Source organism: Poecilia mexicana, unplaced genomic scaffold, assembly GCF_051168715.1.
Source record: "Poecilia mexicana isolate PSO_F unplaced genomic scaffold, ASM5116871v1 scaffold_5, whole genome shotgun sequence".
In the NCBI taxonomy this organism is placed as follows: domain Eukaryota; kingdom Metazoa; phylum Chordata; class Actinopteri; order Cyprinodontiformes; family Poeciliidae; genus Poecilia; species Poecilia mexicana.
Window position 1 is genome coordinate 27,242,348 of NW_028263374.1, and position 72,089 is coordinate 27,314,436.

The window sequence follows — 72,089 nt, forward strand, 5'->3', positions numbered from 1 at the left end:
GTGGAGAAGTTGATAATATGATAACAGGATTAAGAGGGAATTACCTCTTCTTTGCGTGACAGTGCATGTTCGGTGGCAGCAGACAGCAAGATTAAACCAACTGATATGGGAGAAACAAATTTCGTAAAAATCACAAACATCAGAGATTCCCAGCAAAAGAAGAGCCCCTCTGTGCAGCACGCATGCAGCCGCCTGCAGGGATTATCCGAGGGCGTCCCGGCATTTTAAAAAAGGCCAGACAGTTTGGGACAGATCCCATTATAGGAGCATCTGCTTGTTATACCATCCTGAGATTGGCTGCTTGTCAGCCACCAAGGTGAGAGCTAAAAGAGGAGGATCAGTCATCTTTGATTGTGATGTCGGGGAGGGAAAGAGGGCACCTAATGATTTAACCTCATTCAGAGAAGAGTGATGCCGTTGCCAGGATTTCTGAATCTGCCAACATGAGAAACTGAGCAATTAAGACCCTCGAGACAGCAGGAAAAGTCATGTTAATCCCTCATTTTTTGTGAGGATTTTCAGTTTGTGTGAACTCCTGCTGGTGATACCACCTCCCACACAGCCTCCCCCCCCCCCACTGCTTTGCCTGTGGAGACTTATCAGGATGCAGCAAGCATCTCCTGCAGGATTTCTGTCACTGGCAGGCAGCTCTCCTGTATCCTGACCCTCCTCACAATTTTCCGAGCTGCAGGCTGTCGCGGGGACAAAGACACAAATGCCAGCAGGAAATGAACACCTTCACTCTTTATTTCTTAATTAATTTGTCTTCTCGGCAGGTACAGCACAAAATCATGAAACCATTAGTGGGGAAAAGTCACGTTTCGCACATTAAACACAGTCAAGTCTTCAGCAGACAAAAGAGATTCTTTATGTGAAGTTTTAAGCGTGTGTGGCTACCAGCAGAGGCTTCTCGTGTGAACTAATAAAAAATGAATGTTCTCTCACTTTTGATGAGCAACACCGAATGTGTGCCTCCTCCGCTAAAAGAAATCATGAAAGAATTATAAGGCAAAACGACCACTCTCCTCCTCGGATGACCCACGGCGTGGACAGATGCGCCTCAGACTCAGCAGCAAACACCATTTTTGTTTCCAATATTCACAAAGTCATGCATCACAAAAAAAATAAATAAATAAAAAACTGCTACATGTGCACCAGTTGGGAGCACCAGATGTACCATAAAAAAAACGAGATGTCACCCAGAATTTTGAGCTGCTGGTTGATTGACAGTCTTGATTAAACTTAAACTGGCAGTGCAAGATATTTCCCATCAGTCCTTTTGTCATCTAACTACTGAAAGTGTAATTACGCTTTAACAGCATGAGCTGGAAAAAACACCAACATTGTGGCTCGCAGCGTTTCAAATGAATGGTTGACAGAGATAAGCAATATCTTGCTTGGTACCACATTCCTGCCCTTAAACGCTTTTTTCCCTTAATGCTGACTTATTTTAAAAGAAAGTGTTGGGTAAGGCAGCACTCCAGATTACATGATTAGAGGTAGCCCCCTGATGACGCTTAATCTGATTTTCCAAGAGCTACTTGTGATTAAAAATGAATGTTCACACTCTATTTGGTGATGAAAAATACATTATTTTGCCTCTGTTCGCTCGAGCATATAAATGCTTCTGAAAGTAAATTTGCTACTGAGAAGAAATCCTCCCAAGACAAATTTCAAAAATGATAGTTACATTTTATTTATGCATCAATAACTAAATAGGCAGGCCTCTAAGCCTGAACGGATTGAGACAGTCAGATGAAAGTAAATAAGTTTAACATGAAAGAATGAAAAGAAAAGTCAACAAAAATTAAAAAACATGACATATCAAGAGGAATAGTACGTTTTCTTTTATATCACCTCTACATACTTGCGATATTGTGCTTCAGTAAGATTTTTTCAACTAGAACAGATACAGAAAATTCCTAACAGCCCTACAGAACCGCAAGTAATTCATGAATAAAAAGTTCAGAAAAGAACCAAAAGAAAAAAAATATTCTTTTTTTTCTTTTTTAAAAATCACCTCTCATTGAGGTCAATATAAGCATAAATGAAGATGAGCAAAGATTCTTCAACTCATCTGGCACATGTGAAGAAGTTAACATAAAAACTGAGAGTTGCACAATTAAACACTCGTCTGGTTGGGCATTATGTTTGACACCCTACACACACACACACACGCACACACACACACACACACACACACACACACACGCACACACACACACACAAGCAAAAACACATAAATATAAGAGACGCATCATCTTCCTTTTACCTGCTTATCACTGAGGCAGACCTGGTAATTACAATGTAAATGTATATTTATATATTTATATATGTTTATTATACAAAGACATAAAAATCAACTGTAGAAATGAAAAGAAAGAAAAAATAAACATGCACTGGACAAATACAAGCATGCATTACCATGATGATGATGAGACCTGAAATTTTCACCAGTACATTTTTCGAATGGTAGATGTTGCACCTGTGCTGCTGCCGCGTTTCCCACCCATTCCCCATCAGGCATGGACAGAGATACATTCTCAAACCTTTCCTTGTGTTGCTACATGTACAGTGGAGTAAGCATCATGAGGATCGTCACAGAAGCAGGTTGGGGAGGGGGGATAGTGTTGTTGCTGTGTCACATAAAGGCATGGAGGCTCTTTTCTGTTTGCGGTGAAATTACTGTACATTTTCCAGTAACAATGGATGCTTTTTCTTTTCTTTTTTTTCTTTTATTCCTGTAAGAGAGTTTGTTGTTGTTGTTGTTGGCAAACCTTCTCCGCCAGTATCTGTTGTGGCAGTATTCCAGAGGAAAAACACAAAAGAGTTTGGACCGCTGCATGAAATGTTTCTCTAAAGATCAAAATATACTTCTTAATATTCAGGGCTCTCTCTTTACTTGGCCATTGGATGGAAATCCTTTATCGTGTTTGATTGATTTATTATTTTTTTCCTCAGTTTCTATGTAAAAAATGCCTCTGTTTTTGTTCATCAGCATCAGCTCTTCACTGTCTGTGCGTCAGAAAGTTTGTTGCTGTACGGTCGGCTTTGGTTGCATAACACGCACGGTGATGCTTTACTGAGGTCTGCTCAGCAGGTGAAGTCTTCAAAGTTGCCCTGGCCCGGATGGTGAGGTAGCATGTTCCCGGGATATGTAGACGGCGTACGCAGGTTGTCACAAGGAGCCTGAAGAGAAAAAGACAGAGAAATTGGAATGGCAGCGAGAATGAAGCAGAGATGATTGGCTTTGAAGGAAAGGGAACACGAATGTGCAGACGGGTGAGAAAATCTTGAAAGCCTTTTTGGAAAAAAAAATTAAAAGAGCAACAGGTTGGGTCGGGAGCGGCGAGATAATAGATTCCCGAGCAATACTTGGAAAAATAATGAAGGTGGATGGAGAGGGAGGACTACTAAGTGAGGCAGGAGCAGAGGAGGAGCGCCTTTCCACTTTCCTCTGCCTGCGCTCTGACTCACAATTAAAGTGAGCTGGTTTCATTTACACTTGGATATAAGTAAGCTGTCACAGCGTCTGAGGCTTTAATTCTGGCCTGTCCCTGCTGGTACTGTCCTGCTGCTTTGATTAAACCCAAGCCTCCTCTCCTGCGACTCCCTCTCAGTCTTCCCCTCTCATCCCAATTGCTTTTCTTTTCTTTGCGCCGCTCTCTTTTAGCCTCTTTCAATCGCTTTTCCTCTATCTCACTCGCTCTCTCTCGCCAACACCACCCTGACTGCCGGCAATTGAGGCCAGCAGAGACAAAGAAGAAAGGAGCTAGCTCCTGTCAAAGCAATGCAGTCTGACACAGTCAAAGTACTCGGCAGCAGCCCATACTGACATGGTGTTTCACATCATCCAGGCTCAGCACAGCTCCCCGATCATTGCTGCTGCGGCCTTTGTGTTTCTTCTTCATGCATCTGCACAGCTTGTACTTGATCACCTAAAAAAACAAAAACAACAACAAAAAAAACAACAACCAAAAATAGAGTTACTTTTTCTCCTCTTGCTTCTGGAAATCATCCAAATATTTTCCTGTTTTTATAACTAAAGCTCACGCTTGGATCAGGTGAGCTTGAATGATTGCATGTGTCTATAAATATGCCTTCCCCGCGGTAAAAAAACCAGCTTCTTTTTCTTGTTTATCTCAAACTTTCATTTCACTAATTACTAGAGCACATGTTTAGCGTCGGAGTTGATGGCAGGTGTTATTTTACCTCGTACAAGTAGTCAAACAGCTCGAGAACGGTGAGGATGCTGGCGCCTATGAAGAGACCCATCTGACCTCCGATATCGCCTGAAAAGAAAAGTGAGAAAGCCTTTAAACTAGATGGAAATCATTCCTCCGCATTCATGAGCTCCAGCTTTAATCTGTACGGCTGAAGGACAAGAGAGGCAACAGAAAACACAGATGTTCGCAAATCTGCAGTTGAAAAGCGAACAATAGATTAAATAGGTCGTTTTTACATCTACAGGGACCTGAACACCTATTATAAAAATGCATACATTGGCTCTGCCTTCATGCCAGATAAAAAGAGTCTGTCAGGCGGCACATTGCATGTTATCTTTTCCCAAGAAAACACTTGACAGCCATTTCCTTACCCAGAAGGCCTGCCAGTTCGTAGGCTTTCTTTTGTTCAATGGTTTCATAGTTCAGCGCCTCAAAGTAGATATCCAAAACCAGAATGTTATCACTGCAAACAGAAAGGGAAGAATGCAAGTGTTAAAGGCAGGCATTCAGTCGTCAACATGTTACACATGCTTCTCTCGGAGCGTCTACAAAGATGACGGTTGACTCCAATTTCTGCACAGACCAAAGCAGATGTGTCGTGCTGAGCGGATGACCTGCCACAGCGAACTAATTTTCCCTCAGTGGGCCTGATCATCGTGGTGTACAGAGGAAATGATTACAGCCGTTTGATTTCAACGGAAAGAAAATCAAAAGGGATTAGCTTAAGGGTCCAAGGCAAAACAGAAATATTTTTCTTCTTTGAGTTCTCTCTCCTTGGGGGAAGACAGACCCCAAAGACTTTTAGATCAAAACTGCTTTGAAGGTTTTAAAAATTCTTTAGTAGCTATCCCACTTTATTCAATCTGAGCAAAATAAAAAATGATTTTCTTTGAGAAGATCCAGTGAGGCCAAGAGCTGACTTTACATTGCAAAATTTAACAGACAGATGGTGATGTAGGTGCAAAACAACAAAAATTTATATTGAATTGTGCTGCCAAACTGCACTGATTTTACTAAGAGCACAAGCTCTATGAAAAGCACTGAACAACATGCCTGTAGTTGAAACTAGATATTTAACAACAGTTGTGTATATTTTTCTGACTGCGTAACATTAGATATAGCTGAAGTGTTCCTGTTTTAGTTCGATTACGGTTACAAAATGACTTCTGTTTGCCAAATTCCAAAAATGATGAAATATAGATTTTACAGCAATAGTTTGTTTTGCTTTAAAATCCCAGAATTTTCTTGAGTACAACAGAGGCTTTGTAGATTGTAGTTTTTGTAAAATGTCTGTCTTACAACGTGAGGAATTCACCATTAGTAATAACTGCAGAATATTCCATGTTTGGGTTGCTTTGGCTTTGCTTCACATCGGATTAGGAATGAGCCGTCTGTCTCTGGGATCTTTAAATCCAGTCAAATATCACTGGTTTGTGGCGAATTTAAAAAACATAATTTCAGTGTGAAGGCAAGCATGGCCCTCCACTCTATGGTATTTGGCAGATGGAGTTTACCCTGCAGCTTTCTAACACATCCTGTTACAATGATACTGCCACAGTTATTATATCTGCACTAGAATGTCTCCTGAAAATCTGAGAAATTTCCCTATGAATGTGGTAGGGCTCTGAATAGGATGCAGCACATCCCCCAAGCATGCAGCACAAATTTAAAGTTGTGGTCTGCCAGCTTATGTTGGCACTTGTAATCAAAAGAACACATGCATACAAAATCCAAATCTGAAGCGTGTTTTTTTTAACACTTTGAATGGGTCACACCACTCTGAAGCTGGTTAACTGTGTGTGTGTGTGTGTGTGTGTAGAGTATATTTATAGTATATACCACATCCAGCAGCTGCTTGCACTTATTCATTCTCATCTCCTTAACTAAATACAAACTCAAGGCTTCAGTTTAAATTTAACCTGGAGTCCAGACAGCTTCGCTCGGTCTCCCAGCAACCTGCCCATATGCGTGGAGAGTATTGTTCCACCAGTAGCACACTTTTCTTTATGTACAAAGTGTATGAACAAGATGCAACTTGTTTAATATCTTGTTTAATAATGTTGTTTATTTTTTGCATATCATTCACTGCTTGGCGAGACCTTTTTGTTGCAACAGGAGGACAGCAGCTCCCCTAGCGGCCAGGAGTGGATATGATGAGGTTGTAGTCTTGACATGAAGACAGGACTTTTTGAGTCAGAAGAGTGGGCTCCTACAATAGAGTCAGGTGATTCTCAGGAACTATTAAAAATAAAGCAAAGGACTCTGGGATATTCATGTAGCATGAAAGAGCTTTCCCTCAAAGATTATCCATGTTCCAGCTGACTTTTAATGTTGTCATGTGGTCTTACTGTGTGAAAGTATCTTAATACGTGAATTAATTTTTACTAACCATTATCTATTAATGGTTAGTTACTAGATAACTAACCATTTTTTTATATATCCACTTTAATGGATGTAAAAAAAAAAAAAAGCAGGATGTAAAAAAAGCATACTATTTTGCATTGTCTTTTTTTTCTTTGCAAAGTTTGGGCGCGTCTTTGCAGAATCCAATAAGTTCTTGTTCTTTACGGAGTCACAATGACTCGGTGCTGCAGTTTTCTAAAGATGTTTCAGAGATCTCGTTAAACTTTTTGAACTCCAAAATTAACTGCAATACGAGCCTCTCTGAATAGACAGACCTCTTTGGGACTACTTATGTAATACGATTAGAATGCGGTATTGTAATAGTTTAAATTAGACCACGTTTCAGCTAATCTTGATGCCATTAATTGAACTAAAACCTTTTAGCTTCTCTGCCATCCGGGTCAGAGTCCACTTGTTTTCCCCAGGGGTTGGATTGCACTCGTTCCTATTAAAACTATTTAATTAATGCTAAAGAAAATGCAGCCCTGTAAAAGAGCTGGAGCCAACTGCTGTGCTATTATGTAACAAAACATGTTTTTCCTCCATTAATTTAGGTTCAGCTTTTAAAGGTTTATTCACTACATTCACATTAATCCTAAAACTATAATTTTAACTAATTCCATGCTTTTGGATTTGACGTCTGGTAAATTTGAAACTTCCACATATGTCAAACTCTCACAAGCTCTAATAGCCTCTGTACCTCTGGAGTATAGGCAGCCTATCCCCAGTCGAATATCATCGAGGTTTTTGTTTTACTTCCGACAGTTCTTCTGGTATTTTCCGTCTATTTCCCTCTGGTCTGTAGGTCTCCTGTGTGCGGTGTCACCCTGATGTAAAAGCGATGCTTCCTCACTGACAGCGAGTAACCTGAACCACGTCTGATCAGAGCTGCTGTCAAACAGCGGACCGAAGCTTTCGCCTAGCTGAGCCTCCTTCTCTGTGAGGTTCCCGACAGTCAAACTTCACACTCTTCAGTTTCACACCACGAAGCACAGAGCAGGCTGGATATCAAAAACCCTTCCACAAATGTTCATTTCTTGGGAATGTGGCCACTTGTTAAATAAACCGTGCTCTGGGAATGGAGAAACTTTCTCTTTCTGGTTGCACTCTGGCTACATGTGCTACAGTAATTATCTAACCCTCAACAGCCTGGAGTGATGAATAAAATATTCAGCTATGACTGTACGCTCTTCTCATTTTCTTGAACTTTCTTTTAATCTTTTTAGTGTATTCTATATGAAAATAAAACACTCTGTACTTGACTGACTAATCATCTTAAATTCTCACTTGGAGCTCTTTATAATACTTCAAAAGATAAAAGAAAAATTTTAAAACTTTAAAATGTCAACCTAAGTAAGTAATCTAAGGGAATCATCAACCTCAAAAGAAACATATTCTGCCATACAGAAAAATAAAATTAACATCCACCCATTTTGTTGAGAGACTGTGCAAAAGTAACACCTTTTACATAATTAAAACAAATTATACATTGTGTTGTCCTAATATTTTATGCTGTGCTTTTCTTTCTCCAAACATCAGTTTGCATTATTTTGCTGTTGTGAATCCCCAAAACAATTTTCTACCGCTGCTTGTTCTGTGTAATCTTTATTAAACTGCAGATACGGAGCTCCTTTGGGACAGAAGTGGATTGCTGTTTGTTGATATCCAATATGCACACCTTTGTTGCTCAATAATGTCTTGATGTCGGAATCACAAATGTTATCATTTTTCAATGGGTGAGCTCTCTTGAGTTGCAGGTAATTGTTTTGAGACTCACTAACAGTTCACAGAACAAATTCAGTGGAAGACCCGAAATGATTGTTTTTGGGTAGTTAACTTTTGGGAGGGTTGCAGCATCCTTCTTTATCTTTCAGTTCTTCACAATTTGTTTTGTGGTCGAATCTTTTCAGAGAATATTGTGTATAACTATCCAGCTGGGTGAGCATCCAAAGTTAGGCTTACGTCTTTACATTTTGATACATTTTACATTGTTGAATGAAAATTGATTTATTTGTTGAGCACTTAACAATAACTGAGGTAAATAATTGTAAAAATCAAACAAAAAGAAAAAACCCCACAAAAATTAAAAATAGAAATAAGAAAAAATGCCACTATGCCACATGGTATAAAAAGCCTGTCTAAAAATTAAAAGAAAGTTTATTTAATTATCTCAGGAATCTTCCATGTACATAAAAAAGTTCAAATAAACAAAATGGTGCAAGGCGATTATGAGCTTTAAAAACAATGTCACAACCTGGTTCAGTGATTGTGACAAAAAAGGAAAAGGACATGAGGATACATTATTTGCATGTTTATTTTAATGGATAGAATCAATCCTGTGAAAAACAAACAAGACTAAACAAAACTGAAGTGAGTCTGCAAACCAAACCCAGGAGGTCAAGTGAGGTGAGAGAAAGGTCCAATCTTCCCTCTGTGCAACAAAAGCACCTCAGTCTTTTATAGAGGGACGAAGAAGAAACTCAGTTGTTTTCAATCAGCGTAACTGCTGCATTGTAACATTTTAAAATCAATTCTAAAATGGAAAGAAAGCCAATGAAAAGAGGATAAAACTGGGCTGATGTTCACATCTAGAGGTGTTGGTTAAAAGACAGGCAGCCGCGTTTTAGACAAGTTGAAGTCGTCTTAAGGAAGACAGAGGGACATCATGTAGAGTCCAGAACTAATTAATATTTACACTCCTGATCAAAGATTAATCTAAGGATTTTAACAGTTTTATTAAAGGTAGAGAGCTGATGTCAGCGGTGGGAACGTCACCAAATAAAATACATTCAATCTTATGATCAATTATTCTTATCTACTGTTTTGCAGCCATTATGCAGTCCAAAAATAGAGATAACCGCATTAGTCACACCTAGCTTAACTTAACTTACTAATATCCCTTATTATGCAAACATCTGCATAATGAGGGAAGGACAGTTTGTATAGCTATAACTTTACCTAGTGAACATATAAAGGGAAAAGTGAAGGGGACCAAGAATACAGCCTTGTGACACTCCATAAAAAGAGGATAAATTATTGATCATGACACAGAATGTTCTATCTGTCATGTATGAAGTGAGCCACCTCAGTACAGTGCCATGGATACCAACAAAGTGTTTTAAACGAATCGAAAGCTGCTGTAAGATCCAAGAGCACCAGAACGACAAGGCGCATGTACTTGTCAGCAGATGAAGCAATGTCTTTGTGTATAAGCTCCGAGATGGAAACAAATCTTTTGCAGTCAGATTAAAAGAGAATCAAAGTCTTAGCTACACAAAACTTCTGCCAAATAAAATATGAACTCACTGAAGGATGGTAATCACATGCACATGGCTGGAAGACATGGCTGAAAAATGTATCATATCAGTCAATACTGATAATCATTTATTACTTTTTTTTCGGTTTAAATATCTGAAATACTGCCACAGTGGTGACCTTTCCTGTTTCATAAGAGAAAACTCATTTTCTATTATCACTCCACTCTCTTATTTTTAAGCAGTTATGAGGCACGGTGGTGAAACACAAAACCGTTTCTGCACAAGTTACTCAACAGGTTGTTGCTAGGCAACCAATGAGCGAGTTCATTGATGCCACCCACCTTGCTTATTTGGCAAAAGCTTTTCCTCAAGCTGCATCCAGTGAATGTGCAGTTCTGAATGAGAGTTCACTTTAATCATTGAACAATCTACTGGACATATTTTCTACTGATATCGATCAAGGATCTATTGTGATTTATAGTGTTACAGATTTATTGCCCAACTCTTTATTCAACTTCACACCTTGAGTTGGTGGAACTGAAACACCTGAAGTAACACTAAGAGATGCAACACACTTTATGAAACTAGACATAACATCAAAACTTCTCAAAAGAGTCATTACATTGTGATATTGAATACTCCAGAGAAGTTAAATGCATTTTAAAACTCATCTAGGCTCAATTTTTAGCTGCTTCAAGTGAAGCAGCCTCTCAGACAGCAGGATAAAATTGCCCTGAACATAATCAAAATGATAATGAGGCAAACAGGATAAACATCACAGCAAATCAAAAAAAAAAAGTATGACATACGCAATGTACTGTTCCGTCTTGTTGAATTTCTTGGCGAGGTACTTGGCCGATGCCTTGCTGGGAATCTTCACAAAGGACAGCTCTTTGCCATATCGAGTCATGTTGCATGGGGTCTCACACACACAGTAATCATTGTCTTTCTCAACAAGGAAATCTAAGAAACCAAAAAAACACCAAACAAATGATGGCGACAGATGGAGAGAGAAGAGGAAGGCGAAACAGACAGAGATCCAAAAAGAGAAGACAGGGACTGATTAATTTATTGTCATTCCGGCGTGACAAACAAAATGCCAGCTGAGTGAGAGGCGTCAAAGTAGAGGCGACCTCTGAGACCTTCAAAAAAATATAAAAAAAATAGGACAGACACATGCTGACGGAGCAAGAGGGACAGCAGGGCAACGTGCGAGGTGATGCCATGAAAGAGTGAGAGATCGCAAGTCTGTAAGAAAACAAGCAGCAGACATGAAAGGCCTGAGAGGTTTTAGCTGGTGGCGAGGCAGAAAAGGAAAGCTTCAGTGGTACCATCATGCTGAAGGAACACTATTATCTGTTATCAGCTCTGAACAGTGGGATACACATATACACACATCGTGCTGGTTTATCTTCTTACCCAAGGCAGGATCTGCACACTCCTTGTACTGCTCCGGGGTGCAGTACGGGGCATCTCCTAAGGACAGACAGGGAAAAGAAAAAGCAGCAACAGTGTGAAGGAAAGAAGAAAAGCTTTTAGAAATGGGTTGAACATTTGCTTTGAGTCATTACTTTTATTTTCCACAACTGGATACTGTCATAAAATGGATCTCTCCTAACTGATACCATTTATCACTGCTTTAAAGTTTCTGTCAACATTGTTCCAATCTATGTCATTCTAGAAGTCCAGCCATTCATTTCAATCCATCAAAACAACACTGAATAAAGACCTGCCATGGTGCTGTGGACCAACAGGAAATTACTTCCCTGCTATTGGCAATAATTCATGGAGTTTTCCCTAAAAACTACACATTTGACAGGAAGATTGAAGGACGATCTGGACCAGAGCAAAAAACGGGGCGTGGAGGATTCTTATCTCGCTCCCTGTGGACTCAGGATATTCAAACACACATCAAGGCAGCATATGATCCTGGTGATCAGACAGGCAGATTGTCAGGTTGCTCTGTGACTGACAACAGAGATGTTAGAGGGGAGGCAGGTGTGTGAGTCTTAACAGAGTCCCAATCCAAATGTTTCCTCTGTGCCAGAGCCCCCTTTTCAATTTGCCATGTGAGATCTCACACTGTGATTAAATGTAAGAGGTAGACAGCAAACGCCAGCTTTAATCACTGGACAAACACAAAGGGAAAACGGTCGAGTTTTCCGATCCACTAGAGTGTGAAAGTATGTGATTTTCTAAGACCGCTGCCAGGAATGTGTTGGTTCCTCGAGTAAAACTGCCACCACCACTTCACAAGGACACTTTTACAATAAGTTTACAAACAACAGCCGCTAGGGCACTTTTCTGCTTGATAAATGCATTTGTAAGAAGCAGTGTGTGTGTGTGTGTGCATGTGTTTGTGTGCGTGTGTGTGTGTGTGAAAGATACCAGGCATGTGGACCATCCTGCAATTGCAGTTCTCGACCAGGTATCGCGTCTCGCAGTCAATTCTGCAGGCAGTGATGCTGTAACTGCTGAAGAAGTCGGAGTCCATCGCCGTGGACTTGCAGTCGCCCCACGGTGGGGGCAGGTACGTCAGCTGAAAGAGAGAGAGAAAATAAAAACCCTCTTTAGTCCCAAAGTGTTAAAAAAACCCTTCCCCCCTTGTGTGATGATAATGCAGTCATTTGACCTTGCACTTCCTGTCAGGAAGATGAGAAACTTGTTACTCAGTCTGTAGCAGAGGCCATTTCCCAACAGACAATGCACATTACACAGGTCATTTGCTGCATTAGACTCAGAGAATGAATCCCATTCTTACTTCATGGTGAATACATCTGTACAGAGATGGTTATTGTTGGAGCCGGTCTCCTACGCTCTCCTATTTCTAGTCTCCCTCTGGGCTTTCATCGTACTGCCCACTCTTCATAAGAAGCCCAATAGCACCAGCTGTGTAGTAGAAAGTGTCCGGCTGTAGGAGTTTCAGCGTTTTAGCGGAACAAAACCCCATGCACCCCGAGTTTAAAGCAACAAGTTTTATGCAATTCTTATGCAACATCGATAAATTACGCCCTCAGACTTCTGTCCATGTTTGGTGGTAATCTTGCACAAAAGTCTACTGTGAGTGATTTCACACTGCCCTGTGTGTTTTATGCTTGACCTCAAAGTGTAATTATCACTCTCATCGCAGGTGCATTCAACAGATGCATCTAATTTAACTGAAACCAGGTATTTACATACACTACAGCTATGTTTTTCCACAGTCTAACATTAAAATCACAATAAATAATTCCCATTTTGATCCATTAAGATGACCATGAATTAACTTATCATATTGATGATCATGTATTTGGATTTTGTTTTAAGTAACTGAAATCCTGCCAAGCTGATGGATGGAGTAACCTTATGAGTCACAGTTTTCACTCCATGCCAATGTTTTTTATCTTTAAGCAGTTATGAGGCATGGTGGCAAAACCTGAAACTGCTGCTGCATCAGTTACTCAACAGGTTGTTGCTAGGTAACCAAAGAGTGAGAGAGTGAGTTGATACCATCAACGTAGTTTAGCAGGCCATGAAAGTTTGAGCAGGTTATGTTTTTCCTCTGCCTACATCTCCCAGAATGCTGTGTGGTTCTGGATCAGAGTTCAGTGAATGTTCTATCACATGTATTATCTACTGATATTGATCACATGTCTATCACAATATTGTTATTGATTTATTGAAATTAAGTTGAGGTACAAACTGCTTTCTTAATTAACGTCATGGGAAAAAAAAGAAATCAGCGAAGACACCAGGAAGAGAATTCAGGAACTTCATAAGTACAATTTCTAGATGTCCGAAAGCATCACTTCGCGAACAGCTATATGTAAATGGAAAAAATAAAAACAGTATGGAAATGTCCTGCCATCATACTGCTTCAGAAAGCAGATGAGTTTTCCAAAGAGGATGGTGTTTTGGTGCAAAATGTGCATAGCAACCTCTGTTGCTAAGCTAAAGACTTACACGATGCTGGCTGATGATTAACCACAGCAATGGTGGCTGTAGACCAAATTTACCAGGAGGACCAAATGAGGTCATTGTTCTTTCATGGAATAACAGAATGAAACAAAACAAAACCCATGGCAATGTTTCATCGCCAAGTGAGCCAAAGAGCCGCTTGTGGCTCTGGAGCTGCAGGTAGCAGGGTCCTGCTGTCGAAAACTGTGACCCTATCTCAATACTACTGAAGCTAAAAGTGCAGCACTGTGAAGTAAACCTGTGAAGGTAAAACATGAAATTGGTCCAAGAGAGAAATTAGTTAAATTTTCTGTGCCAAACCACCCATGACCCACTGTGAAACAAGTTCATTAACATCAGGGGCTGAAAGGATGCTAGGTGGTGAATTAATCCAAAATAAAAACCCATAAATTATAAAGAAAATATGAAATTAGTCCAAAAACATAAAAATACAGATCTCAATTTCCAGATTCTGGCAACATAAAAATAATAATAAAAAAAATATATATATTATTTTGCTCTGATGAAAGTAAAATTGAAATGTTTGGCCATAATAACCATTGTTACATTTGGAGGAATAAACGGGGAAGCCTGCAAACCTGTTCTGGGCTGGCAGCATCATGCTGTGTGAACGGATTGCTGCAGGAGGGACTGGTGCACTTTGAAAAATAAATGACATCATGGTTATAGAACATTATGTGCACATTACTGAAGCAACTTCACCCCATACAAATGGTTCTTCCACATCCAGAATTGCATTTTGGATGTTTTTAATTTGAAGAAAGAAAGAAAAAAACTCATTATTCTGGCATTCAACAAATAGAAATAGTTCTGGTAATTCTAACTGCCCTAAAACAGAGATTTTAACCGAATACAAGCTACTATGCAATATACTTTTCATATTACAAAGTAAGTAGAAATGTAAGAATGCAACCCTCCGCCCAAAAAAACTCAACTCATTGATTTAGAAGTTGAAACCAAACCATTGAGTATTGTCTGATTTTGAATTGTGCCAGTATGTGCTCATATGGTTAACATGATTTCTAAACACACTTATAATATCTTATATCAAAATTAAACACTCAAGTTCTTCAGACTTGGCAGACAAGTGGTTGATTATAATCTGACTTTTCTATGACCGCTCACACAACATAAAGGGTGCTGCATAATGTGAACCTCTTTGGGATACATCAAAGCAGAAATGAAACCACCTCTGCTTCATACTTCAACATCAAACTCAACTTAAGAGCATGAGCTCAGAAATAGATCCTTTCAATCAGAGGATTCAACTTGGAGTCCCATTAGCCAGAAATCTAATAGTGAATGAATGTTCCTCCAAAAGAGCCACTGCAGAAGGAAAGGTTGAACCAGAAATGAACCAAAAATGAAGCTAAATTAATTATTTTAATGGCATTTGCTTATATGCATATTTTAGCTTTAACTGCAGCTTGGAAGGATGTTAGAAACAGTTAGAAAGACCTAACTGCTCAAACGTATAAGTTGGGAGGGAGGCACACATTTTTTACAGATGACAAACATCATTGTTCCATGAGGATAAGTCATCAATAATTGTAGAATAATTACAAAAACTGATTGATGAACTGAAAGTGCTGAAAAGACAAAGCTGAAACTGATCAATAAGGCGGAAAAAAGGCTCCAGGATGTAGTGGTGTTTCCCTTGTGATGACAATCTCTTTTATTCTCTATGAATTTGGACCACAATTAGGAATAAAATACAAAATAATTTTCTTTCAAAGAAAACATCAATCTAAAAGCTTTACGGGAGAATTTTATTTGATCAGCCACAGCTCCCAAAGATACTCATGGCACAAACACAAAATAAGTTTTTATCTAAAACCAAGTATGGTAATGGCAGCATTATGATCTGAGGTAATCTTTTCTTTGAATTGAAGTAACGTTTAATGAAGATGAACAAAATTATAAACAGCCCTGGAAGTCTGATAGTTTGACCCCAAATCTTCAAGTGTCTGTCAGAAAGGTTATTCTACAGAGATTTCATTTTTAAAGGAAAAAACAAACGTCTATGGCTTCATCGCAAGAAAACTGGTGTTTCAGAATGAGCCAATCGCAAACCAGAGACAGTCCAACATCTGCTAAACATATGAAGAAGGGCTGTGGACAGGAAATCCATACTCTAATAAATTTGGAGAGCTTGTGGATACGGAGTAGGCACATATCGCCAAGTTGAGATGTAGCATGTTGACAGATGGCCAACAAAGAATATTGATGGCTGTAATTAAATAAAAAAGGTTCAAAAACAGTGTGCACACTTATGTAATCACATTACATATATTTATTTTTGAAATATAGGTTTAAACCAATTAGATTTCATTCCTATTTGTTAGAAAAGTGATTTATGTTCACATTTCTTATGTCACAAATAATTTGAACAAGTCTATTGTAATTAAAAAACAAACAAACAATGATCTAAGAGAAGATATTCATATTTTTAAAACTAAACCAAACTCATTAGATTTTATTTATTTTCAATGAATACATTTATATTTGATTTAAATGTAATAAATATAAATTAATTGCACTCAGAAATACAGCATATTTATGTTCAACCTTGAATTTCATCTTTTCTTCTAACTTTTCTTTCCGATATACAATTTCTGCATTTTTTAATGTTTGGTTTAAGACAAAGATCAAAACATTGTGACATAAATAAAACATGTAGTCTATGAAAAGCCAAGGAATAATTACCCATAAGAAAAGTTTAGGAAAAATAGCAAGAAAGCAGCTGAATCCCCAGTAGTGGATAAACCAGGAAAGTACAAATACACAGATATGAATAAACATGAGATCATATTATTGACCACTGGAGAGATAAGAGCCCCAGACAGATAAATATCCAGTCTTTCTACTAGTGTGTAATAATAGAGTTCAAGAAACCGAAACAATTAAATTAATGTATAATGGCTGAGTAAAATAGCTGTAGCGTTAATTATGAATTTAAATATAGAAACATATACCTTCTTCTCCAAACTGAACCTCAGTGAGCTGCATGTTTACTCAAGTTATCACATTGCTGATGCAACCACAGTAAGCCTCCGTCATAGGAAAATATTTTTTTCAACATAAGAACATCAGCAGCTCTAATTTGCATTTAATCCAACTGAAAAAAATGCAAACCTTGATGCATTAAGTAAAAAAAGAGGGGTGTAATAATAAAAAAGGACCCTTGTGTGTGTCTCCGTTTCATTGGCTCAAAGTGTGCACCACTGAGTGCTCACACAGCAATAAATTAAAAGGCCACCATTGTGATTTAGGAACCTGTATTTTACAATTTGTACTAGAGTGCAGGAGGCAGCCATGGGTGCAGCGAACTGGATTTGGTTATTAATAACCCAGGGCGATGTTCAGCATGCGCATAAAGTATTCACACACATTACGATGCACTTTAAAAAAACACAGGTACCCACAGCTAAAGAGCTTCCCCAATGCAAAACACAGGAAACATAAGTGCTGCAAGGAACCTGATGATCAAGAAAAGATTCAAGATCACATGGACAGTACACATGGTGGAGAAAATAAATGGTTTAATAACAATAGTTCTGCCATTTTAAATGCTCCACGCATTTATAAACTGTCAACATCACTTCCACGGCGAGAACCATCAACCAGTGTTGCCCAAAGTGAGTCTGGCGTAGAAGATTTAAAGACATTTTAGAGTGCGGTTAGCCGTTTAACAACCAGAAGGAAGGAAACAAATCACGATAAGACGTTGACCTCAATTCTCCCTTCATTAACTGAGCGAGAGAGCAAATAAAAGGTAGAGAGGAGGAAGTCTGCATGAACCCACGGACAGGAAAAAGGGGAGGATGGAGATATGCTGGCGGAAGAGACGTTTGCAGGATTTCTGCTCTTTATGTTAAAAAGGGAGACAGATATTGCATTTTTTCTTTCTTTTTATGGGATCATGGTGAGTGACAGTTTGACCAGATGAAAAGTCAGTGGCAGCTTTGCACTACAGGATTGCTGAAGCAGAGTTGAATGAGTGTGGGGTAAACTGCATTAGATTAATGAAGAGTGAGCCTGCCAGGGAATAAATAAACAGAGGCAGGCTGAAGGGAAGGAGAATGTAGAGAATGATATTAAAGACAGAAATTGTATTAGCAGAATTGTAATGAATGTTGAAGAGCGGGAAAAAAAAAAAGTAATGGAGCCAATGAGAGATAAAAAGAGATGCATACTTTCCTGCAGAAGCGACATTGGCAGCATGCAAAATCCTGCTGCAGCCTGCTGACACAGGAATGCACTGACTAGTTGTGTGGACGTGGACGGACTGAGATTACCACCAAAATCCCCCTTTTCTCTCCTTCATTCATTATGCATGAATCTGTTGCATATTAGGGACCAGAGAGTAGGATTTGTCTGGCTGCAAACTGCCCATCGCACCCACAAAATTATTCACAGCTGAGAGGAATAACCCACATTTACTTCGTTTCACTGAACAAGACCAATTGTGACAAGCTGACTGGGCAAAGTCTGTGTTCTTTATTTATGCTAAAGCCCCATGTGGGTCTCTGTGAGAGGGTTGCACAAGAACCTGAAGTCTCTAAGGTGCACGCAAACATGAATAAGCCCTTCAACCTCATTATGGCACTGTTGGCTTAGAGGTTAAAACATGTTCAGCAGCCAAATAGCTTTATTTATCCCATCTCATATCAAAAGAGGATTAGAACAGACACTGTCGTCTGTTTGTATCAAATGTTTTTGTCCCTCTGTATGAAAATCAGGATTGCTTTTTAAACAAATGAATATGTACCCCAGAGTTTTGGTAGTAACTAGTTACATTTGCTTGAGTAACATTTTGGAAAAAGAGCATTTTTACTGCGCTGTACTTTTTAATTTTACTTGAGTGATTTGTTATGAAGTTTGGCTACTTGAGTAAAATTTCTGGATACTTTAGTCATTGTAAGTAACTTGACTGGAAGAAGAACAAGTTGAATCTGAACATCTTAAGCACTTTTAACTGCTTTGTTGCTGAATTGTGCAATACAAACTAACTTGAAGGATTAATTGATTGATTGGTGCTCTTACTTGGGTAAACTTTTTGATGCTCGACCCGGCTCTGGTGAACCACGTCTTTATGAAAGGGAAAACAACTTTGGTCCTTGGAAAAACTGGTAAGATGCCAGTTTTTTGGACCAACATTTTCAGGTTTCTGGCATCTTACCAGCTTTTTCTTTTTCAAGTTCCAAAAAGTCAAAGTATATTTTGCACAAATAACTTATTGTTCCATGTCTGGCATATTGTGTGAAAGTGTGGGGTAGTAATATTCTCAACAGGTTTGTAAAAGGAGAAAGTAAATACAACTTAAGAGATTAAAAAAAAATTAGATTCAGAGAGGTGATGAAGGAAAGATGCACTTCAATTAAATGTGTTAGTTTATGGAACAATCTAAATGTTTTTCTGTATTTAGAATAAATCTGAAAATCATTATGATATAGCAATATGGCATTGATTAAACTGGTGATTTTGTGTATTTGAAATATGTTTGTCATTCTCTGAGTTTAGCTAATTCTCCTGTATGTGAATTCAGGGGAAATATTATAAGTTTATGCTACTTTCTGCTCCTTTTCATTCATTATTTCTTTTAGTTTTTACATGAACTATTCATATTTACTATTGAGTGAATGAAATGAAAAATAAAATGAAGATATCTAATAAAACAGTGAGTAATAAATATGGTAAATATATAACAGCTAATATATAAATATATATTAGCTGAATTTCCAAGATCGAATCGGATATGAACTGTTTTTATTGTCAAACAGCTGAAGCATGTTTTCCAGCCAAAGAAACATTTCTTAAGCCGCAGAGCAAACAGAGCAGCTTGCAGGGCAGCAGAGAGCTGAGTAAATGCTGATGTCACGGGGTCTTCATGCTAGAAGAGGCTGCACCAGTGAGGCAGGGGGATATGAAGGAGCAGCGCTGGGGGAATGGGGTCACAGCTTTGAAAGCAAATATGTTGTGGAGATATTTCACAGTGGTGGAAAACAAATAGTGTTTTAGGTCTGGTTTGATCTGTGACCATGCTGCTACACATCATCCCCTACCAGCTAGCATTTCAAATCACTTTCAGAGCTTCATTTCTGAGGAAAGGGAAAAATGGAGAAAATGACTGGCTATACAATTTCAGTCGTATAACTCGCCATGCTTTTGTCCTTTCAGTGAAAACGCAGTGCTGGCCACGTTTATTGGCACCCCTGGTAGCCATGTCTTAAGAGAATTATAAAACAGATTCCTTTTTTACTACAGAAGCATAATTTCACACTGAAAATGGAGAAACCTTTAATTCAAGTGGGGGGAAAAAATCTCATATTACAGAAATCTATAGTTGTGCTGTGGCAGCATGTTGAAGTAGTTGGCTATATTAGTCCGGATTTGTCCTTTTTGGAGACTTTTTTTCATAATATTTTAGTTAAGGTGTTGCTTTTTTTGGACAATTATTCCCTCTGGTTTTGGGCATGGTGCAGCTGGAAGGATTTTTAGTCTTTAAGACAGTTCTTATGACACATAACTATGGCAACCATGTGGGTTTTTTTGTTTGTCACAATCATGAGCAACTTATTAGCTCATGATTGAGCTAATAAGTCACCAGGCCAGGAATCGAACCTGCGACGGCCGCGTTGAGGACTAAGGCCTCCATATGTGGGTTGTGCTTAACCGCTGCGCCACCACAGCACATCCTACATCCTCACTTTTGATTAAAAAGTGACATTTTACTTTAACAACGCCATACTCAGCACCAGTTTCAGCATCCGCCTGTTACAATGGATGGAGAAAACATTTATCTGGTTGAGTCCTATAGATACCTGTGAGTTCACCTTGACAACAAACTGGACTAATCTATTAACACACATGTGGCAAATAAGAACGAACTGAGGAAGCTCTTCCTTCTTAGGAACATCTTTCATTGTGTGCAGTCGGTTCTTCTGTATTTTTTATCAATTGGTTGTGGCCAGCGCTGCATTCACTGATGCTGCTTGTTGGAGCATCCGTGTGCGGGATCAGAAAGTGTATGTCGGTGATGGGTGGGGGAGCTGGTGGAGAAGAGGATCTGATGCAGGCCGTCCTCTGTAACCACACACACCCTCTGCAGGAGGCTCTGGGCGCTCAGAGAAGCAGTCGCACTAACGACTACAAGTTTCTGTGTTGGAGAACAAAGAGAAACTGGAGAGGCGCCATTAGGCTGAACAACACCTCCTGCTGACCATGTGCATTTGCAAATATCACAAGTATTATGAGTATGCCGGCTATTTTCTTTGGCTATGGTGTTCTATAGTTATTGTGCTTCCTTAAGGTTTAATTGATACTGTGAAATATGTTATTTTGTAATAAGTGGGAAGGTAGGCATCATTTGCATATTTTAAATAAACTACAAAATAAAAAAAATGTTTTTATGGAGCTGTATTTTTTTTATGTGTACGACTGTCTGTCTGTCTGCTGTCTGTCTGTCTGTCTGTCTGTCTGTCTGTCATTAAACTCACGATGCAGAAAAAAACAAAACCAAACAAAAAATGCAAAAGAAAAAAAACAAGACAAAACAAATACATAAATAGAAAAACAATATTTAGATTCCTGTCAATGGCAAGAACACAAAGTGTAGACTGAAAACAGTATACATGAATGCATAAGTTTATTATACTCTCACCATTTTATTCATACAGAATTATGAAAAGGGAAGTATTTCTCCTGTGTATTTTTCTAAAGCAAATCTCCACAAAAATCTGTTTCCTCGCCCCAAAGGTGGCGAGGAAACAGCCACCTGTTTCCTCGCCTCATCGTACGTTTTGTCTTCTAAAACGTACGATGACCTTCGTAATTTTAAGTGTGAAAAGGAAATGTTGTTTTAGTAATTCACAGCCTGTTGTTCCCTCTATATACATTTTTTTGTGTGTGAAATTGCATCATAGTGGATAAAGGAATTTACTAGAAGAATGTGTAAACAGATGTGTGGTTGTGTTCACTGCTGTTTTGAAGTTTCACAACCAGCTTAGACAACGCTACGGTAGCAGAAATTGTTCAAAAACAACACCTTGTCACGTGTTTGCACCAGAAAAGCTGCATCTTTTTTCCCTCTTAGAACCCCAATAGAGGTTATATAAGAACTTTGAAGAATAAGGAGGTCAGAACAATTATCGCCCTGCTTTATAAATCATCATGTACTCTGTTTACTCTATTTTTTTTTACACTTTTCTTTAAAAAAAAATGCAAGTCTACAAACCCACAAAAGCCACATATTTGGTTACAAAACAGGTTAAATGTTTATGGGAAAAAGTATATTTGTGACTTTAAGTATCAATTTAAGATGGAAAACATCAGAAACGAGCTACTGGCCAAACAAAAAAGGAGTGCCTGAAATGAAAAGCAAAGATTGAACAGAGAGTTAGATGGAGATTCGTACATGTTTGGAGCTGCTGCTCCACTGACAACAAACTGATCAACCCTGCCAGAGACACCTGGGCTGTGAAGGAATGTCACAACCCAAAGACACAAGCGCACTCAACGATGAAAGGATGGATTGGAGGCAGATGCATCATGGATAATACTCACAGCTGCACAGGATCTTATGATCTTGCATGCACAGATTTATACATGCATTATGTTTTAAGGCAAATAAGAAATATTTCAACTGTTCAGTCAGAGATTTTTATTTTGTACCTCTAAGCTGCTTAACGTTTTGCAGAAGTAGAACAGCACATGTAAAAAAAAAAAAAGGTAAAGAGCCTTCTGTTTGGCACAAAACTGATAAATGGATTATGCTGGACTGAGTTTGAGGTAGAGTCCGCAGGGACGAGAATTTGATATTTTTGAAGTTGGAAAAAGAACTGAGCTCAAACAGCTTTGATATCTTCTTTAATCATCTCTGCTCAAAGCAACACAACTACATAAAGCTTAAAGGTTTGTGAAGCATTTACGTATGAAGCAAAGGACTGGTAGACACGGGGGAACTCAGTGCAAAAAAATAAAAAACTAGAAAAAATTAAATTTTACTGTAATTTAGTAAACCTTTCACTTATGTGTATGTATGAAGTATTTTTATCATACATTTGATCTACCTGTGTTGTAAAAAGGGCAAAAAAGTAGGGATGCATCGATTTGAAAAAAATGAGCCAATGTCAATATCTGATATTAATATTGGTAATATTGCCAGATTACCAACATTTACTGATATTAAATCTGTGACCACAACTTAAAAATGCAGCTGGATTTTTTACACGAGCTGCTTGGTCACCTGCAGTCATGTCAGATTTGAAGTAGTTGATGGGAAATTTGTTCTTTTTACTGACTTGATTCTTTGTGAGTCACCAAAGTGAGTGGAGTTTTTGAGTCAGTTACCCAGTACAGCCCAGTACACACTGCACCCAAAACCAGTACAGGTCTGCAGCTTTTAATAGTCCAAAATTGTTGCCATTTTATTTTCATTTTTAGGTTAGATGTTTGCAAAAAGAAGCATTATCTAGTACATTAAAAAATAAGCACAAAGTATTGACAGGAAAACATATAAACAAACATTATTTGTTTTTTATCATCTCAGCCAAAGTTATAGCGTGATTGTGGAAGAGCAGCAGGTTGCAGACCCTGCACTATAATGTAAGTGTATTTAATATCATCTATAAAAGAAAACAAATAACTTTTTTCTCTTATCTCAGATTTTGTTTTACACTTTCTTTGCACACTGTAGCTTGCACGCAGTAATTCATTCTGTTTGCAGTGATGATTAATATCCTTACCTCCACAATAATACAACAGAACAAGCTAAAAATTTATTACCACAGTGACTTGATGAATACATTTCTACTCTGGGTGCAGGAGCGGACGGCAAAGAGCAGGAAACAGACGGGTTCTACCCCCTGCAGAGAGCGCACTGTTGCTCAGAGAAAACCATTAACTCATCCTCAGCCATTCGTCTCATCCTTATTGGAGCTGAACTGAGCTGAATCGTTACCTCGCCGATCCGCCCCTGCCTGGGCTCAACCAAGTTGATCAGTCCCTGCTTGAGCTGCGCTTTGATAAGTTGGTTTCGTGAATGAATTTGGGTTACAGCTAAAGTGAACGAGTTAATGTAGATGACGAATCGTGTCTCGTGAGTCAGTAAAATGACTTAAGACTGGCTCAGACTCTGAGACAATTAAGGAATTTGTTAACAAGAAATGAAGGAAATAAGCTTGACTATGAAATCTCAACGGTCTGCAGACATTGTGCATACAGTCTGTGTGGCTCACAGAATACACAGATTACTTAGAACAGTGTTGTTCAACTTCTGGTTTGTAGACTGATGTAAACCACATTTTTTAAACATTTTGCTCCTTTATCTGTCTCATGTTTAGTTACAGACTTATGCAAAAGTGCTTTAACCAAAACCTCTGATAAACATTCAGATGAAGACAAAGATTCACATAGTTTTCTAATCACAGTAATTTTCTCAACAAAATAAACATCCCAGTGTAATATTTCCCTTTGTTTGAGTCTAGCTTGTCTACTTTTCAGTGTTGTGTAAAAATAGGATGCTTTAGATACTTCCAAAAGGAATCTGTAGAAAAAACCGCTGCAAAAAAACAGACTTTACGGCAAGGGCGTAGGTTCGGTCTAAGTTTTGGTGGGGCCGCCGCCTTTTGCAGCTAATCAAAGAACGTCCGACGATTCAACTGACTCCCCCTCCCCCAACCCCCCGACAGCACCGTTCCGACACGGTCTCGGAGGCTCATAATAAATGTCAAACTAAGAAGCTTCCGTTCCGCGCACCGCCTGTTGCTGCTAATCAAAGATTGTAGATCCACGTTCTTTGAGCCAATATGGCAAAAATTGGTCGGGACTTTTTCATATCCCGTGAATATTGGTCGGGACATGTCCCTACCGTCCCTACCCAAACCTACGCCCATGCTTTACGGGTCACATTGCACCATCATGTCATGCTTGAAAAGATGTGAGTTTTCTGCAGAAGCTCCAGAAACAAAGAAAAGCTTTCAGATTAAAAGACATTAAAAGCACCAAACCATCCAGTGACAGGAAACCTTGAATGACACTGATTCCATTTAGAGGAGTAAATGAATATTTAGAATATTTACCACTTTTGAAATCGGACTGTAATGAAAGCTACAGTCACTTCTTTCATTATCTGCATTTGCATTGACCATGTAGTTGCATAATTTTACATTTTGAACATAAATTTGCTTAACGGAAACAAGGCAAATTCGAAAAGCTCTCATGTTCAATAAAAGTTTTGGTGTTAGGATGAGATGTTTTTTTTTTTTTTAACCGTATCAGAATTGGCTTGTTTTGCAAAACTGCAATGGAAAGACTGTTTTTCAAGTCACACGATCAACATTTGGATGTTGCCACTGAAGCAAACCATGAGGAAGAAGTCGGCAGGAAGTAGCAGGAGGATCGCGGAGTGGCATGCTTTCTAACGACTCACATGAACAAACGTATTCACATGTGATTTTAACAGTGTTTCTTATTTAATGCAAACACCGCAATTGCAAAATTATGTTTTTCCTACATTAGTGGAATACTGACAAAGCTCTGCACTCATTTGTAATGGAAATGCAGCTACTGATGGCTATGCAGACATATTTTCGCATGTTTTCAGCGTTCTGTGATCTCTTCCAGGACGTACCCGTTGCTCTTGACAGGAAACAAAGGTCTGAAATCCTGGAGCCACTCCGAAGCCCAGCTGGTCTATGAACGGCGGCTCGTCCTGCGTGTGGATCTGAACCTTGATCCCAGCTTCAAATGATGTCTCATCTGTTGATGGTAAAAGGTTAGGACGGTTACAACAGGGATGATGATTTGTATGCACACACGAGCCTACGCCATCATTACTAACCAGAAGGTGCTAAAGTGTTGCAGTGTTGGAATATATTTGAGTCAGGGGAGTAAAAACAGACTGGAAACTGAAAAGTCTTAGCTGAAGAAAATCTTAGAAGCTATCATTGCCTATTCATCAAAATCTGAATCACTCCATACATCATCGTTTCTCATGAATGACAAACACTTTGGTATTTTTGTGGGTTAAATAGCCTGAATAAGGAGCGAAAGGATAAAGTGAATGGATTTTCCAAACAGATTAGACGATGACAATGCCTGCCTCACTGTAGCCTTGCTTACTGCAGAGGAAATGAAAGTGAATGTATAAATTATTAAATAAATGATGATGAGGATAAAACAAAATCAATACAGCTGAGAGCTTCCTTCCCCATAGCACTCTGCTGTATAGATTTTAAATCAAAGAGATGGGCCTCTTTAGACTTGAGGGAAACCCCTCAATGACACATGGACTTCAAGCAACACCTCTGCAAGCATATTTTTTTTCACAATAACTGACCTAAAATGCTAATTATGCAGTAAGCGAGTCGGCTCCTTCGAGAGCCAGCTTGGTGATAATGTCCAGTGTCTGCTTCCTGCCAACCCAGCCCTTCTCTTCCCCTTCTTGGTTGTCACTCGGCATCATCTTCTAAGCGGAAAGGCTTTCTCACTATTTTCAATTAGGGAGCTAAAAATTGTGGCAGGAGTTCAGCAAGAAAGCTTCGACATGGTGTGACAGATTTGAACTGCTACATATTGGTCCAGTGAGATTGAATACCGAGCCGTTTTGTTCTGCTGCCAAGGAAAATGCTCGAGAGGCGGAAGATAGATATACAAAAACAGAAAGCATCCCAATCTTCTGCCATGCTGCAGTCATGGCCATCCTTTGTGGGTTTCATAGAATAAAAATCACTTTTTTTCACTTAATGTGGAAGAATTCCTAGTATCCGCAGACATTCTTGTTAGGGAAGTCAATGTCCAAGAAAAGCTGAGAAAAAGTAAAAAATCATAGCCTTGTCAGTCAGGAGTCTAAAAATGTCTAAAACAAAATGTAAACCTTTAGACATATATTTCATTCTGGTATGTTTTGTTGTCATTTTAACTTGTAAGTGTGACTTTATTACCATTTTACAATCAAAAAAGCAAAGTTTAAATTAATATTCAAAAATAATTGCAGACATGATATAGTCGAGTCGAGTTTAAGTGAGCTAAGAAGATGAATCCTTGAATTTTAACAAAGACCACAGATTGAAAATATTAGCATTGGTTTATTGAGAATGATATTAAATCTGATTAAATTGTTTTATTATAGATAAATCATCAGATTTTAAATTGTTTTGCATTTAAAATTAAAATGATGGACATGTTTACTTTTTAAAAGTGCAAGGATCTATATTCATAGTTTGACTGCTGTGTTTCCATAGCTACAGGATGGTGACATGAGTTTAATTTTTGCAATTTAGCTTTGTTTATTCCTAAAAAAAAATCTCATGATGTTAGCGGTGTAAACAGTCATATTTAATAAATTATAATATGCATTCACAGACCTGCTGGTCAGACTAAAAGTACCTTTGAAAAATAACCTTTAAGGAGGTATTAAATACTTTTCATTTAGCCCACATTAATGTGATAAATATTGGTTTGATGTCATATTTTAATTTCAAATGTTTTCATTAACTGAAGGTGGAAAATAATCATGACTAACAGAAATAAAGGATTTCAAACATCAATATGTGTGTAACTAATATTTATAATGTGACAAAGTTCCTGAAATAAATGGGCTTTTAAGTAATATTTTCACCTATACTAAAATGTTTTTATTTTTCTGCTTACATATTTAAATTTTTTAAGAAGAGCAACCAAATTCAAATTCCTTGTTTGTCTGCATGGATAATGGTTAAAGAGGAGGATATTCTCAGAAAAAAACAAGATTAGAGGTTGAACATTAAGCAACATGTAAAAAATAATTTATTACTCAACCAAACTTTAACCAAGGGAATCAGGATTCATCACACTTGTTGGGGTTGAACTTCTTTAATTCCACGCGACTCTATTCTTGGTGTTTGTTATTTTTTGTCTCAGTTAGTCTGAGTCAGTGTTGTGAGCAGGCAGCACACAGAAGAAGCCCGTTGTGATGCCATCAGGCGCTGATAATAGACTATTTCTTTAAATCCTTTTGATTGCATTTGAGGGAACAGACGGTTCTCAAGCAGAAAATGTGCCCTGCGTTATAATACTTATCTGTTCTGTGAAGCTCTGTTCACGTCGAGTACTGTCACAAAAGTTCAGCTAATAAGACAAAAAAAGTGTTTGGCAAGTTTCAAATAATGGAAAAAAATCTGAACAGAAGCTATTTCTACCATTAAGAAATCTCCTGTAGCAACACTGCATAAGGTTTTGTATAAGTCAGCAAAGAAATCAGAGCTGACATTATTTTCCCCATCAAATCCCAAAGGAGGTCTGCATGATTTAGGTCATGACTCTGGAGGGTTATCCTCAGACTTTTACTTTCTCCTAAGAAAGATATTTTTATTCAAGCAGCTGATCTTGTTGGGTAAACCACCTCTGTGGCTTAACGATCCTTTAGCTTCCTCTTATTTATCTGGACTGCAAACCTTCCTGAACCTTTTCTGATTAGATCAGATCAAATTTGCTGTGTTTGTTGTAAGGATGGAGAATTGTGTTTCTGCTGATCTGGTGGCAGTTTTTTCTTTTTTTCTGCACACATCACCCTTCTGTTTGCAAAGGACACGGTCATTTAAATATGCTGAATCAGACAGCGTCTCACTTTTAATGTTTTATTGCTGCTGTTAAGAAATAACTCCCTGAAGTCGTGGTAGATGATTCATTTCTAGGAATACTAACATTTTAAAGCAGAAGGTTACGATGCTATTTAAAGCATCCCCAGTATTTCTGTTATTACTGCAAGAGGTCAAAGCATAATGAGTAGGATTCCAGAATAACTCGTGTTTGGAGACTAGGACATGACTGGGATGTTTTCCTTAATGACTAGACTTTAGAAAAGCTGTTTTTTACCTTCAAATATTATTTTATCAATATATTTGATGCCTCGTCGTTTTTAGAAAGAAAGATAATAAATTAAATCTTCAAGGTTTTTCTTCAGTTTATTTAAGAATTTTTTAACCTTTTACTTGACTGGTTGGGACATTAATTACTTTTAAGAAATTGCAATAAAATATACAATAAAGTTATCATTGTAAGAGGCAAAATTGAGACAAGCAGAGTCTAAAAATCAAAGAAAGGGTGACTTTATATTGGAATGCAGTTCTCCCCTCTGCCATTCAGTTTTTTAGGTTTATAGTTCCTCAATAACCTCAAACCCTTTTTACTGATCAATTTGTCATTAACGTGATACCAGGTGATCCAGAGAGATCACTGGAGGGTGTTTGTTTCAGATGACGCAGAACCAGAGAGGCGTGTTTAAATGTCAGAAGTCCTGATATTTAAGTTTTATTTTTATAAGTCTAATTTGTACTAATGCTGTCAATTTATTACAAAAATAATCAGACTAATCCCATTCTAGTGCTGTTATTAATCACATTTAACCACTGTGCTTAACTTCCTAAGCTTAAAATGTAAATATTGTCTGCACATCTAGTTTTTAAGGTATAATGGAAAAAAAAGGGACATCCAGGTAAAACAGCAGTTAAACAAAAATATGTATATGTGTATAAAATGTGTATTTGGAGCATTTCCTCCATAATGTAAACATGCAGACTGTTTCAGCATTGAATTCAGTGCTTTAAAGAAGAGCAAGTCCTCAAAATGATACAATCTGTAATAGATTCGGCTGATTAGATTCTCTTTGTTACAGACATGCTCTGACTCTGTCTTCTAGTTGAGGAAATTTGAATCTTAAGGGGATGCTGTGATTGGCTGAGTTTGGTGGCGTGAGCAGGAAATGCTCTGTTCTATGAAATGACAGGAGCAACTGTTTGTCATTGTTGGAATATGGAGACACGGAGTCGCCTTTGCAACATGGAACCAGGCATAGACTAATAACAAGGACATGTCTATTTGCAGATTCATCTCTACCTGACTTTTCTGAGCGGCTTTATGAAATCTGCCTCACAGATCATGATCCATGTGACGACGTCCCAATATGGATCAGAGCGTAAAGGTGGTGGGTCGAATTCGACCTTCCATTGAACATCGACGGCATTCAGCTGATCAGAACAGACTCATTCAAACAGCAGCAATATCTTTCATAAGCAAAGTTGTTTTTGTAGCCTTTTCCCACATGAGATTATGGTTTCATTAGATGCATCCAATGCTTCAAATTAAATCAGGGGTGGCATTTTGCTCTCCGACGGTATTCAGTGGCAGTTCTTGAATGAATGCGACCTCGGGTGAGCCTCTCTCTCTGTGACCAGCATGCACATTCATATTACTGGATTACTGAGAAGCAGACTAGAAGACACTTCACTGAGTTTCTAGGTTAGCCAAGAATCAATTGTTTTTACTTTCACAAACTTTGCTGTCAGGAGTCTGAATCACAACAGTTAGAACAATTCAGTGCAGCTTAAATTGTCCCAATGTTATACAAATATCACAAATGTTCATTTTTATTTCTAAAAGGGATGTTTCATAAATCTCAAATTATGCTTGAGATTTATGAGATGTTATGATAAACCCACTTGCACCATAAAATGGTGCAAATAATATTTAAAAAATACATATGCTTAATGCAAACATGCTTATTTTGAACAATTTTGCGCTAGAATAATGTGTTTTTTCATAGACGTATCAAAATAGATGCAATGGAAACACTTTTTTGGGTCACGATAGTCACGTGATCAACAGCTGGATGCTGCTACTGGCAGAAATGACGAAGACGACAACAGGAAGTAGCAGGAGGAGTTCCAGCTGGGTCCACCAGAGCTCTCACAGCATCACACGCTTCATAAAAGTTTGTCTCATTCCAACATCGCTCTTCTGTAAGATGGCTGACTACCATTTCTCCAAAACTCTGCACACGTAGCTGCTCCCAAGTACGAGGAATTTGTCGCTGCAACGTTTGAATCAGACGGCGACGTTTCCTGTGATGGTTGAATTATTAATGTATCTCATGTAACTGTTTACATCCATCACTGCCATCATTTTAATGTTTTATTGAGTGAACAAGTTTATTCACGTGCAACTTTAATTTAATTTCTTATTTAATGGTGAAACTGTGTTTTTTCAACATTAGCAGCTCCATTTGCAATAAGCAATAGAAAACTTATTCTGGACAAAACCAACTTTCTTGTTTTCCATGAGCTCTCGTACCATTCCCTGATAAAATGTCGCTCTACTCAGTGAGCCATATTACACATTATATAGTGTCACTAAGCCTCTAACCCTATACATATATTGCCTTAAAAATGCATTTTTTTTCTTGTTCTGTCAGATCTGAACTTGCAGCTCTCCTGCCTAATAGGTGGGTAATGTCTAGGTGGATACATATGTTTCTCACAAACAGTCAGGAGTTTTTCTGCTGCGTCAGTGTTTGCAGATACTGTAAAGTTATTTATTCACTAAAGTAGAAGATTATTTCTTCTACTTATTATTTCTTCTTCTTCTTCTACAGCCTATTTTGGGGAATTTTTTTTGCCACTGAGGAAGCATTGCATCATTGGGCAGTCGCCTGGTAAGTTTCATGTTATGCAAATTGTTAAGTAGCAACACAATTAAAATTTTTTTAAAGTCAATTAATAATTGATGACTTTCTTTGATATGTTGAGGTGTTGTTTTTGTATAACACAAAGCATTAATCTACTGATTAAACTGTTTTATTTATCCATACTTAGCTTCAGACAACCCAGATCTGAAGCATATTACATGTTTTATTTATAACTAGGAAGTTCTTTGGGTCTCAGCATTTCTTTTTTTTTTTTTTCAAAACTCGATGAGATTTTGAGGTGAAACGTTGCATACTGAAAAATCTTTGATAAAGTTTGCATTCCGTATCACTGAAACTGCATATGTGGCTTTAGTTTCTAACAAACCCAAAAATATCTGTCTTCAGACAGGTTGGCAGGTTACCCTATCAGCCAGAAACTTTCCAGCTTTATGCCTTTATTCCTGTTATATGTCTTGCTTTGTGATTTTTATCAACAAGTAATCTCACATTAAGAATATTAGAGCCTTTCCTGGAAGTGCTTCTGAAAGCCTTGAGCTCTTTATGATATATTTTCTAAGTGTTTGGTAAAATATTTAGAGCTTACTGTTTTGTCTTCTCTTGTTTTACAAGCCCATGTGTATTTCTCACCACACCATCTGTTTGCCTTCCAGTCAGATTATTTCATTTTGCCCAAACATTATTATTTGCACTTATCACTATAATTTTACATAATTGGAAGAACTCCAGACTCTGTGTAGACCAATCCGTGACCTGTAGTGTCGCATCATGTGCTTATCTGTCCAAGTACGCAATTATTGTACTGGAGCTTTGTTAGGGAATATTGGCACAGAAAAATTAGCACATTTATAGATCCTAACAGAAATTAGCTGCTTTGTTTTGACATGTTATTTTTAATGAGGTAACACTCCTGTTTAGTGTCATACTGAATAAAATGCTGATTTGTGTCAAGCTTTATTGTAATAAGTACAAAAACACTATTGCTCAACTGCCAAATCTACATGTTTTGCATATTGTACCAAACAAGTTAATGGAAATGCTGCAACAAATTATGTTGACTCATGTAAGTTTGTCTGTTATGTGACGAGACGCTGCTTTCCCCAAGAGTTGCTCCCTTTTTTATTCTAATATGAATCAAACCAAAGGTCAGGGCCCTAATCAGCAAAAAGAAAACGCTTCCATCATAACATTCAGTTAAGAAGTTAAATATGAAAAAATATAACAAATCTCAAAAGAAATGCCAGAGACTGGAAAATTACCACAGTATAAAACTTCTGAGCATTTTAGGGTTGTGGAATAAAAAACACAAACAAGAAATTCTAACTTTCAAAACAGCAGCACATATTTAAAATCAAGCATGCACTTTTAAAGCACAAGAGTATAAATCATTTTTGAGCACAAACTACATATATCCATGAACCAAACTGTGGTGGATTCAAACCTTTCATGTGTTTGCTCTTCAGAGGAAATTTACCTCTGCCCTCACTGAGCAGCATCCCAACTTTCTCCTTGTCAGATACTATTTGCCCAAATCGCTAACTGGCTCACTGTATGCTGACATTATGTAAGTAAATACGGCTTTCAGCCTTCATTCTGCATCCAGGTCCTGCAACAGAGCCTTGCTGCCAGCGTCTAACCCATTCATTACAATAGATGAAAAAATGTTGCTTTTGTTGAATGTTTGGGTAAATGCAATTCTTAAGTGATGCATTAAATTATGCAAGTATTTGTTTGATAAAGCAAGTTTTCTTTTTGTTGCAAGGAGAAATTCTTGGAGGTTAAAATGATGCATTATGTAATCTGGAGGACTGAGCCAGATTGAGGAATGGTGTCTTTATACAGCTAATCACTGACCAATATTTAGATATCAAATAAAAACAAAACCTGTGATTAGGAATATCTTTACATATGTATATATATTTTTACTCATATAGTATATTTTCTGTTTAATCACTTTCAAACAGATAAATCCCCTCCTAATGGAAGCTCATCATCAATATTTACTTGTTGAAATAATCTGAAATGGACTCTGTGGAAAGGTATGTTTACAAAGCATTAAAGTCAGGAGTATGTTTGATTGATTGATTACAATCTGTATGACATTTGGAAATGTAGTTAAACTGTAGGAAACAGAAATCCGATTTGGTTTTCTAAAATCAAATTCTCACTAACACACAGAAATACATTTTAACTTTTATGTAAAGCATCATTTTCTGGACTTTTTGGTTGATATTTTGTCTTTTCTGTATAAAATGAAATGGCCATAAAATTTGTGACTGTTCATTTGTTTTTACTTGTGCAAATCAGCAGAGTATAAATGATTATTCCTCCAATTTATTGTAATTTAAGACTTTCATTTTGGTTTGTGTGTTTTTTCATATTGGATGTTATTTTCAGTTCTCTTAGATTTTAAAGAAGTCATATCAGACAAATCTAAAGTCACATTTCATATTTTGCTGGTTTATTTATAAATGTAAGAATATAAATGGGGATATTAAGAATTTTTTGTGGCGTTCACATACACAGACTGAATATGTGTGTATTGAGATCAATGCTGTGGCATTCACAGTGTTCTGCTGCATCAGGACCGGGTACATTACCTTACCATGTTGTCAGGATCTTTTTACATATTAAAGGATCAATAAGTATTTCTGTGATCTATGAGTGCCCCCAAGTGGTCAGACGATTATTAGTGGAATAAATCAAAAAATAAATTATGCCACAAGCTTCACTTTCAGTTAAAAAAAGTCCAACATCCGAAGCTAAGTGAGGCTCTGTGGGAAAATGAATGTCCAAATAATCCAGATTAAGCAGTGATGAAGTTGTGTATGCTACTGTACTTAATGTGTTATTAAGCAAAGCAGAATCAATGTTTTCCTATGAGTAGCTTCCTATATCACCAAACAGAAGACAAAAATATTTAAATGTGTGACGAGAGTATTAAAAAACTCTGAGCTCTTAAAAGAAGTAGAAGTATTCAATAAAATCCATATAATTATACAGTTAATCTCTCCTGCAGTAAAAACCAAATAGTTATTCAATAACATTATATAAGAACAATAAATATTATAATTCAATCATTCAGGCGTGAGGTAGCTGTGGCTTATATTTAAATATTGCAGCACAGATAAAGCTTTCTGTGTTGAGCTTCTTATTTAATGATGACCACCAATGCGGTCTTTTTGTGATATTATTTTCATAGTGCTTATAAAACACTGAAATAAAACACACGGCAGTATTTACAGCTGCATTAAAATCAAAGAGACGGAGGCCAATAAAGCCTCTCTGCAGATGAACCTGAATAGATGAGGAAACACACGTCACAGATCGAGTCTCTGAGCTCTTCCCATCTTTTCTCATGGTTCCTTATAGTTACACTGTCTTGCCAAGAGATTCATGCATCCATTAAAAATGTTAACCCATTGCAGACCAACACAAGAAAGCAAATAATTCTGAAGTGAAAGTGAAATGCATAATTGTCCATTATTTTTCCCTACGCTTTGATATTCAGCCTTTTTTTAATTTGATATCCCAAAATAAAATGCAACAAAATGCCTCCAAAAGTCAGCCAATTTGTGAATTAAAAGACAAATTCAAAAGTCAAGTTAGAGAATTAGTCAACAAAGCAACTGTTAGTCAAGCAGTCTACAAACATGACCTTTATGAAAGAATGAAAGGGCAATAAAGTGGAAGAAAGTGGAAAAGAACATTTCTGTAATAAGCCTGCAAGACAAACACCTCTGAACTGCATATGATTCATATACTACCTGTGAAAATGGTGAATCCCGCACAGCTGAGAGTTTAAAATAAATGAACCATCGTAAGTCTCCTCATGCAGACCAAATTCAATTTTATGCCCATTTTTTTGCCCATATGCAACCGATATCCCACTTTTCTCTCTTTTCACACCTCAAGAAGGTGTGATTTGTGCCACTGAATCATATACAATATGTATACATGTATCCAAAATTTTTTAAAGAGTCTCCATTTAAAATGCATCATGTCACATTTTATCATTGACTTGAGACCTGATAAAATGTCTCAGGTCAATGGCTTCTTCTAATTCTGTACCAGAAGAAGCCAGACATGTTAAGCCTGGATGTAAACAAAAGCTGGAGTAGATTTCTTGTTTCTTCTTGTTATGGTCTTGTGAAAAATACTGCTCACTGTTCAACAACTTTAAAACCAGTCTATAAGCAGCGGCATCCGTCACTACGTCTGTAAACATGTAAACAGGTAAACAGGTAAACATGTAAACAGGTAAACATGTAAACAGGTAAACAGGTAAACATGTAAACAGTGCTCTGCTGCGTCACTTCTGCGTTCTTCTTCTGTGCATAGCAGGTTAACAGAAGTCTGATTTTGGTCGTATTTTATTAGCAGCAGTAACGGCCATGTAAAAAAAACTACATTTCAGCAAAACAATCTGAATTGAACTTCAAGACTTGTTGTGTGAACGTAGCCATAGATGAAACAAAACGTTGCTTTGATCTTAAAGTATTTCTTGAAAGGAATTAAAGTTAACTCCAAAATTGCCTTCGATGTAAAAATCTGAAAGAGACTACAATTACGGTTTATAATGGCTCTTTTGACTCAACAGGGCTAAATGTATATACTTTTAATATTTTTATTTGCTAAAAAAATAAAACAATTGTTTTCCTTCCACATCACAACCATTTGTGACAAAATACTTTGCGGTTTGTGTTTGTACCATTGCAAAAAGTATCAAGACGTGTTAGTACTTTTGCAAGGTTGTTGCAGTGCATTTTAATAAAAATAATAAAAAAATCTTAATATCAATCAGTCAATAAAATTCATTAGTGTATCGACTCTGTCAAATCATCCCTAAGAGGAACATTTTGGATTGACAGATTAACTTGTTGGCTCATATGATCTCTGGAGATAAAACAAATTTAAAGCATCGCTTTAATAAATGGATTTAAGGCTCCAGGATTACATAAAGAGAGCTCACAATGCATGCAATCAATCTAGCCTCATGAAGCTAAGTCTTAGGGATTAGACGGGAATCCCAAGGGTTGCTTTACTCCCCACTGATATTAAATAAATTACCATATCTGAAATTATCTGGCTCCTCTTCTGACTTATGTGCTACTCTATTAAACTCTAAGCAAGCAGAAAACATAAATATAAAGCTTGGTTTCAAGTTTAGACAATCAAATCTGCAGACAACTTGAAAGTGATCAGCCTTTGAGTTGATCTTACCAGTCTCTCCCCACACAGGCAGGTATTCATCCTGCTGGATGTCCAACATCAGCTCCAGGCCGTTGCCCGTTCCGCCCTTCATCGTCACCAGAAGGGGTCGTCCATCTTGGCCTGAATTAAATGTGTAGCATTTCCCGTAGCGTGTAAATATCTGAAACACACACAGAAAGTCCAGGCTTTAATAGCAACTCTAATGTTTCACATTCACTAAAACAAGAGTTTCAGACTTTATTTTCTACGAGGGATTAAAAAACAAAGGAAACAGCATCTGTTCAGGTTGAGCTACCAGACACGGATCTCAGAAGCCTTCATGTAGAGAGCCTGTTCACAAGCTGAACCCTGTCCGCTCTCAATACTGCATGATATAGTTTGTGCTTGAGAAAACAGGACATGATTTTTGTTTCAGAGTTGGACGACCTATGTCTGGCAGATTTCACACAAGACGGCACTGAGATATCTGACCCTCCCCCAACAAAAAGGTAAAAATATTACCTCCTTTAGAGCTAAAAGCAAATCAGACCTTTCTGGATTTTTAAAAACAAAACAGAGAACCACCTGATTTCTCTACTGTTTACAAGAACAAATAGATTATTTTGGAAGTTCTTTCAATTATTTGAACTTAAACCTGTGATGCTTTCTTAGGTTTACAAAAGCCTAATCTTAGGTTTATGTTTAGATTTTCTTTCTATATTAGAACAAACTAAGAATATCTTGTCCAGGGTTTGCTGCAGTATCGGCTAATCAATACTTTTTAATACGTTTTAATAATAATTTGATTAAATTTTTTACATGTACAAAACCATTGACAGTGAATGCATAAAGTGCAAGTTTTTTAAAATGCCATTTTATGCCATGAGCCTTAGCTTGAAAATGTTTCCTTCCAGTTCTAACTCAACATTTTTCAGCTCACTGCATTTGTCTCTGCTGTGTCTTTTAGTCATAGTGCTAGATTTGATCATTTCAGCCGTCATTGTGCTGGATTTGTTTTAAGCTTGCTAAGCTAGTTGATCAGCTACCTTTTGAAGGCACAAATCCCTCTGAACGGCTAACTTTCCCTTTCCTGCCACAGATGAACTATTGGTGGCAAACACCTCAGTAAGTTTCATATTCCTGTTTTTAGCACATTCTATTGGGTAACCTATGACAGCCCCGGGCCAGACCATGGATGTGCGTTAGCACACCAGATGGCCATTCCACCCCAGGCCAGAAACACTGTTTACATCGTAATGTCTTAAATGTGACACCGAACTGATAAGTTTGACTCAACAGGTGATTATTACGTACAGCATCATCTCTTTGTGCAGTAACAGGTGGAGAAGAAACAGGCCTAGGCGCCCAACTAGCTCATTAAACTTGTGAGTATCCATCAGATTGTAGGAAATGAAAGAATTTGTCACAAAAATGAAAGTAATTGGTACATTTGTCTATGAAATCTGAACCATCCACACACAGCGTGAACACATTTTGCACAATGTGCCTGATTATGGAGACTTCAGAGTTTTTGTCTCTCTTACAGCTGATTTGTGGTCGTCAGACTTCATGTGTAAACTCAAGGTACTGACATCTATTGTCCCGGCCTTAATTTCTTTTTGCGTCCGACACGAAATCCTTCGTCATCCTCATCATCCAGGCTAATCTTAATTTACAATTCTCCTTCCACCTCTGCTGGAATTTGCATTTATTTTCTCCGCTGTTCGTCTCCCCAAAATTACACATCGAGCCGCTAGAAACAGTTTCCAAAATTGATGTATATTTCTGGCAATAATCCATAAATTCCCCAATGAGGGAGTTTAGCTGAACAATTCGGATTTGCTGAACTCACCTTATTTCCCCTGAAACCCAGAAAAAAAATGGCCCTGAGATTTAGATGTAATAATTTATAATCAAATCTAAGGCCTTAAATTTAACAAAATATATTTTATAACTTTCAATGCTTTTTAATGCCACACTTAAACCCTGTTGTTTTACAAGATACAGCTGAAACAGTTTTCAAAAATGTCTACTTTTTGTACATGTTGCCAAAGGAGAAAAGAAAACAAAGGAAACAGTGAAGAAGAAATAGAAACACATTCATTCTACGTTTCAACATTTATGACAGTGAGGGAGGTTTGAACTCCCGTCAACATGCGTCTTGTTAAACTGTGGGAGGAAACAACAATATCTACAAAAAGAAACAATAAAAAAAAGTTGTGCATGTATGGAAAACACTCAGAACTTTTAAACAATGGCCTCCAACAGCTTCATTTGAAATGCAGGCTTTCGTTTTGAAACGCTCAAGCTGAAACCCCCACAGAGTAATAACACACTATGAGACTTGATGTTCTCTGCAATTATGTAAAAAAATGAGCAAGACAAATGGGCCTTCAAAATAAAAAATCCAATATTCTGCAAGAACAAGCTTGCATATAAAGATGGTTTGGTCTATTTATAAAACATAAATGCATAGTTTGGTAGCACTCAAGTTTACAGCAGCTACAGTTGATCTGGGGGGAATAAAAGTTGACAGCACTAAGAGTTTGATCAACATGAGAATATTCTTCAATGTTAAGACATTATCGAGGATTAGTACTGAATTACTAATATTTAATAATTGGATAAAAAGTTTGATTATTTACAGCTGGAGGAGGTTATACAGAATGTACATCCACAAGTAACCAATGTGTTTTTGTTCTTGACCAGCCCAACAGTTACATCTCAACCCCAACTTACAAACTGTACAGTGAGCTAACAGCTGGTAGCATGGTTAGCTGCATGGTTAGCTGCATGGTCTGTGTCTCTGTCCTGTGTCTGTGGTGTATGTCTGAGTAAAAGCCCAAAGCTCTGGACAGCAAGAAACAACATTTATTTTCAGTTTACATTTCTAATCTGCATGGAACTTCTTCAGTTTTCTCTGTTTCCTCCCATTCATGTTTATATTAATCAGTTATTTCTCCTGTGTTTGTTAGCAATTCTTTCATCATTTTTGTGCTTACATCAAGTTAACCTCCACCGGCTAGTTTATTGTTTCCATTCAGTTACTTACATTCACTGGTTTATTACACCAGGGTGGTTTTTGGTTATGTTGCCCTGCAGCAATAATGTCAGGATTCAAACCCTGACCTGGATTTTGGATTAAATTAGCATGTTAGTGTTGCTCTGTGGTGAACTGGCGACCAGTCGAGGGCAGTGGGTTCCAAAGTTTCCAGTTTTTGACCAACAAAGTAAAAATGTCATGACCCAGAGTCTTGAGCACACAAATATTTTTATCGAGTCACTTAAGAAATGGTATTATGACAATACAATTGGCATCAACAGTTAATATTAGCTGAACTCGTGTCGTTTCCTTCATGCCTCTTCATACTTCCAGTTCCTCAGTGCGTATCTTTTCACATCATTTTTTGGATTCAGTGCTGCTTTCATTCATCCTCATTGTACATTTGGGATTTAGTTTTTCTGTTTAGCTCGATCTTTTCCATGATTCTGTCTCCTTCTGCCTCAAACAGCAAAAACTGACATGTAATATGTATGAGATGAATAAATTACTTGCTGTTATTTGTGTTCAGGTCATCAAACTGCGTTGCCAAAAAAAAATAGACTTTTGAGAAGCTGGAAACAGATCTGTGAATTTATTCCACAAAATAAATAAATAAATCATTGACTAATTAAATTGTTATATTAGTTCCTTCTATGAGCAAAGTAGATAAAACTCAAAATGTCTTTGTGCTACATTTCGCAAAACAACTAAACTGTGATTAAAATCTGTAGATTAGAAAACCTGAATGCTTCAAAACTTTAACATACTTGACTGTTCATCCATGTGCAGAACAGTAGAACCTGATGCTGGGCCACTGTTGCATTTCCAAACTACAGTATATCCCACTGGCAACGACTCGATTGCTGGTGAACTAATGGATGTATAATCTAATCAGAAACATCCAGAAAATGAAAAAGCATACCTAGAGTCCAAAATGAAATTTTTTCCTACTTTGTTTGCTGAGCCACATGCTGAGATCCATGCATTACAGTATCCTAGATCCTAATTAACTTAGAATTAACCTTCAACATGTTGACATTAATGTTTGGAACAGTAACAGGAAGCTAGTTTGGAGAGAAGATATAACAAACAGGAAATAAAAGAGTGAATAGCTTATTTTTTATTACCATTTCACAGAAGACAGAATGTATCTATCTGTATAAACTGGATGTATAAATAATCTCTTTGCAATGCTGCTAATAAAACAAAAGTCTACTTTTAGCCTTCTGCAATCGCTCAGAAAGCTGCCTTTCGTCTGAATTTTATGCAAGGACTTTGATAAAAGATAAGAAGGCGTTTATTACATAGTTGACTTATGAGTCAGACGTTATTGCTTCATGACTCAAATGCCACAAACACCAGATGCACCAACCTGAAAAAAATCAAACACAGCCATGCCTCACAAAAGAAAAGTTAGAATAATGTGAATCCTGCTCAGTGAGGTGTGTGGAATAGAGCGAAACCTGAATCAAATAGAGGCACGGTTATTCATAGGAGCCTGTAAAACACAATGCAGTGAAATGTAATGAAAAGCCCTCTGATAAGTCCAACACAATATGAGATGTGACCTTCAAGAGTGTAGGTGGCAAAACGGAGCCAAGAACAAAGCCTATAGTATCAGCTTATGTGCAGAATATAAATATCAATAAAATGCCCTTGAAATCCATCTTCTGTCCCAGAGCTCCCTCTCAGTGTAATCAGATCACTATTTGTCATTTCTCTTTGGAATATAAAGCCAGAAGATTTTTACAATATCACAAAGCTGCCTCCTTTCATCCAACAAAGTACCTGACAATTACAAATGGACTAAACCTGCAGAATAAAAACCTTGCTGTCAGTTTCAGACCTAACTAAGCAAAACACTGGAAAAATCCAAACTATTTGATACTACAATTTCTTTCAATCTTTCACAAAATATTTTTCTTTTTGTTTTTTGAAAGAAATATGAACAAAAGAAGAGGCTTTTAATCTTCGTAATCAAAGAAAGCATTGAGCAGAAACAGTGATGAGATTGTAACAAATGTGCGAGAGCGCGTACGTCTGTTTCTTGTTGCACAAGCCGGTTTGTACGAGAGCATGAATGATTGTGTTTGCCCAGGAGAGGATGTGTTTGTGTGCATGCATGCAGCCCCCCTACTTGCCATCTGCGTGTATGTGTTTGTAATGTGGTGATTGACTACAGCGCGCCCGTAGTCAGGAGTTGCTGTGGTAACCAGGAGATTGTGCCGGCTGCATTGAGTGACGAGCAGCAACAGTGGGTGCTGCCGCTGACCTTGGGGAGTCAGGATCCTCATTGTGTGCGAGAGACTCCGAGGTTCGCTGTGTCTCATGCATCTCTACGTCTGTCTGTCAACAAGCCTGTCAGTCTAATTCAGCTGTCCAGCTTGTTGGCGGCGCAGACGCACTGTGACATTTTCTCAATAATTGAGCGTAAGACGTGTGTTATTTTGTCAAGATGCAACCTTTGTTGTGAGTGAAATGAGAAGTTTGGTAAAAACATGTAGATTAAGTCATGTTTTATTAATTAAAGTTGCATGACCATTTCATAAAACTTATTTTTACACATTAGGTATTTTTCAGGCATACTGTGTAATTTTACAGCACAATCAAGTAATTAGGTTCCCTTTAGCTGTTATAAAAATGCTGTTTTTTCAAAAATAACTTAAAAGAATTTTGACTGTGCATCTGAAAATGGTCTCTTTAAGACGCTTCTACTCTGTCCTACACTCCAAATTCAACATGTCATCACAACACTCCTCCATTATGCCGTTTACATTTGTTTTTAGTAGGGATGCACCGAATTATCTGCTATCTTATTTGCTAAAAATCAGCCACTGCCCTCTTTTGCTCTGCAGGGACAGAGGTTTGATGGACACACCAGCCAGGTCATGTCTGCACATTTGCATTTAACAAGAGTTATCTATATTTAGCGACACTTCAAACAAACAAAAAAATTGGTATCCCCAAAATCTGAATCAGCGATCAGCCAGAAAATTGCAGTTGGTGTACCCACAGTTCTTGAACCTAAGAACTATGGTTCTTGAACCTAAGGGGTGTTGGACTGAGAAGTAGTTTGTATGACAAACTCAGCAGACGTGCAGTTTCACACCAGCTCAGCTGCGAACTGAATCTCCACTGTAGAACTTTGGGTAAAAAGTCGGTGATTTATATGAGCAAGCATTTAGGCACCCAGGAGATGCAAGAATTTCTCAAACATGAAAGAAAGAATCAAAGCAACACTCCAGGTATGTTTTTGATGAGGGAATAACATTAAAACATGATGTGAAGCTCAAAAAAGTTGATTTCATATGATACCTGTCTTATTAGCTATATGGAGGATTTTGGGACTCAAAAAGCTGAGATATCATCAATCACCTTCGATTCAGAAGCAGTCTAATGCCCAGCTGCTGCTACCCTGCATGTTTTTGATCTGTGGCTGCTTTAAACACCTGATTTAAATCAACGGGTCATCATCAGGCTTCTACACAACATGCTGGGATGTAATTACATTATATAAATCAAGGACACATCTAAAGCATGCAGGAAACCCGCCCTTGGAGATCATAATTGGACGCTGCTTCTTGAATGCAAGCTGAAGCAAAAACAGTCCAATAGTGCTGTGAAATGAATCTGCAGATTTCTGAGTTTTTCTTTATTTTTTGTTTCACTTAAATGCTTCAGAAACACCAAGTGAATTTTAGTGTCAGACAAAACAAAAATAATCTTGTTTCGTCTGAGTAAGCATAAAATTCAGTTTTCATTAAGAGTAAAAACTATTCACCTGGCAGTATCTGAAAAGGGACTCACCCCATAAATCTAATAACAAGCCGTCCAGCATTTGTGATAACAGTCAGTCTATTTTTGACATCACTGTGGAGGTTGTTTACATTCAATAACCTCCAGTGGGAGGATTCCAAGCATAAACAGCATAATACTGTCAGCATTATTGACAGCACCTCAATAGGAGTTAAGTCCAGACTTTGACTAGATCAATTAATTTTCTGACCATTCAGAGTTGGACTTGCTGTGGTGCTTTGCTGTGGATGTGTACTTATGCACACATACTCCTGCATAAGTATGTGTGAACTTACGGTGATAAAATCAGCGATGGGTTTTTCTGCTCAGGAGTTCCTGGGGTTTTCCAGGGGCTGAGGAAGCGGGAAAAAAAAGTCCAGAGCAGTTTTTCAACCCTCCAGAGTGACAGATGTCAATTATTTTCTGTTCCTGAGTGTCTTTGTGTCAAGGCTAAATGTGTTACTTTTTAAGATCTGGGATACTTTGTGTCATCATCAGTCAGGTTCTGTTTAAGAGATTCTTTCATTCTGCATTCAGACAGGAACCAGGCCTGAGTGTGGCTCATAAAACTGAATGAAATGAAAGGGATTAATGGCAGTAAATTTGTGATTTAACAAAAGGTACAATTTTTATTTTTACATCGGGACAACCGGTGTGGACCAGTGTTAACATAGTTAACTAAAACGTATAAAAAAATGAAAACAAAAATCGATTAAATATTGTCATTAATGGGGATACATAAAAATGGTAATTAGTGGGGAAAACTGCATCTAACTATGCAGTTAGATGCAGTTTTATAGATGGGATGCAATAGATGGGACTACATTGTGTATTTATAACTAAAACGTACTGGAATCATAGTTATAGCCTTTGTTTAAAATAAAAGTTTATTTTACTTGTGTTTATGAATCCATTCATAAACACAAAACCCAAGAAAATAAAAATAAAAATTATAGCAAAATCTAGACTTATTTCATGTGACTGAGGTCAAACTGTTGTGTTCACAGCCAAACAGACTTTAAAAAGAAACTGGAAGAAGAGTTAAAAGGAAATAAATAATATAAAAACAATCTAAGAAAGAAGTGGCAACAATTTATCCATTAGTTAATATGAATGAACCTCTTATTATTATAATAATTCTTTTAAAAAAAAAGAAAATGTTGCATCCAAAACTCAGAATAACCAGAAAAACTAAAATTAAGTCTAATTTATCTTCAGGAGTCCAAATAAATGTTTTCTTCTTCTGTCCGTTCAACAGCAGAAATTTAAAGATGCAATCTATTCATAAACAGATTATTTTTCCCCCACACAAACAGTTTACGTCAGTTGTCAGCAAACAACGGCACACCATATCCTAACTAATGAAAACTAGCAAACACACTAAAAATTAATTAGAACAAACAAAAAGTCACAACAAAATAAAGCAAAATTATAATGACAAACCCAGAATGATTATAACCCTGGATTGGATAGTCTTTTATTTTACTAAACTAATAACTTCTCAAAATAACTTTCCATGTTTGTTTAGCTTAGCTTTGTCTGGATAGGGGTTAAATACTATCACATCACCTAAACAGTAATTCATCCTGCAATAGCTGTTGGCGTACAACAGCATTAATCTTTGCCAGGGAAGAAGTGCATTACCATAACAAATATAATATTCTAGGATATGAATGAAAATATGGTATAACGTAGAAAACACCTTTCTGATTATATGCAAGAGCTGCTTATAAATCGTGCGTTGAATGACCCAGAAAAATCTCCATTTGATAAGTGCTACTCCTTCACCCATGTGATACACTGAGAAATGATTGGGTCCAAAAACATAAGCGTCGAGAGGCTGTAGAGGACATGGAATGAGATTTTGAAAGTACTTACTTCTGAAGTGCTTAACACAAAGGTAAGTAAAGTCTGTATTAGTCTGGATCTCTCCACAGTTCATCACTAAACACTTCACACCTTAATACAAACCAAAAATCACCACAGGAAAAAAAATATTTAAATAAGTTCACCTATGAGGGGAAAAACCAGAGAGAGAGAGACATCACCTTCCTTGTTATTGCATAGTGTAAAAAATGTCACCGCCTTTTCCTAGGATAAATAATTCACAGAGAGACAGGCTGAGAGAATTCAGATGGCTCTCGGCTATCCTTCAAACGACAATCTGACAAGGCTGAACAAGCTGTTCCTTAAAAGTTGCCAGGGAACCATTTTTCCTATCCTCTATTGATTTTAAGATCAGCGGTGAGCTCAAACAAGCAGCGAGTTAAGACAGTTACAAAAACATAATTTCATCATTCTTGTTTAGCTTCTGTTTGTTCAAAAGAACAAGAGCAGCTAAACAGATGGAAAGAGCCACAATGAAAAAAAAACAAAAAACAAATGATCTGGATACATATTTCATGACTCCATGTGAATATTTAAATATTTCTGAAAAACACCCTGTACTTCACGTCTAATTAGTTAACGGCAGTCCTCATCATTAAGCAAGACAAAAAAAAGCATATCAATATGGCGGATAAGTCCTATAGCTGCTGAGGATAATGAAAGCCTTCGCCAGCATCAGGATCCATGGCAACCGATCAAACTCAATCAATTTAAGAGGACCTTGCCATATGAAAGCTCCTGAGGAGTCACAAAATTTATCTTTATCTGATATTATTTTATCAGTTTTATACAGTTATTCTATTTACCTTTTCCAGAAGCAGAGAGCAGTTCTGACGTAAATGTATAAACAGAAAGACCTTGTCTTATACTGGCGATTTAAACTAGATTTAGCAGAAAAAGAAAAGAGAAAATCACATTTATCAGATAAAAATATCTCTTGATGCTACATAGAGTGACTTAAAGTATTTGTAGTTCCTCTGTATATTAGAACTCTAAGCCTTTCTGTATTTGTTTGTAGTTCATATTTAGTTCAAAACAACTGAGAGGAAAATGATAAATGGTTTTCAAACTCTTTTGCAAATACAAATGTGACAAGTAGGGCATGCATACAGCACCTTTAAGGCCCAGTCTACAACGGGAATTTTTTTTTTTTCCAAGAACGGCTCATTGTTTTCAGAAAAGGTTTCATCCACACGGAAACACAGAGAGTGCCTGAAAAAGCTGCTTTTTCTCACCCAGACCTGTAACTGGTGCCAAACATGGAGTGTGGAACACATGAGGTTAGCTGTAAACACAACATAAAACAAGAAGAGTGGTGAACAACAAAGTGAAAGTTTCAGTGTGGACTTGGGGCGCAAACGGTAAAAAAAAAACACCTTTCGCTGCAGTTACAGCTGCAAGTCTTTTGGCTTATGTCTTTGCCATCTTTGCACATCAAGGAACTGAAATCCGTATTTACAGAATAGTTCACTTTCAATCAGATTGGATAACGAGTGTTTATAGGTAGCAAATGTCAAGTTTTGTTGCAAATTCTCGATTGGATCGATCTAAATGAGTTTATTGTAGATCTGCTGTTGCTGACCAGCTGGAAATTAAACCTCTGCTCCTGTCTCAAGACGCTTTCAGCCTCAGTTTCTTCCAGAATAGCTTCATTCATCTATCCATGGACTGGGAACACCTTCTCTGTCTCTGCTGAAGAAAAGCAGCACTATTCTGTCATATTTCACTGTGGAGATGGTGCATTCAGGCTGTTAGTTTTATACCATGCATAGGATTTTGAATCTAGGCCAGAATCTCTGCAGAAACTCCTCCTGCGGTGCCATAAGTTTCTAACTTGCCTCCTTGCCTGACCGGTCAGGTGGGCGGCGGCCATATCCTGGTAAGTTTGCACTTATGCCATAATCTATTTAAATTTTTGGATGATGGACTGAACAATTATGAAATAAACATTATTTTAATAATCTATCACCGCTTTACTTTTCTTCACATCTTTACCCCTGGCATTTCTGTTGTCTTCCTTTGTGCTATTTGTTCACTAACATCTTCCAAGAAACCTTAGAGGTTTCAGACCACAGTTGTATTTATACAAAGTATGAATTAGAAACAGATGGAATCAATCTACTAATTAAGCACCATCTGCTGAATGTTATTCCAGGGTGCCAGAGTAAATAGTTTGAAATGAAAAGTGCAATCACACACAAAATAAAAACCTCGCATCAGTTTCTTTCCACTTCAAATGGCAGTGGAAGTAGAAGTAATCACAATGAGATAACTTTATTAGCTTCCTTCTTTCAAACTGTTACATACTTTTATGTGGTACTGTAATAATGACTTTTCTGTCGGACAGTTGCTTATGGACTGAATGGTAAATGAACTGAACTTATATAGCGCTTTTCCAATCATTTTGACCACTCAAAGTGCTTTACACACTCACCCATTTATACACCGATACGCAGGTAGGCTGGGATCAAACCTTCGATCACAAGATGACTACTCTACCCACAGAGTCACAGTCGACCCCAATAAAAGAAATAAAAACTGTGTTGAAGAGAGAAAAGACGGCTAAGATTTTCCAACTCAGTAATAAGCTCCAATTTAATGATTGGCTGCAAGTAAAACAGGGGAATTTTACTCCCCTCCTCTTAGAGTAGGAACATAACACTTCATGCATCATTTTTAATTTACCAATTCCAATGGAAAAAGTACCGTAATACTCTAAAGTTTTGAATTCTGCAGGTTGAAAGTAGCAAAGCTATCGCTTTTAACAGTATTATTTATTTTAACGGTAGAATACCTAATCTGTCTCCAGACAGATTAGGACTGCAGGTGTAGTGTATTTTAAGCACCTACTCCCTGTTGTTCTGGTCCCACATAACCGTTATTTAACATGCAATATTATATTCTGATTTAAAAATGTATTGTTGTGAAGTGGAGGCGGCAGATTACAGCACAGAAAATTGAGCAGAAGCAGAGCTGAAGATCAGTGATTTCCTAAAGTCATGCAGGTAAAAATATAACTTTTAAATTCTCTCGATAGCTGGACTGTGTCACCAATTAGACTATTTTCCCATATTATCAATTCTACAACATTTTATATTGTTCTTATTTGAGATGTTACTCAGTTATATTAAAACTGTTGAAACTATTTGCAGCACAGCAAAAGGGTGTTTCAAAAACAACCCAGTTTGATGTTTAATCTCGTCTAATCTGATTAGTAAAGGCTCATAATAAATCATGAAAGTTTACACAACCGTGGAATTTGAGATACAACATACAGGCGCTGACACCACCCAACCTAGCAGGTTCTCTATAGTGAGAATGTTGTGATTTCTAAATTTGCATTCTCAACTATACTTCTGCACCAGTTGAGAGTGAGAAAGGTTTTGCCACATACTTTACACAAAGTAACCAAATAAATCTACAGAAAACATTATTAGTCAGTTGGAAGACCAAAGAAAACAACAACTCAATTTTAACTTTCTGCAGAATCAGACTCAGAGAGCCTCAACTAGTTAGGAATCAAAATGCAATAGAAAAACAATTTTAAAAAAGTATAAATATATTCATATTTCTACCACAGTTTAGAAAAATACAATCTTACTACACAATAGGACAGCTGTAGGACACTTGCATAACGCCAATTCTAATTTCAAATAGGCTTACAGATCTGCTGATCGAGGGAAAACTGTTCAGTTTCCATCTCTGCCTCCCTGATTAATGCATCACTGACAAATGGGACAATAAAACTGTTTAAACTTCTGACCGTTATCACTCATTACATTACAGAATCATAAAACAGAAAGTAAATCACCAATAAAATATGTTGCAAGAAGGCCTGACTAATTCTGACAGGAGTTAAACCTGTCTCTTGGTAAACTTCAATGGCCACGGTCTTCCTTCAACATACAAACTACTCACAATTATGCAAGTTCATGGTGTAGTTAGAGCATGTACTCCTGTCATCACCAGTGGTCAGTGGGTGAGATGCTGACCATGCACAGTGTAAAACTGTCCCTCACAAAGGCAACATGGAGACACAAAGGTCAAACAACTGTACACCAAAACACCCAGAGCCAAGTGGCCCATTGACTGAACATGGGGCATCTGCCGGGAACCCCTTAGAAAAGGCCCAAGCTGGGACCCAATCCTGGAGATTCCAGCTGCAAAACAACAGTCCTAACAACAGCACCTCCATCCTATTGAGAAAAAAGCAGAACATTACATCTTGAAGCCAACACATCTGTTTTCTCTGCATCATTTATTATGACCATATGTGTCATGTAAATATTCATTAATCAAGATGTCAAGAGACATTTGTGTGGCAAAAGTGTACTGTAATGTAATGACAAATACATCCCAGGGAAAAATAAATGTCCTTGTAATTACAGTGATTTTTTTTTTTTTTGTGGAAAATGTAAACACCAGCATGTAGAAAAAATGCACAAAATCTATTTATACAGTATTAAACAAATTAATTGTATCTGGATGATTTACTAAAGCCTTATTATTATGTATTTTATGAAGTAATAATAGATGGATCGATTTCAAAGTCGTTGAGTACGGGTGTGGCAAAGTGTCGGCCATCGCTTCAGCCATTGTTTACATCTGGATTTATTATGTCTGTCTTCTTTTGAAGAGTAAATATGACACACGTCTCACATCGATGTAAAAATGGGATGAAATGCAACATGGCCGTTCTGACTGCAGACACTTTGAACATTATCTAATTTAGTATGGAAGTGCGATCAGATCTGGGCTGTTCAGATTGTGGGGCAGTGGTAAAGGAAGATATATGAGCAGGAAAAAAAATCTGTGTGAACGAAACCTTTGTTTCTCAAATGATTAAAAGTCATTTAATACAGTGTTCATTTGGAGGGATAATTATGTAGTAATTGTTATGATATTAGCTAACATGAAAAGATTGTTATGAGCCATTAACATCCCTAGTCCATCAGTGTTACTGGCTAATAATCATTTTTCTCTCCCAAAGTAAAAACATATGCAGCAATTGCAATCTGTAGTTTACATACTGGCTGATTACATGAGATTAAAACACCAGCCCTGTTAAATTTGCTTTAAATAAACTCTAGTTCGTTAGTCTAAAAAGTTCAGTTCATTTGGGTCGGAGTGAATCTGTCATCAAACTCTGATGCAGACCAAAAAGACGAAATCTGGTTCACCTACAAACCCAGGTTTCGGTTCAGTTGAAGTGAACTCTGGTGCAGTTCCAGTATGTGAACGCCAAGCAGACCAGACAGTGCTCCAAAAGCAGGAAGTGGATTGCAGCGCTGGGCATTCTGGGTAAATACAATCAAAACAAAAATATGTGAGTTTAGCACCAGCAGAAGAAATGGTTGGTGGTGTTTTGCTGATGACAAAAGAGAAATCCCACAATTGCTAAGATCTGATGCAACATTTTTTTAATTTTGTGAATAAGGATGTTACACTTAGTGTCTTCTTCAGCGTTTTCTGAGTAATTTCCTTCAGTGGTTCTTGGTACAGCGCCGCCACAGGTCAAAGAGTGAAAGGATTGCTCAAAGGGTTTGGTTGGTTTGACAGTGCCTTGAAAATGGAAGGAACCTCAAACTCAAGTCATTATTTCTCAGCTTATCTCTAAACCTTTTATTTCAGTTGATCTGTTGTCAGTGTTGCCTAATGACTGAGGTATTTTTTGATTGTATGTACCTGGTTACAGTTATTGTTCCTTAGACAATAATCCAAGTCATTTTCAGTAATAACTGAGAAAATAAAACATTTGCAAACACAATAAAACTGACTAGGAGCTCTGCATTTTGGAACGTTTTCAGAGAAAACAGAGCTGTTGGTGAAATTTATATAAATAATCTTCAACTGTAATCAACTTTGAAAGAGCAGTTACTGTTTGCATAATTTGCGGTTGTAAATAGTGCAGGAGGTAATATGAAAAAGTCATTTTCAGTGACAAAGTGGCCATATCTGCTTAACTGCTTGAAACTAAACTGTTCTTGGTACAGTGCCACAGCTCACATCAGCATCTTTCCTAGACAAGGCAGACATCTGTCTCTGTACAAAACCGTCTGAAACACTGACTGCACAGCACCTGTCCAGAACCAAACAAAACCCACAAAGGTAGAAAGAAACCAGTGAACAGGGAAGACAAAAATAGCCCAGAAAGAAAAAAAAAATGTATATTGATTCTGTGAAGACCTGAGTTCATGCAAAGGTTTCTCTGCTTGCTCTGTTTGTGTAAAGAGACGCCAGATTGGTAATACCAAGCTCACAGCTTGCTAATGGCTTTATGAATATGCGTTTGTGGTGTTGCTTGCAAACTTTTATAAGCAACTTCTGGATTGCTGTTTGAAATAACTGAAACTCTGCTTCTGTAAGATCGGTTGGCTTAAAAAATAGAATTCAGAATATTTAGGACGTATTATCGTCTCCACATACCAACGACTAACGCCCCAAACATTTGAATATACAGAAAAAAATAAATCTGTGGGGGATTATCAATCAATAGTGGTAAGCAGGGGGGACAGAGGGTGCTTGAGAGGATGTTCTCAGATTGATTTCTCACCCAAAATCAATGCCTGAGACCTGCGTGAGTGAAGTGAGAATCAAGGATGTGTGTCGGTAAAGTTGGAGGAAGAAGAAATGGCAGACACATAAAGTACGAGGAAGGATGTATTGATGAAGCCAGCGGACCATCTATGGAGACACACTGCAACGTGGGGACGGGGTGGCAACAACAAAAAAAAAAAATCAATATATTCCACCACCCATTGAAAGCAGCAAGGCTCCAACCCCTCACCTCTAAGAAGTGACTCAACTTCTCTGGTTTGGCTCCTTACAACAGATTAACTTGCTTTCCTCGAAGTCATGAAGGGAATCATTGATTATCCACGCAGCAGCACACATCACCAACATTCCAGACTTTGGGACTGTGTTTATCTCTCAAACAGGTTGCCGTGGCTCCAAGGAGCATCCCTAAATATTTAGTCAGGGAGAAAATGTGTTGCATTTTGATAGCTTGCTTTGTGTCTCTAAACTGCACTGTAACAACTTCATGATCCAGCTTTGGAGCTCAGTCAGATGACAAAAAGAGGGAGAGAAGAGCAGCTTTAACTTCAATCTAAATATATTTCCACCCCCCAAAAAATAAATCCAGCAAATCAGAGGAAAAAAACATGATTTCTAAAACATAAAGCCAAGCTTGAAATTCTCACAAGGAAAAAAAATGTGTTTGTTGTTGTAATGAGGTGGGTGAGATGGGAGAACATTGGCTTTACATTGTTTTCACAGTAATGAAATGGAATCAATGAGGCTGCACTCTAACTAACTGCACTCTATCAGGCTGTCAGTGAATGTTGCAATGCATTCCTAAATGCATCAAAAAGTCTTCATTATAGGCAGATTGGTCTCTTTTGAGCACAGATTGATCCTGTTTAAGTCTGACACGAAACCACAACCGTTTGCAAATAAAATGCATTCGCCTGGAACATTTTCTAAAAGAAAAATCTCAATGTTGTTTCAGAAAACTGAAAAAATTAATGATGGAAGATCTAACTAAATATATATATATAAAAACATTAAATCCAAACTGCTACTAGTCTTTACTATATGATTTCCATAATTACACATCGTCACCTTCCTAAAATAATGGCCTGTCATTTTTTGACATAAGTGATTTTGGCAAAAATAAAATAAAATAAAAATAACAACAATAAATAAATAAACAAATAAATAAATAAATAAATAAATAAATAAATAAATAAAAAAGTCACCGCCTCTCTCTTTCCAAAAGATGTTTTAGGCTACAAAAATCACTGACAAAAAATGACTTGGGACATTATTTTAGGAAGGTGACGACATGAAGCCGGTCTCTTCATCAATCTGTAAAGAAATAGTTTAATTACAGATGCGCATCACGAAAACAACAGGACTGTGCTTGTCTCTGCTGGTGGTATTTTCAAATAAAATTCAAGAAACAAAAGGGCATTCTACGGTTAATCAAATTATCCGACAAGGCGAAGTGAAGGAAATGTAGCAGACTCTGAAACCTGGGTCAACCTGTTGGGAAGATGAGGAAGTAAAAACAGAGGGAAAGGGGACTTTGGGAACACTCACAATGCTGAAATTACGCGGCCCGCAGGGCTCTCCCTGGTACCGACAGTACAGCAGCATCTCCTCCAGCTGGTGTCCCAGCCGGTCCAGCAGCTCCTTCATACTCGGCTGGGACTCCAAAGGAGGAGGAAGGAAGTTTTTGAAGTCTAAAATCCGCGACAGCCACGGCGGCTCGCTGCCCGCGCTCTCTCCGCTGTCACCCAGCAGAGCCAGAAGCGCCTCTTTCGCAGCGGGGGAGACCTGCAAGTTGGGCGAGTCAGGTTCCTTCTCCAGCAGCCCCAGCCACCTCCCGGAGGTGAATATGTCCGTCTTCTTCATGCGTCGAGGCAGCAGCAGGTTCTGGTTGCAGATGGTGACGGCGGGGAAAACCAGCCGCTTGGCGTACACCATGTGCGCCTTGGTGTACATGGGCGAAGAGAGCAGGTACCGCACTCTGTTGGAGGACCAGGCGAAGAACAGAGCCACGGCCGCCAAGAACGCAAGAAGCCACGCAACTCTCCGTGGGTACGAGCCGCTGAGGAAGATGTGCCGTAAGCCGTGCAGGGTTGTGTGTTTCAGGAAGAGTTTCCCAGCTTCGGTGAGAGAACCCGGGCTCGGCTTGGATCCAGAGGACGGGCACATTTTCGGGAAACGCCGGTGCGCACATTCAACATCGGTCCCGCCGTGGTCAGGGTGACGGAGCCAGGACTCGTCTTTGCGCACTCGGAAGGATGCAGTTAGTGAGAGGATTTTTTTTTTTTTATCTGGAGAGGAGAGGCTGAAGCGCACGCAGCTCCTCTCGGTCCTCTCAAGCACTGAGCAGCAGCTTGAGGCGGTGATGGGGGAGTATTTTGTCAGGCGCGCAGCGCTCCCTGAGCGTGTCCGGGAGGGGGAAGTGAAGTTAGTCAGAATGATTTAGTGCGCTAATGTGCAGCAACAGGAGTCAGGGGGATTATTTCATCTAAATTACAAGCAGTTAAACTCCGAGAATAAGTTCCAAAGAGACGACAGATTTAGTTAAAATCACACAATCATATTTCATAGCACGTTCTTCCCGCCTGCTACCAAGATTATAATTTTCCAATTTCTGACATCTCCCCCCAAACACAGTGTGTGTTTTACGCACACAAACACACACAGACTGACGGACGTGTCATAAATTAGGATATGATCTAAACGTCTATTAAGTAGTGAAGCTCATATTTATTATAGATTTATTACATATATATTGATATTTTTATGTGTTTATGTAGATTTTATAAATGGGTTGCATATTATAAAAACACAATATTAGGATTCTCAGGAAATTTGAATAATGAAAAGGGATTCTTCACACATATGTCATACAACTATTCATATGTTCTCCAGGAAATAGCTAGCTGATTAAAGAGTATCCAATCATATTCTTGAAAAGTTAAGTGGAAGGAAAATGTGTGCAGGTACTGATTTCAAGCTGCTTAAGGTCAAGTGTGAAGTTTCAACAGTTGGTGATGATTTGAAGAGCCATGTTACTTGCTACTGCGTTTTATCAAGTCCAAAGTCAACAGGGTTGTCGACCATACAACTGTGCCAAAAGTACCACAGCTTCATGAGCGCACATCACTGTTTGACTGGCTTACAGAGTCCCACTGACTGAATCTGTTTTTTTTAAAAGAGGAAAATAGAAATCAAGTTAACAAGATGAGTTGAGGGCTTTCTTTATTCGCTGCAGTCTTCCTGTAATTATTATTTATTATATATTATTGAGTCTACAGTCATGACCCGATCAGTCTCGCTTGTCAGCTTACAAGTAACTTTTGGGAATAACAACCTTTAAGAAGATATTAAATATTAAACTCTGCACATACTTTTAAAAACATTTCTGTTTCTAAAAATATTGTTTTTATTGGTCTGATGTTATATTTTAATTTTAAATGTTGTGTTTTCATTAGCCGTTAGCAGAAAATCAACATGACTGAGAGAAATCATGATGTTTGCCAAATTGATCTATGTAATGTGTTTCACTGATAGTTACTGAAATAGATGGACTTTTCAATAATTTTCTAATTTAATGGATGGGTCTGTGTACAGCATACAGTACACAGACACTTTTCAATAGACTAATAAAATTAAATACCTTTTGCAACGTTCAAGATTAACAGAAATAAACTGACTTGAAATAATCAGTTTGTGTGGAATGGATCTATATACATCTTTTAAATTGAATTGCTGAAATAAATGACCTTTCCTATGATATGCTAATTTACTGAGATGCACCTATAAGTTGCTGCTGAATATGATTAGTGAAGCTTGCTGACTGAAATCTCTGGGCTCAGTAAATGCAGATCATTTGTCTTCCTTTTCAACTCCGTCGCACACATAAATAGCTTTGGGGACACGTGCACCTTAACTCCTGCAAGCTTCACAGTTTCTCACTCAGTGTTTAACACTTACTTTACAAAGGTTAATAGTAGAGGGGATGTTGTCTGCAACATGAGAGCGACACCAGTTACATTACTCATTATCCTGCATCGCTCGCACTCGCATGAAGGGTAAGTAAAGCTGACATTACAGAACTGACAGATGTGCCTCAGTCAAACGTATCATCAGAAGGAAAACAGAAAGGTCAGGATGCTGCTGGGAAGTTAATTAAAGTCCTGTGATGCATCTTTGAAGGATGAAGTCTAAATATGCTAAAGCGCACCTTTAATTGATTGCATGGTGGGTGTTTTTGACTCCGTTACGCCCAGGTTTGTTTGTATCGAGGGCGGAGCTTTTGTCAGGACTTACAGCCATTGACAAAGCATCTGCAAAAACAATCTCCCTCTTGGGGTTTTTGGTCAAGCTGTAGCTCACGCTTGGTTGGTCATCAACACACACAGAGATTCGAGAGTAAGAGCTGCTGTGCAAAGTGTCTGCTCCACCTCTGAAGCAGAGAGTGTGGGTTTATTGCTCCGTGCATGACGGAGGAAAAAGAATTGAGCATGAATGAGAGGAGGAAGAGAAGTCGGCAGAGGAGCACTTAGAAAATCAATGTTTCACATCTTGTCACTTTATTCTGAAACGTGGAGAACTGCTAAAATACGTGAAGACAATGACAGGCAAGGCATTCAAAAAGTACTAATCAAGTAAAAGTGGAAAGCTGGGTATTTGTTCATTTAAGTCGAGCAAACAACAGTCATCAAGCTCAGGCCTGCAAAAGTAATATCACATTCATGTTTTGAGATAATTATAAATTTGCTCAATTATCATAATTTAAGTGTCTAAACGTTGCAGGGTGAAGCAGAAAAATCACTTGTCTATGGTTCTCTACTTTCTGATACATTTAACAGACAGATTGATCCGACACCCAATAATTATGTGCAATTCCAAGACAGACACTTCATGTCTGCCATGTGCGCTTTTTCTCCACTCAAAACGAAAACTTTAATAAAACGTTTGTGGAGGGTTTTTTTGTTTTGTTTTGCATTACACTGGCATGCAAATTAAGACATTTTTTTTATTAATTCCAATCATTTGAAAGTCTTTAACCTTTTCTTAAATGGCAGACATGGAATCAGGATCAATTTTTTGAATAAATATAAGATGTTTTGAAATTGTTGTTAGCTGTTTGTGTTTGTGATGAGCCTTTTGCAGAGTGACCGCTGGAGACAGGCCACTAAACGGATTCACAGAAGCCTCTTTTTAAATTTACAATCTGCACTTTCTGAACAATTTGAAATAAGGTTTGGTGCAGCTTATTTTTCATGTTTGACCAAGTTAGTCAACATTTTGTTTTTGTCAGTTCCAGTTATTTATTTTACATTAGCTGTTATACTCCTAATTGCACTGACTGAACAAATTATAGTTGTGTTGATTTTACAGGTTTGACCAAGCTTGTGAAGCGATTGGTGTATTTAAGTGAATTGTACTGGCACAGTGATATCAAATAAATGTCATTTACATTACATTACATTTATGTCTGTGTTGAAAAAGAAACATTTTAGAATCACTCCAGCACTGATTTTCTGTATCTGATTGGTATCGGCTGATATTAAACTTCAGATATCGATAGTGAATAAAGTGGATTGGTGCAAATGATCCCAGTGAACCGATTTTCACTGGGAAAAAAAGTGAAGTAAGTGTAATGTGTTTATATTTTCACACTTGTATCAGGACCCTAACTACAGAGTTTTGGACATTTGAAGACGTTTGGACATTACAATAGTCCAACATAGAGGAGGTGGGGATCAGTTTCTCGGTGTCTGGTAGGGTGAAGTTAGAAAGGTAATGGAAGGAGATCTGGCAGAGTTAGGAGTCCATTTTAGCTCAAGGTCAGTAGCTGATGGGCAGAGGGCGGCGTTGTGACCACAGAAAGTGATGCTGATTGCAGGAGATGACTGGATGTGTTTATTTGTAGAAAGCTGTGGCACATGCAGACCTTTATCTCTCGAAATTTGAGATGAAGGCGATTTGACTTACAAAGTCAGCGGAGAGTTTGTTATATGGGTAGTTGTGTCTTTCAGAGCCTAGATTAATTTTGATCTACAATATTTTATGTTTGGAAGGAATCAGATGGTTATGATCTTATTTTACTAATTAAGGCCAGGATGATCACAGCAATATTAAAATATTGTTATCAACTTTAAACAAGTTCTGACTTCTAAAACAAACTGAAAGCAGCAGTTTGTTTTAGTGAGTTAAACACTAATAGAAGATTTTCAATTCCAATTCGATAGCGATATTGCAGTTTTGAATATTACCGATATTGACCTCATACAAGATAAGCACAAATCCCACATACTTTATTATATTTCTATAATAAAGTATGTTTTTATTATAAGTCTTATATTAATTATTTTGTAGTGTGTAATGTGAAAAAAACAGAGGATATTACAGAGGGAAAACAGTCTGATAGTTCCAATTTATAAAAGTGTTTCTGTAATTTTCAACAGAAACAATAAGTTCATACATGTAACCCAAGACCAGATCGTTATCCCAGTGCTATGTCCATTAGAAAAACTACGCTCAACTGACCATAAAGGATAAAATCAGTCAACTAAAAGAAGTTAGATCCGATTCCGGAACAAGAAGCAGCCTGCTGTTCTCCTGGTGCCAGTTTGTCTCTGGTCCCTCCGTATGTCCTCTAAGAGGATAATGAAGTCTTCCTTTGAGGTTATCACTTCTATTTTAATAAGAGAATCTGTCATGAAGAACGGGTGCTGAACCACTGGCCTTTGATTGCGTCTCAGTGAGACGCCACCACCACATGCATGGCTTCAAGATTACCACCTGGCAATAAAGAGACTGAATCCGGTAAGAAACTGAGACCTCGTTCTGGTTTTTATTACTAAATCAGAACTTCTTTGAGTGGTTTGACTCGCCTATAGATGGATGTAATGTGTCTCAAATGAGGTGATGGGTGGTGCATCAGAATCCATTGGAGACAGATCCCGACACTTGTGGCATTTAACAGCATTTGTTCAGCCCCGTTTCCCCGGCCGCCTCATCAAGAGAGAGACATATCGGAGGAGAGGCTCTGAGCAACAAGCTAATCCGTCTGGGTGAAGGGATAATTATGTACTTGCCTGACAGACAAGCACAATCCCACAACAAGTGTAACAACAACAACAACGGAATAACAAATGAATGCTGCTCGAAAATCCGCGGTTAAAGAGTTGCACTAATGAACCTATTATGAAAGCAAGCACGGATATTCGTTAGGGGACCTTAGGCACATATCTTTAGTTTATTAATGCCAAAGCAGCTGTGGCAGTAATGAACATCCTGTTCTATTGTTTGGCTTCTAAAAGGGGCGCTGAATTTTTCACTGGATAAAAGAAAGACAGCATTTTTAAAATATGCTTTAGCTTTAATTAGAAAACAGGTGAACATAGAGATAGAGAGGGCAGATTAAATTAAAATGAAGACCTTTTCTGAGGTTTTAGGGATTCAAAAATTTTGTTTTATGAAATTCTACAAGGAACCATGCTAAAGTAGTTGATTTTAAGGGAAACAACTTTATTAAAGCTCTTCATTTTTCATATAAAAGTGCAAATATGTGTATTTTTGATCATTTCACTGATAAAACATGGGATGAAATTTTTGCTACTGAACACAAAGCTGATCGAGTCAATTTTACTAACTTTTCTGCCGCCCTACAGTAAAACCAAACGGGGTGTAATTACATCATCATTTTCTGTCCACAAGTGTCAGTATCCATTGCAAAGCTATGTCTGAGTATCCATCGCAGGCCATAAAGCCTCACAGAGTATTAGCTGCTTGATCACTGGGAGCTAATATGAGAGTGAGTGATCAGCACATAGCTGTGTTAGGGCTGGTTTCTGCCCTGACAGTTAATCTAAATGAGGAAAAAAAGACTTCAGTTTCAATCAGCGGGGTCAGCGGAGCAGTGAATGTTTAAAAGCAGAGTGGAGATAAATGAAAAGCCTCTGACGAGCAGAGTTATTTAAATGTTTCCACTTGGAGTCAAACCTTATCAGTCATTTTGGCAGCGCATAGGGGGACTGCACCTTTAAGATCCACTATGTTCTTTCTTCAAGGTTGACGTCCTTCTTTCAAACTCCAGATGAGGCACAAAAGGCTTGAAAAACATTCATGTATAAATCTTTTTTTTTTTAACAATGGTGACAGATTTTTTTTTATGTAGATGTTTTTTTTCTAAATGTGAATGAGGGGAAAAAACTGCTGCATTATTTAATATAATAAAGCATGTAGCTATACATCTACTTTTTCAAACGATGTAAAATTTGTCTGCATTTTAAACTTACACTAATGTAAGCAATATCTTTTTAATGAGCTCAGTCTTAGTAGGAACATGTTTATTTATTAGCTTTATTAAACAAATAAGCCAGTTATGTTCCATTTTTATATCTTTATTGTGATCTATATGGATGGAAATAGAAAATAACGGGGGTTTTTTACACTATGAAAGAATAAGCATAAACACCTGCAGTATATATTTTCCTAATTGTATAACAGTTTGCACTGCAGCCTAGCACAAACTAATTACTATTTCTTGGTTCAAAATGAGGATTTTCAGGAGAAAAAATGATGTTTGATTCAAGAAAGATTATTATTTTTTTCACTTCAGTGGTGTTGCTGCAACAAGATCACCCTCAGGCATTTCCTCTCAGTTTTGAAGTCGTCCCTGGATTCTTGTATACACTAAAGCCTCTTGGGTAACCTCAGAAAATGCCACCCTGGTTATATTATAAAACAACATCTGTGGTAAAATGGCAGTACAGTGCCTTGAAAGTGTTCAAACCCACTTGTTTTTTTTTTGTTTTTTAACATTTTATCAGATGCCCATGCATTTCATTGAGATCTTATGTAATAAACTAAGAATGTGGTGAAGAAAAATCATACAAGGCTTTCGGTTTTTTATTTTTGGAATAAAAAATAAAAAAGTGAGGTTTGCATTTACAAATCGACAAAATTTTTACTGCTTTACAGCTGCAGGCCTTTTCAGATTTCTACCAGCTTTGAGAAATGTTTGCTCTTTCTTTGGTGCCAATAAGTCCAGACTCAGATTCTCAGATGGAGAACATTATTTTAAAATCAATTTGTGGGTTTGGGCTTTTACTTGCCATTTTAACACATTAGAATCACTTAAGAGTCAGAAATACTTAAGCAATCCCCAACTGGAAATTGTGGACATTACGAACCAAGCACCTGATTAAAAGTTAGTAAATATAAGCAGCCAAAAAAAAAAGAAAAACAACCTAATCAATACGCTTTACTTGGAACCACTCCGTAATAAATCTGGCTGCATATTTAGGGTTGTTGTCCTGCTGGAAGGTGGCTCTCTGTCTCTGCCTCAAGGCTCTTAGAGGACAGAGCAGCGTTTATTCTTGGCTAGTTCTGTGTTTTACACAATCCATCTTCCCACAAATTCAGATGAGATTCCCCGTGCCAAGGAAAGGCATTCCTATATTATCAACAACCACCAGAGTAAAGGGGACTGATTTGATCTCATTTAATCAAAGATATCAACTCAACTTTGGTCGAAGTGAACTCTGGTGCGGCTTGAATTCAGATGGTATTTTGACAAAGAAAAAAGTAAAATCCAACCACCACTGAAATCTGGCGCCTCCCCATTTTTGTTTTCATTTAGTGAACAAGGAAGAAGCGCTCATGTCTTCTTTAAAGGTTTTTGTGGCGTTTCCTTAAGTGGTGCTTGGTGCAGCGACACCACAGGTGAGGAGGGGAACAAGTTTTTTAAAAGGGTTTGGTTCATTTGACACAGTTCAGTGAGAAAGTGGGCCGCAGCAGCTGGACTGAACCAAGTGTGAAAACACCCTGAGAAACCTCTGCAGCCTTCAAAGCCCAGATGGACTCTATTGGCTAATTCCCTCACTTGTGAAGACATTTGGTTGCACTGAATTTTATTTACAGGTAGAATAAATTGTGCAAACAGAGTTTTATAGGATATATTTCCGTCTCTGTATTGTATATCTTAAAACAATAACAGGAGAAATGTGGAAAATATGCACTGTGACACACGAGGTGGGGACTAGGGGTAAGTAAGTCTCTACTTCATGTCTTCTGGAACAACCTGATATCAAAAGGTTTGTCTGAGAAGCACTTGGGTGTTCAGACACCAAAGGCAATTATTCAAGCTGTCATTTAAAGCCTGGATTGGATAAAGGTGACCAGCCCAAAGGTTATTATGTGGTGCTATGCTCTCTATGAAGGACATTTCCACCAACTCTCCTCTTGATCTTCCTTCTAGCATCGTTCTCTGTATTTTTAGCCCCACTTCTATCATTGCCTCACATCGATCCATTACTCCTGTGATTTCATCACAACTCCCTGTGTACAAGGGAATAAATATAATGCACTTCCCTTTATCTTCCCCTTATCCTTCACGTGTTCTTTCATTAAAAGTAGACTCCTTTGTTCTTTCCTCCAACCTGCCGCCTTCATTTTCTCGTTCCGTGATCTTTGCATTCCCTCTGCTTCTCTTGACTGCTGCTGTCTTTTCTATCTCCCTCTGGGAATGTTTGGCGCCAAAGCGTCCACAAAGAAAGAAAAAGAAGAACGGGCGGGGAGAGAGAAGGAGAGTAGGAGGCTGAGCAGAGTGCAAAAGAAGGAGAAAGAGGCTGGAGGCACAGGCAGCAGCACCAGTCAGGGTCCAGTGGCTGCGAGAGGCTGACAGAAGAGCAGCTAGTGATTTACAGAGACAATTTTGAGGATAATTGTGTACATAATCTGCTGTTAGGGACATATGTCACAAAGGCCATTTTTACGACAGCTTCTCCAACCGCCAAGCTGTAAGGCTAAATTTAATACTGCATCAGCTAAGTGCCAAACCACTGTAGAAAGAATGTGAAAGATGCAGCGAGTCGCTCAGTTAAAAGAGGAACAGATGGCTGAGACTGTCAAACAGCTAATTTAGGTTGACTTTTGTCAGTAAAACGGCTGCTTTTCTACAACTATTTGGACTATTTATGAGATTACAAACCCAAATACACTTCCTAGACCCGTTAGTGCCATTTTGACATTGGTGACCAAAGCGATGATAAAATAAATATTACAGTATGACATTTATGTTAGATCCAATTAGCTGTTTTATAGACAAGAAATATGTATTACATTAAGACCTCCAGTCAAAATCAAAACACAGATGTAGAACTTTATTGAACTGATAGTTTCCAAAACAGCCAAGTAAATTCAGCATTGATAAGTTGAGCTACATATTAGCTCCACTATTAGTGCACCGCATACTCAAAATATATTTGAGCATGATTGAGTTTTTAAGCTAAGTGAAAAGTTAGAATAAATGAAATAACATTGAACAGATGGTTGAGACTAAAAAAATAGGTTGACTTTTGTCAGTAAGACAAGACTGCTGCATTTCTACAACTATTTATGAGATTATAAATCACACTACACTTTCTTTACCCTTTAGTACCATTTTGATGATGATGATGATAATGATGATATCACAATATAACATTTATGTTAGCTCATATCAGCTGGTTTACATTACTTATCAGTTAAATCATACCTCCAGTCAAAAACCAGAACTTTAAAACAGACGTTGAAATTTATTCGACAGGAAAAAAATCACAGAGGAGAAGCTAAGTGTGCCAGTTAGCAAAACTCCTGATGCTCCAAGCTAAAAATCGGCTCTGCTATTAGCTTCATTAGAGGATTAGCAGAAATGTGGCCCCACTGGAATAAACAATAAACTATATGGTTGGGTTTGCAAGTTAAATTCAAAGCTGAGATGTTTTAGTTTTCTTTTCCTTTTGTCATTTTATTCTATTCTGATTTTATATTTATGTGTCCTTGTAAAGCACTTTGGCACAATTTCAACCTGTTTTTAAAGGGTCTCTATAAATACACTTGACAGTGACATTGATACTGAGGAGGGATTGTTGCAAAGTCAATGACTTCATGCACAGTTGAGCATCTTCAGAAACCAGGGTGGACTGTGTGATTATCTTTGAAAATTGGGCTGTATTTGATCGGCTTGACTACATAGTTCTTTGCAAATGGATCGGTTTTCTTGGAAAGTGACTTTGGATGAAACTTGATATTAATTGGGGCAATGTACAAAAACTAAACTTAAGTGAAAATGAAGTTAAAAAAAAGTTGGATGGATGAAAGAAATATAAGAAACTAATTATTTCTGTTCAAGTTTAACATAAATTCATAATTGTGTTCAGGATTAAACTGCCTAAGAAATTCACTTTCAGAATAAAACTCTTATCAGCTCACATCAAAAATTTACATCAGTAGAAATAAAAGGAAGAATAATACATTTCAAAAAAATCTCAAAATAAGCAAATGTTCAAGCAAAGATCCGTATTAGTTTCAGCTGCATTATGGATTAATATTGCCCACAGATGTTACAAATAGTCCACTTTACTGAAATTCATCTTACTGTGTCATCAAGTCTCACGCCTGAAATGAAACAGTAAAGAGATAGAGACACCAAGAAATTTCTTCAGGGCAATAAAACTACATTAACTGTATTTTTTTGTAGTTTTCTTGGTCTTTTGTTGGTACTGTTGTATAAGATGATTATGATAAACCGCATTCTATTTAAAAAGCTGTGGACAACTTGACCTTTTATAATTGTGGCCAGACAACCGAGGGAAGTTCTGCGCTGCGCCGCATCAATGCATAAACCTGCAAGGAGATTCTGGGCTCATCCTGTATAAATATTGCGGCTGAATGCGTCAGATTTATGTTTACCAGCCATGGGACAATGAAAGTATCCCTGCCTGCACTAGAAAAGCACAGGGTGACACAGCTAATTCATCTTGGCAGCATCATGACAGCTGGGCTGGGGAGAGTTTGGGAGAGGGGGAAAGGGTTCTGATGAATGACTTTCAGAGTATGGCTGCTAGCTACAGCAAACAGTCTCCCAGTCCCGGAGGGCCCCGTGGCTCCTATTTGCCGCTCAGGGAGAAATGAATGAAAGGCGCTATGGTCTCCCACTGTCTGACATTTATAAATGATTCCTTCTTGTAAAACTAAATCCATCCTCTTGTTTTATTGGATGTGGAGGTGAATGTCCCGAAGGGAGAACTCGAATTTTTTAGCTGCCATAACCGTGATCATTTCAGGAATATTTTATTGGAATAGCCATGCAATTACCAAAGTATTTCCAAACAGGCAATGAAGCTGGGTAAGGTGAGATTTTTATCTTTGGATGAGAAATGAAACTGTTTATGCTGAAATCTTTAACAACTGTAAAAAATGGATTTCATAATTTGCTAAATAGCTTCTGAGACGATGCAATGATGCTTTTCAAGAAAAAACCTGAAAACACAAGGACACCTAAACTTCACCAACAACAAACCAAGCTATAACAAAAACAGGTTAATGCATATTATTACATAGTTTCTACTCTTTGATTGAATCCTCAACAGAATTTAACCCAAATTCTCTCAAGCCAGAACTGTGCTTGCATCAAACTCTGTGCTAAGCTTTGTGTTATCCTTTATGCAGAATCTTCAAGCTGACTTTGAAATTTAGTTGATCTTCCATAAAACATTTTTTTTTCCTATATATTTGCAGTTTTTCTGGCGCATTATGAATGTATGTTCAGAAAACTGGACTAATTGTGGAAAAGATTTATTCCCTTTAATAACTCCTGGCTGTACAATTATGACCTGATCTAAACCGACGAAAAAGAAAAATTTCCTGCTGGTGTCAGCAATTCTCTCTCCATATGTAATTTAAGAAGACCTTGTTGGTGTTTATATGAGCGTCAGCTGTGGATATTAGCTTGTTGCGCTGAATCTTCTACTCCCTCCCTCCCTTAGTGTTGCCCTGAGGAAAAAGCTTCAGAGCTGCAGACTCTGACGCCTCAGACACAGCAGCAAAAAAAAAAACCCTCCTCTCAATCAAAACACTGTCTCCTAACGTTAGCTCAGTGGGGTTTGTTTGTAGCTCTGAGCTTGTTCACATATAAAGCAGTTTGCCGCTGTTCCAGTTCAGATGATGCACTGTGTCAGACCAGATGTGCGTTCAGATTAACGCTCGCAGAGAGAGGGCTCTGTTCGCCGATAGTGATCAAGTACTTTGTTTGTATTTGAAACCTGGAGTCAGTCTTCAAACATTATACCGCGCCGAGAGGCGTTTAATAGAAACGGCAGTTTTTTATTTCCGTCTTGGTTAATCTTCATCATAAATAAAAAAAACAACTCTGAATCTTCTGGTCAGTCATAACTTTATTCCACCATATCCAAGCCTGTTAATAACTATTTAATCAAATGACAGATTAAAATAAACTCATTAGAATTTCCTTTGTGACTACTACTATTTTTTGAAGGTCTATTATAGTTATGGTGTCCGTTATGTGCGCGGTTTTTATTCCCATTTTATTTATTTATTGATTATTTATTTTGGATATTTAAAAAGTCTTACAGTTCCAGCGTTAAGCGTTATTTACAAAATTACAGTTTATTGATATTTGATATTACTTGAAAATGCTCTCAAAAAACAATATTATAATTTATTGCAATAATAATGGGGACAATTTATCATGCAGCAAAAGTTGTTATAATGATAGGCCTAACTGTATCACATTATAACAAGGACTGTCGTTTATTAAGATTTTATGCCACAGAATAGCAAAAATTAAAAATAAAGTGGAAGAAAAATGTAAATAAATAAAAATTTGGTAATTGTAGAGTGCGTTTACATTCACCCCATTTCACTTTGATGACCTTAAATGAAATCCAGGGCAAACAATTGGCTTCAGAAGGCACCTATAGTTAGGAAGCAGAGTCCACCTGTACATTAACCTCAGTGTAAGTGCACCTGTCCTGTGAAGGACTCAGAGGTTTATTAGAGAACATTAGTGAACTAACAGCCTCATAAAGTCCAAGGAACACAGCAGAGACTGTTTGCAAAGAAGAAGGGAGAAAGATATCAATCTGCAGATGTGCAAAACCGAAGGAGATGTACCTTAAAAGTCTTGCAGCAGGCAAATGTCACACTTCAGTCAGAGATTATATTAATATATATTAAAAAATTACAAAATGGCAGTGTTTGTCTGTCTTTCTCCCTCTTGTGGCCATAAAACATATTGCCACTAAACAATCTGCTTCAAATGAGATGTGAAAATAACAGTTATGCACAAAATTGCCTTTTACTTGTATTGCAGATAGAGAAGCACCATAAATGTTGAAGCTATATCCTGCAACCAATCACACACCAGTTCCTCATGCAAACCTCAACAGATGGAGTCATCTGAGAAACCCTGCAGAAGTAAAGCTACTTTAGTCACATACAACTTTTCCCTCTGCCTTGAAATATTTTCAAATTACATATTGGACTAATACCGCTATCGGTGCCAGTGTCTTTCTCCTAAAAATAACCAGATGGGGCAGAAGTTACAGAGGACGGAGAGAAAGGACAGAAAGAACACAACCTTTCTCCAAGCAGCTCTGATGACATCGTTCCTGTCAGCTGCAGTGAAACAACTTATGTCAGCTGTGGTATTAAGAACAGAGAAGAATCCTGTAGGAAACCATTAAGGCCCTCTCATCAGCCTAATTAGCTCCTCCTAAGTGGCTGTTGGCCCCATATGGGACAATTGTCATACGTCTTTTTCAAATAATTTGCTTCAGCAAGTCTGGCGTTATTCTCATTTTAACATCGTTAGCTGTCATTTATCTTAGTCTGGGAATAATATGAAAGTTTCCATCCTTTCATTTATGCCACTTTAATGGATAATTAGCCATTTGTTTTAAGGAGTTGGCTGATATTGAAGAGAGGTAATGATGTATCTGTCTAATTTTAAAAGGCCGCAGGTTTAAAACTTATTGGGCTCATCAAAGCAAAGAACTGCTGCACCTTCTCTCAAGAAGAATAAAGAGGTATTCAATTAAAATGTAAAAAAAAAATTACTCATCAAGCACCTTGATTAAGAAAGATGTGACTGAATGCCAAAGTGTGTCTTGAACAAAGCTGGAATCTTTTATCTACCGAAACTTTGTGAGATCAGAAGAGAAAGAGAGTAAAAGAAAATATTTAACACTGATCAGATGTCAGCTCATGTAGTATTTGTTGTATTTGTTTCTCTTTAATTCCCCCTCCCCTAAAGCCCACAAATAAAGTTTAATCCCTCATGATAGCTGCTTTTTCCCAAAATAAAAAAGCGCTGTGTTGTTCTGGCAGCAGGCCTGCCTCTACATGACGCTTTGAATGGAGAACGGTCACTGGAGCTCTGCGGCTCCCATGTAGTGGGAATCAATGAGTTTTTTAAAGACAGGATTAAGCCCATTTCCCAGGGATTATGAGCAAACAACAAGGATGAAAAGAACAGCATCCTGCCTCTCACTGCCAGGAACTCCAACAGAGGCGGTTCTGCTTCTAAAACGATTGTATAACACTGCCCCCTTGTGATTACTGGTAATGTTGTGCATGTTTTAAAACAAAGGCGAGTGTGAAAAGAAGTGAAATAATCCGAAACTGCGATCGTTAAAGGTTGATCTCTGAGCACAAACTCCTGATGTGCTGAAAGGTAATAATGATCCGGAAGAGGAGAGAAGTCCCAGTCATCTGGATGTGAGTGACAGCATGAATAATTAATATATCTGTGCTGTCACCTCTTACAGGAGGAGGAAGTATTTCTGCAGCGCACGCTTTAATGACCTCCTCTAGTCAGAACCCACTCCTGGCTTTATCAGCCCATTAGCTCCCCCAGAGTCAGGCACAGCCGGAGAAATAAGACCTTTAGAAGCTGCAGATATTTATCTGGTGACGCTTATTGTTCTGAAGATGTATGTATATTTTACAAGTGGCTGTAAATCGTGGTGCTAGTTTCCCCCCTGGTGCATATTTCCAGTTAATGAAGGAGCATGGAGTGAAAAGAGCTAAATGGCTGTATTTAAGAGGTGGATTGGAGGATAAATACAACAACTGCTGCACATTATGACCAGACCCGGAAAAATCAATTTCCAATTTAAACAAGTGACCTTCGGATTTACGTAGTTGGTTTGAGGGTTAAGGAGCAACATAGGATAAGAAGGAAATGGTGAAACGGATAGTGATGTCACTGTAAAAACAAAATATGACCAAGTATTTTTGTCTAGTTTCTAGTGAAAATATTTTATTACACTTAAAATAAGACAAAACTAACTGACAAGTAGCTTTTCAGCAACATATACGATCTTGTCTAAGTCAGTAGTTCCTTAATATTGATTTTAAAAAGTACTTATTCCATTGATAGAGGACAATTTCCCCAATGGAATAAATAGTTTATCAATATTAAGGAGTTTTTGACTTAAAACAAGCTCATATTTCTGACTGAAAAGTTACTTGTAAGCTGATTTTATCATATTTCAAGCGTAACAAAATATTTGCATTCAGAATCTAGATTTTTAATTCGAACAATCCAGATTGTTTTAATAAAAAAATTGTTTCTGAATCGAATCGTGACCCTAAAAACGGAATCAAATCTCCAGACACTGAAAGATCTCCTCTCTACACCAGAGCATGTCTTCAGGGGTAATTCAATTACCTTCACTCATAGCGTTGCCTTTAAAGTGTTGTGAACAACACCAGATATTTACAGCTCAGAGCCAGAAGGCGAGCCCAGCTCCGTCTCTACATTTTCTATTCTCAGAAAAGACTCCCTTCATGTTTTTTCTGCTTATCTGTCAATCTGTTGGAGTCTGCGCTCCTGGCAAGCAGACTGATGCTCTTGAGAAGACAAGGGAAGGGCGTAATCAGAGCCGCCGGCCGATTCTGTTGACAGTGCTGAGTTTGGGAGAAAGTGGAGCTGCATCTAAAGGGCCGGGGCAGTGGCAGAAAAAAAGAAAAAAAAGAAAAAGGATTTAGATCAGTACTCTGAGGGGGGCTCACATTCTGCTCCGGGTCAGAACCACTGCAATCTTAACCGAGCTTCCCTATTGACCCAGCTCTGCGATAAAGCTTATTGCAACATGCACACTGATGCATAATTTGAAGTGCAGATAGAGAGAAGGAGGTGAAGGATGGACAGAACGCCCCAGAGATGGAGAGGGACAGGAAGGGATCAATCTGTTCGCCTGCTCTGCTCTTTACAGCAGCAGCAGAGTCTCTGAAGCCATTAGTGGCTCTTTGGGAACCATAATAAACAGGCAGCAGCGGTCCACCAACCGCTGGTGTTGCCAATTGCCACATTATGCAAAATGAATGCACTTTATCGATTTGCTGTCCAAGGGAAATATAAAGGGGGAATGGAATAATACAGGCTAACCGTATTATCCTGCTTTTTAGCCATAACTAACAACAAATGTGCAGTAATTATGCTAATCTCTCATTCTAAACAAGTTCTTTGCAAGCGTTACGTTTGCTTTTCATTTGCTGCCACTTTCTGCTACCTTCCCCCACCCTAATTACACCAATCCATTCAGTGCATCGGTGTGTAGTTCACTAAACATCTTTGAATATTTTGTTACCAAGTGAAAAACAATTGAAAGTTATAGACAGGTTGCATCGATATGTTCCTATTGTCTTATTGCAGAGAGGGTTGGGTTTTTATAAACATATTAGGGCTAATATGTATATCACATAAATGAAAATAAAATACATTTAAAAAAAATTAAAAAGAGAGAAACAAAGATAATTTGCAGAAACAGTTTGTGGATAAATTATGTATACTTAAATAGGTTTTAGAACAACTTAACAATAAATAAATTAAGGTCATCAAGATAATAATAATAACAATAATATTAATATTAATAATAATAATAGTAATAATAATAATAATAATAATAATATAACATTTTAAGATGATTGTCATATACATAAGATTTATGTGAAAAACAAGTTTTTCATCCATATAAAATAAATAAAGCAATGAATGAATTGATTATATTCACAATGATAAAACATTGTTCAGATCTACTGACGCCGTCCGCAACAAGCTGCCTGTTTGATTTGTTGCTCCCTTCTCGATACCATATTGTAGCAGGCAGTATGCATTTTTTATAGCAATTCCTATCAAATGTTGAGACATCCCATAAAGTAAAAAACCAGGCGAGAATAAACCCAGAAAAGTATTACAAACATATATTGACCTTCCTGCACACTGGCAAGTGACTGATGATGGAAAGAAAAGTATTTTTTTTAATCAGAGTTTTATTTCAACCCTGTCAAAGGAGTGAAAATTCATGTTTAATTTTTAAAGACTGTTTTAGAAACAGAAAAGCAAACCTCTGACAAAGTCGTGGCTTCTGGCTGTGAAGGAGCTAAAGCAACAATCAGCCATTATTTTAGCGGGAAGCTGTAATCTAGAAAAGATCATGTAGGACTGATAAAAGCTATAATTAGTCCCATTAAAGCTGACAGAGAAATGATTACCTGTCATTTGTGTTGGTCTGATCTCTAACGCGCTGACACAAGCACGCTCATGCATCACTCATCAATAATCAGGAGCATTCAGAGTCGCAGTACGAAGCATTTATCCGCTGCGGTGTTTTTTCATACACAGAGAGAGAACGGCTCTCTGAGGAACAAAAGGGACGGCTTCAAGTTTACTTTCTCATTTATGCGTAAGGACATTCCAACAATCTATGGCTTTATTTTATATATATATATATATATATATATATATATATATATATATATATATATATATATATATATATATATATATATATGCGCTCTAAACTGCTTTATCTTCAGTAAAACTGGTTTTATAAGGACATATGCTGCAGACTGGGTTATATGAAACAGTATTGTAGGAAGGCGATCAAATTCAAGGTGAAACACAGTAAAAGCAGGAATGAGTTGTGCACTAAACCACTGCAGTAAAATCTATCATTGAATGAAGCCTTGTCAGGGCCTCCTTCTTATGATAATAAAATGGCCCACTGCTCTGCATTTACTGTACTTTGTTTTGTTTAAGAAGCACATCAGTGAAGGATGACAGCTGGCTCTCTTTCACCTCAAGGACACTGATCTTTTTTTGTCTCCTTCTTCCTGATCTGGAAAGTTTAGAAAGTTTTTCTTGGATGAGACACAAAATCTGTTGACATTTTGTGCAAACATGAAGTTAATCAAGAGTCACAGATGATTTGTTTACTGTTAGTCTGCAGAGAAATTGTTTTAAGTAAAAAGTAGTTCTGTTCAAATCAAGTAAAATGTCTTGATGAGGATGAACTCCTGCTTACAGCTTTGATTTTTTTTTACATCTTCCTCTTCAATGACCCTCATCACAGAAGAATCAAGCTTTAAAATGTTATCACTAACAAAGGCAAAGTTGCTTTTTGTGGTGATAAAATGTCAAATATATGAATTAATAAAAAAAATAATAATAATTGAATTTTAGGTTTTAATTTCACATCAGTTTT

General features: G+C 37.7%; 2 protein-coding genes across 2 annotated transcripts in view; both read right to left on the reverse strand.

The window, feature by feature from the left end:
- Positions 1-729: 729 nt before the first annotated feature.
- asic1b (acid sensing ion channel subunit 1b) lies at positions 730-54,407 on the reverse strand. The gene is made up of 10 exons (XM_015005665.2): positions 53,326-54,407; positions 36,528-36,678; positions 25,476-25,603; positions 12,275-12,425; positions 11,306-11,362; positions 10,696-10,849; positions 4,598-4,689; positions 4,213-4,292; positions 3,837-3,938; positions 730-3,189 (listed from the first exon to the last, which is right to left on the reverse strand). Exons 1-10 carry the CDS (start codon positions 53,941-53,943, stop codon positions 3,094-3,096), a joined length of 1,629 nt encoding a protein of 542 aa, XP_014861151.2. The 5' UTR covers positions 53,944-54,407; the 3' UTR covers positions 730-3,093.
- A 9,781-nt stretch (positions 54,408-64,188) lies between these two features.
- LOC148159727 (acid-sensing ion channel 1B-like) overlaps positions 64,189-72,089 on the reverse strand; it is a 9,713-nt gene continuing 1,812 nt past the window's right edge. The window contains exon 2 of the mRNA XM_088005997.1: positions 64,189-64,194. Coding sequence (XP_087862123.1) covers positions 64,189-64,194 — 6 coding nt within the window. The remainder of the gene's footprint in view (positions 64,195-72,089) is intronic.

Excerpts from the sequence above, each read along its gene's own strand:
- asic1b (XM_015005665.2), bottom strand. The coding sequence starts at position 53,943 with ATGTGCCCGTCCTCTGGATCCAAGCCGAGCCCGGGTTCTCTCACCGAA. Across the intron at positions 36,679-53,325 it reads GGCCGCGTAATTTCAGCATT|ATATTTACACGCTACGGGAA; the intron begins GTGAGTGTTCCC and ends TGTGTGTTTCAG. Across the intron at positions 25,604-36,527 it reads GCCTGTGTGGGGAGAGACTG|ATGAGACATCATTTGAAGCT; the intron begins GTAAGATCAACT and ends TACCATCAACAG.